The sequence below is a fragment of the Micromys minutus genome (genome assembly GCF_963924665.1).
Source record: "Micromys minutus genome assembly, chromosome: 22".
Lineage (NCBI taxonomy): Eukaryota > Metazoa > Chordata > Mammalia > Rodentia > Muridae > Micromys > Micromys minutus.
In genome coordinates, this window is record NC_137957.1 from 1135106 (window position 1) to 1204648 (window position 69543).

General features: G+C 52.8%; 4 protein-coding genes across 4 annotated transcripts in view; 2 read left to right on the forward strand and 2 right to left on the reverse strand.

The window, feature by feature from the left end:
* Window positions 1-7896: 7896 nt before the first annotated feature.
* GNG7 (G protein subunit gamma 7) lies at window positions 7897-8951 on the forward strand (the record flags this gene model as incomplete). The annotated part of the gene is made up of 2 exons (XM_080935556.1): window positions 7897-7977; window positions 8826-8951. The coding sequence occupies 2 exons, from the start codon at window positions 7897-7899 to the stop codon at window positions 8949-8951; spliced, it is 207 nt and encodes a 68-aa protein (XP_080791682.1).
* Window positions 8952-27313: 18362 nt separating this feature from the next.
* On the reverse strand, window positions 27314-29384 carry GADD45B (growth arrest and DNA damage inducible beta). Its single transcript, XM_080935015.1, has 4 exons — window positions 29110-29384; window positions 28920-29021; window positions 28199-28421; window positions 27314-27940 (listed from the first exon to the last, which is right to left on the reverse strand). Exons 1-4 carry the CDS (start codon window positions 29151-29153, stop codon window positions 27827-27829), a joined length of 483 nt encoding a protein of 160 aa, XP_080791141.1. The 5' UTR covers window positions 29154-29384; the 3' UTR covers window positions 27314-27826.
* Window positions 29385-58093: 28709 nt separating this feature from the next.
* On the forward strand, window positions 58094-58977 carry TIMM13 (translocase of inner mitochondrial membrane 13). The gene is made up of 3 exons (XM_080936044.1): window positions 58094-58284; window positions 58358-58426; window positions 58665-58977. The coding sequence occupies exons 1-3, from the start codon at window positions 58165-58167 to the stop codon at window positions 58761-58763; spliced, it is 288 nt and encodes a 95-aa protein (XP_080792170.1). The 5' UTR covers window positions 58094-58164; the 3' UTR covers window positions 58764-58977.
* Window positions 58978-59380: 403 nt separating this feature from the next.
* The window catches only part of TMPRSS9 (transmembrane serine protease 9), a gene marked incomplete at both ends in the record, with an annotated part of 19603 nt that continues 9440 nt past the window's right edge, over window positions 59381-69543 (reverse strand). The window contains 10 exons of the mRNA XM_080936039.1: window positions 59381-59542; window positions 60321-60457; window positions 60537-60799; window positions 61269-61440; window positions 62763-63162; window positions 63551-63687; window positions 64748-65019; window positions 65422-65593; window positions 67606-67924; window positions 68505-68641. Coding sequence (XP_080792165.1) covers window positions 59381-59542; window positions 60321-60457; window positions 60537-60799; window positions 61269-61440; window positions 62763-63162; window positions 63551-63687; window positions 64748-65019; window positions 65422-65593; window positions 67606-67924; window positions 68505-68641 — 2171 coding nt within the window. The remainder of the gene's footprint in view (window positions 59543-60320; window positions 60458-60536; window positions 60800-61268; window positions 61441-62762; window positions 63163-63550; window positions 63688-64747; window positions 65020-65421; window positions 65594-67605; window positions 67925-68504; window positions 68642-69543) is intronic.

The following is a 69543-nucleotide window of genomic DNA, read 5'->3' on the forward strand; positions in this document are numbered from 1 at the left end:
GTCTGCCTCCTGCCCATCCCACCTCGCAGTTTTGTTGTGTTTTGTGTTTGTTTTCCACTTATTTCTTAACTTTTGTTGGCAGGCGAGACGAGAAACCAGGGAGGGGAAAGTGAACCAGATTCCTGAATGTTGACAGGAAGACAGGAGTGAGACAAGTAGAGTGAGGAGAAAGAAACGGAGTTCAAGGCCAGAATAGACAGCTTTAGGGATGCCTTGTCTCAAAATAAACAGTAAAATGGGGCGTGGTCAGGGAGGAGTCCCAGTCTAGAATCCCCCAGTGAGGGGGCTGGGGGCGTGGTTAGGGGAGGAGTCCCTGCCTAGAATTCCCCATTGAGGGGCTTCTGCATAGAATCCACCAGGTCCAGCCTCTTAACTTCCTCCTCCAACCTTCACCGGACCCAGTCTGGACATTAATTTTGTGTAGCCCAGGATAGCCTCACACTCACTCTTGGTGACCCTGGATTCCATCCTCCTGCCTCTGTCTGCAGAAGCTGACCACCAAGCTCGGTTTCTGTGGTGCAAAGGATGGAGCCCCCACCCCACCCCCCGCCCTCTGGGCCCCAGCCACTTCATGGACACGCGGGGGTGGGGTGGGGGAACACCAGGGAGACCCTTGGACCACATCAGCCTGAGGCTCTGATTTATTTGGGGGGAGGGTGATTTAAAGAATCATTTTGTAGGCGGTTTCTGGGCTCTGCACTGGAAAGCGACAGGCAGACACACAGCCCAGTTCCCTCCTAATCCCGAGGAGGCCCAGCGGGGAGGGAGGCTGGTGTCTTCCGAGCAGAGAGCTCACCAGGGTTGGCTTCCTTCTCCCACCTGGCGGGACCCTTGCTTGCCCCAGCATTCCTCACATTCCGGTCCCCTGACGCAAGATTCCGAGCTGGCCTGGGACTTTCTCAGCTGCAGAGAAGACTGCGGGAGGGGAGGGGCGGCTGTGCTTTCCCAGCCTGTGGGAGTGGCAGCGTCCCAGCTATGAGAGCTATGCCCGGCATCCACAGGTTCCCGCGCATTTTGGGGTCTGAATGTCATTGTTTCCTAAAGTGGCTGGGGTGGGGGCGGTAATGGCCGCTCAAGCTCTACTTTAGGGCAATTGTAGCCTGGGGAGATAGTCCAGTGGTTACTGCACTGGTTGCTCCAGCAGAGGACTTAGGTTCGGTTCCTAGTACTCACGTGGGGTTCACAAGCCTCTGTGACCCCAGCTCCAGGGGACCGACTCCCGCTTCTGGCCGCTCTTGGAAGTACACAGGATCTTCGACTGCAGAAACAAAGTTTAGCCAGGTGTGAAAGATGCCTTTAATCTCCTCAGAGGCAAAAGGATCTCTATGAGTTCAAGGCCAGCCTAATACCTACTCAAACCTTGTCTCGGTCAATCATGGATTAATGCCGTTAGGTGGAGCACTTGGAAGACAGCCTTGTGCGTGAAGGACCTGCTCAAGAGTGAGGTCAACATTCCCAGCCTGAGCTCCTTGATTTAATTCCAGTTTTGTTTTTCTTTAGAGACTTGGTCTCACTGATGACCGCAGGATGGCCTCAAAGTTTTGACACTCACCCTGCCTCAGCCTCTGGATTTGGGTAGACAGTTACTCATGGCTGGGCTCGGTACAGAGCACTTGCGTGGCATGCCGAAGCCCTGGGTCTATCCCAGCAGGTCAGGCCAGCCTGGGCTACATGAGAACCTGCCTGGCAAGGAGAGGAAAGAGGGCTGGTGAGATGTCTCAGAGGTGAAGATGACAAACCTGATGACCAGAGCTCCTCGGAACCCACTTATTGGAAGGAAAGAATAGACCCTGTCACGCAAAGAACTCCAAGCTATGTGGGAGGCTGAGGCAGGAGGATTACTTCAATGCAGAAGTTTGAGACCAAGCAGGTCACAGAAATTTTCACCGCCCTAGAATGTCCCTTCATTATTGTTGCTGTTGTTGTTGTTGCTTTAGCCGGGATATTATTATTATTATTATTATTATTATTATTATTATTATTGCTTGAGCCAGACTTAACTGAGGCTGTTAAGTTTGAGGCTGGCCTCAGACTTCCTGTGTAGACAAGGATAACACTATCCTCCTCTGCCTTTGCCTCCCAAGTACTTGGATGACAACTCTGCAAACCCATGCCCCATGTCCCACGCTGGAAATGGGGCCCAGGGTATCAGCATGCTGGGAAAGTACCCTGCCCACTGAGCTCCGAGCACCCTGCCCACTGAATTGTCCTTCCCATGTCTCTGGCTATGACATTTTCACCATTGCCCCCACAACCCCAGCACATTCCAGAACATGTTTTCATTCTCCGTCCACAAACGGGACGGGAGCTCGTCATCTGACCAGGTTGTGCAAGGTAATGACCTACAGTCCTGTCCTCAAAGCCCACATGCCTCAGAAAGAGGTTCTGGATGTGGGGTTCCGTCTTAGGTGCAGATGTGGACTGTTTTCTGGTTAGAGATGGCATGGAAAAGAGGGGATTCCAGAGTATCAACCAAACGAATGTCTGCATGGACCTGTGACAAAACCAGGTCCCTGGTGGTGACTTCGTCAAGCTCAGAGACCTGGCCATCCTGAGGACTCTGCCATGGAATATTATGCAACAGGAGTTGGGGGGGGACATTTCCATCGATTTATAAACTGTCTGCAGTGACTCAGTGCCACCGACTCAGAGAAAGAACTTGTAGCCCAGGGTGCCCTTAACTCCTAATGCTCCTGCCTCCGCCTCCCCTCAGGTGTGCTCCTGGGATGGGATGGCGGGTGTGTGACGTCTGGGCAGGCACAGAGCCAAGCACTACAGCAGCTGAGCTCCAAGCAGTCTGCTACAGAGATGCAAGTACCCTGCTCTTTTCTCAGGTCCCCCTGGGCCCAGCTGGGTGGCAGTGACTTCTCCCCACAGCCTCTGCACAGGTCAGGGGAGAGGCCTTACCCTGCAGTTTCTCAATAGAAAAGCATCAGACTGGCCCAGCCACATTTGCAGGAAGCCCCGGCCACCCAGCTGCTGGTGAGAAGCCACCTCTGCTCCAGGCTGTGTCCCATCTGACTCCTGACCTGGATCTAGACAGCACATCTCCCTCTACAGTGGCTCGGGTCCCCTTTCCCCCAGATCAGGACAAGAGTCCAGAGATGGAGACTGTCCCTGCCTGTGGGCTCCATCCTCCATCTTCCTCCCACCATGTCCTCCCTCGTATCCACACAGGGATTTTGTATATATTTTATTTTATTTTTTTGTGGTGACTAGGTCTTATGTAGCACAGGCTAGCCTCAAGCTGTCTATGTAGCTGAGGGTGGTCTCGTACTCCCAACCCACTCCTGGGTATGCGCTGGGTAAGCTGCAAGCACCTTACTGACTAGGCTACAAGTACTGTATTGACTGAGCTACAAGCACCTTGCTGACTAAATTACAAGCACCTTACCAACTGGACTATGAGCAAACTGTATTAGCTGAGCTGCAGGACTGTGAGCGTAGCGCCTCTGATGGTGACAGGGACTTGGTTGGAGGTGGCTCTGACGCATGAAGCTCTTGGTGCTGTGGAGTCACCAGAGTTCCCCTGTCTCCTCTTCACCTACGGAGCATTTGGGGTCACAGGGTTTCTCTGGTCCGGGAATCCTCTAAACCCAGACTTTGCCCTAGACAACATGTCACCTTTGTCACAACAGCAGGCGGGACTCGGGAGTCAGGCCAGCAAGCTGTGCACTGGAGGGACCCCTGCACCCTACTGCCCTGTTGGTCCCACCTGTGAGCCTGTTACCATGTTCTGCTCGCTCGAAGGCCCAGAGAGAGGTGGAGGGCAGTGGCCGGGAGTCACAGTGACATCCGTCGCGGCTGTCTGTTGTTCAGAGGGAATTTGTAACTGCCACAGTAAGACCTTCCAATGAACACAGGCCGGCAAACCTGGTACTGCAGAGCAGAGGCAGGGGGATCTGGTCTTCCTCAGCTCCATGCAAGCAATGGGGACAGCCCAGATGACATGAGACTGTCACAAAAAAACAAAGCAGGAGCTAAAGAACTGGTGTGTGTATATGTGTATGTTTATGTATGTGTATTTATGTATATGGGTGAATGTGTGTATCTGTGTGTGTCTGTGCGTGTTTATATGTGTTTGTGTATATGTATATATATGTGTGTGTATATATGTGTGTGTGTGTATATGCATGTGTGTATGCTGCAGTTTGTGTACATAGCTCAGATAACTTCAGGAAATTGATCATCACTGTGAACTGTGGTCCCATGGCGTGAACTCTCTGGTTCCTAGGCTTGGCAGCAATACCATGGCCCTCCGAGCCTCTGGCCTGTGCCCTCTGCCTCTGGCCTGTGCCCTCTGCCTCTGGCCTGTGCCCTCTGTCTTTGACAGACCTTTACTCACTCAGGAGAAAGATCAAAGCACATGAGTATGTGAATCGAGGCGATGTCCTGCCAGGAGAAAGGCCAGGCACTTGTGAGATTCCAGGACTTTCAACCTACAAGGAAAGGAAGACTGGATCCAAGGTCACTGAGGTCAGCTGCCAAGACACAGTGCAGTGCAGAAGCCAAGGTGACAGAAATGGCCTGTGTCCTGGTGGCTGGCTACATGGCCATTTGTCCTAAAACTCTGAACTGTGACCCTGAAAGGGGTTCACCATTAATAAATCTTGTCATTAAACAGTTCAGGAAGGGTGGCTCTCACTTGGCCATGGCCAGGCACAATTTAATCCCAGCACTCAGGAGGCAGAGGCAGGTGGATCTCTGTGAGTTTAGGCCAGCGTGGTCTACAGAGTGAGTTCCAGGATGGTGCAGAGAGACCCTGTCTCAAAAACAAAACAAACCCAACAACAAACCAACACAAAAGCCACCATTGTGCGCCCCCTTTCTCTGGTGTCTATTGGCTTCTGCGAGTGTTCGTGGTGTCAAGGCTGACATTGTTGAACTCACAATGTAGTAAAGGATAACCTTAAGAGAAAGAAAAAAAGAAAAAAAGAAAGGGGGAGGGGCTAGAAAGATGGCTCAGTGGTTAAGAACACTGACTGTTCTTCCAGAGGTCCTGAGTTCAATTTCCAGCACCCACATGGTGGCTCACAACCATCTGTAATGGGACCTGATGCCCTCTTCTGGTGTGTCTGATGGCAGATACAGTGTACTCATACACATAAAGTAAATAAAATCTAAAAGAAAAAAGATAACCTTGAATTCCTGGTCCTCCCACCTTGTGAGTGCTACGGTAAAGCCATGCACCTCCATGTTTGCCTTAAGAGCTTCCTGTGTGGACGGCTCTTGCCAATCTCTCCTGCTTTCCTTGGGTTGTCTCCCTGTGGCCAGTGAGCACCTTACTTATTTAGGGGTTTTGAGGCAGCGTCTCTCTGTGTAGCCATGGTTATCCTAGAACTCGCCATGTAGACCAGGCTGGCCTCTGCCTCCCCAGTATTGTTGGTATAAGGCTGTGAACACTGCTCAGCTGCATAGAGAACCATCCAGAACCATCCACAGAGCCTGGGTACACCTGCCTGATGTCTCTGCCCCACTAGACCCCCAAAGACATCCACCTAGGGGACCCCAGCTTCTGGGGCACCTTTTATCCCTTCCCTCTCAGCATGTGGGGTTCCATGGCCTCAGCCGGGCCAGATTGTAGGGTCTCTTGGGATCTGTGGAACCAAAATGAGAAAGCCAGGGCCCCTTAGGCCCTCAGAGACTTGTGTGGCTGTCGGAGCTCCTGCCTGGAGTGCTGGAGGCAGGCCCCACGCAGAGCATCCTGGGTAACTAGGTGAATTCCTTCCCATTCTGTTTCTATAGCTCTAATTGCTTCTACCCTCGTGCGTCCTGGTGTGGCCATCTTCATCCTCCCCCACACAGGAGGTGTAATTATATCTCTCCCCAGGTGGGGAGCTAAACCCTGGCTTCCAATTCCAGCAGGAGGCTCAGAGCCTCTCCAAGAGCCAGAGCTGCACTGAGAGGCCATTATCCCAAGTCACCACAGAATGCCCTGAGTTCTCCAGTGCTGTGCAGGAGACCAGGCTGCGGTCACTGTGGAGGTCACTCTGCAGGCCTCACTCCACCCACAGGTCGATCCATGGCTGCCACGTGCAGAGCCTCGTGGCCTGGTGCCTTTCAGGAATGAGTCTAGCTGAGTCACAGCTCAAGGCTACCTGTGTGGGGGTGGGATGGGGGACATGGCTGGAAGGTGAGTCAGGGACTGGCTCATGACACAACTCTCACCCTGGACCGCAGGGAAAAGCCTGCAGAATCACAGCTCAGGCTCAGCAGACACCAAGAAAATCATCGAAGACAGAAACATGTCCAGACACATATGTGGGCAAATGCAGCCATGTCTATACTGATGAAATGCAGAGGTGTGTTTGTGTGTGTGTGTGTACACATGATTTAAGTACTGGCTTAGAATTCCCCAGTGAGGAGCTGGAGGCATAGCTCCTGAATAGAGCCCGGACTTAGCACGCACATACCAATACACACATGCACACAGGATGCCCATGCCCTGTGCCTGTCTGTACAGACCTCGACACACACAGCACACACCTGAAGATAGAATCTGACCCATTCCCACGTATATCTGTGCACACTAATCTCTATTTACGTGCCTGCGTTCAGATGCATCCTTATGAGGAAACACACACGCACACACATACCCAAAAACACATACACATACGCACAGGCACACACATGCACACACACACACAAACACACACGTACCGAGCAGGCCCAAGCCCTGCCCTCCACTCCCGGCTTCCCAGGAAAGACACAGAGGCCTGGTCCTTGTTATCTCTACTCAACTATATTTAGCTCGAGAGAAATCTCGGGCTGGCGTCCATGCGGGTTTCCTGTCCTTCCTGGAAGCCCTGATGAGCGGTTTCTCTGCTTCTCCGACCCCGGGAGGGATGCTGGATGTCTGCCCACACCCCAGGGAGCCAGGCAGGGCCAAAGGATTCTTTGTTATGGTTATTAATGAAATACTGATTAAGAACATTGTCAAACTTGACATGGTGGCTTATGCCTGTCATCCCAGACTTGAGAAGCTGGGGCAGAAGAAGGTTCAAGAGTTCCAGGCTAGCCTGGGCTACATACACAGGGAGAATCTGTCTCAAAGCAAAACAAAACAAAATTTGCTACCAGTTCATGGCAAGCTACAACAAAAAATAAGGCACTGTCACTGAGCATTACTTAATGTGACATTTGATAAACTACATGCAAGGGCTGGCAATAAGGGCTCAGCTGGAAAAGGTGATTGCAGCAAAGACAAAGACGACCTGTGTTGTGGCAAGAAGATAGCAAACTCCTACAACTTGACCTCTGCATGGGTGCTGTAATACACACAAATGTGCGTGGGCACACACACTCACACACATGCACCCACATATGCAAACAGACATGCATACACAGATATTTTTAAACAATAAAATGTTAGGACTGCTGAGAGAGCTCAGCAGGTGAAGCACTTGCTGCCTGTCAGGTTCAGTCCCTGGAGAGAACCCATTACTGCAGGCCGTCCTCTTGCTTCCACATGTGCTCCGACCCCCCCCCCCCACACAACGTAAATAAATGAATGCAAAGAGGGGCTGGGTGCGGCTCAGCAGGAGTCACTTCGGAGCCCCTCCCCCACGCGGGCTGTGGCTTCCCCAGGAGTTCATAGCCCGCCTGCTCAGCCTTCGGTAGCCCAGCACCCAGGCCGCTGGTTCCGCTGCTATCTGGGGACATCGGGGCCTCTGCGTGGATCCCCTAGCTCAGGACAGATGGACAATCTTTAGCTGGATTATCATCAGCCCCCGGGCTTGCGCCTTGGCGGTCACGATTCTCTAGACCCGTTTGATGAGCGAATGCGCGATTGTGCGGGGTCAGGGGTCAGGGTTCACAGGGTCAAAGCAGCAGGTTCACGCCACGCGTCTGTGCCCTCCAGCTCTCTAGACGCCAGGTCCACGCTCATGGCTGATGATGTCAGGTACTAACAACGTCGCCCAGGCCCGGAAGCTGGTGGAGCAGCTGCGCATCGAAGCTGGGATCGAACGCATCAAGGTGAGCGGGGGCGGGGGGCCAGGGGGACCCCGGGAGTGGGCGCCTGTCGTCAGCCCTAGACTCTGGCCGTGTACCCAGAGGACACGCACCCCTGAGAGCGAGCCACAGCCGCTGTGTTCTGTCAGGGTGAACTTTCCGATCAGGCCGGCCCTGCGGGCGACTCAGTCACCCTCTTGTCACAGGTCCGCTTCTTCCTCTGGTTTCCACGGATGGGAGCAGGGGTTCCACACAGAGGAACGGCGCAGACACAGTCTGGCATGGTTCTCATTTCTTGTAATTACAAGAAAATGAAACAGAACATTTCATTTCAAAAAGATGAAATCAGAAGAAAACTGATCTGTGGAGTGAATAAAGAAAAAGGGCTGGAGGCGTGGTCAAGGGCGGAGCCGCGGGGGAATCCTCAGGGAATCCTCTGAGCCACGCCCAGCCTGTCATTGAGTGGATTCTGGGCGGGGCTCCACGCTGACCACGCCCCCAGCCCTTTCCACTGATAGTTTGTGTGTCCACAGTGCTTGTTAAGACATCCTCATGGCCTACTTTCAGGACCATAAGCCCACGCAAAGATGTATTAACAGAGTCATCTCATCCCATTTTCTAGCAGCCATTTACTCTACTTCCTATCTCTGGATTCATTCATTCTAGAAATATCGTAGCATGGAGTGAGTGTGTACTATGTGCACTATGTAACTTCTGTGTCTGACTCTCTCTGAAGACAAGTTCCTCATTCCTTATCATGGCTGTGTAATATTCCACAGCCGGTGTACCACAGAGTGTGTGTGGCCTCCCTGCCCTGGGCTGCTGTGGATATCCGTTTCATCTGACCTTTCCTTTCTCCTTGTGCTGCACAGGTCTCCAAGGCCTCATCAGAACTCATGAGCTACTGTGAGCAGCATGCCCGGAATGACCCCCTGCTGGTTGGTGTGCCAGCCTCGGAGAATCCATTCAAAGACAAAAAACCTTGCATAATTCTCTAGTTCTCTCTTTCTCTCGCCCTCCCCCTTTACTTTCTCCCCACCCCGAAGGTATTGTTCAATTTTTCCTGTAAGAAAAATATTTGAATCCCTCCTACTTTGAATTCTAAAGGAACAGAAACCGTTGTGAACGCCCGGATCCTCCTGACCTAGCTGGAGCCTGTGACCCCTACACCCCCGCGGGGCTCTGCCTAACTTTAGCCTCACCGCCCCCACCCCTCCCGTCAAGAATCACTAATGTGACAGGTTTTCGAAGCTCCCCTTAGTTGTCCCGGGGAAAGGGCTATGTTGGTGAACGGCGTGCCTTGCAGGCAGGAGGATCCTAGCTGCAATCCTCGGGGTCCACATAGAACACGCCGGGGCAGCGCCACACGGTATCTTAGCACTCCGGAGGCTGAGACTGAAGGATCCCCAGGGCTTGAGGGGCTGCATCCTAGCTGTCAGTAAACTCTAAACACAAGACACAGGACACCCAGCCTTGACCTCTGGCTCCACACGCGGCACACACAATGCACCTTTTGCTGCCCAGTGTCATTCCTGAGTGGCCCTGTCATGTGCAGTGACGCCGTTTCTCCAGAGACATGGTCCATTCCAGAAATGGGCATCTGGCTCTCCACACAAAGGAAGCACTTGCTTGTACGGCTGAGTGTATAATTTTGTCTCCTAAGCCTAAATTTCATATGGTCATTGGTGGCTCCCCATTTTCTCCCAGTTACCCAGATGGTTGTGAGGGCAGAAATGCAGATTAATTATCTTGAGGTGATTGAGAAGGAGTGATGGAGTTCTTCATCCGTGGCTCCAGATACCCCCTCCTCCTTACTGGATCAAACTAATTTCTAACTAGCTAGAACCCAAGCTCCTCAGTGTGGGAACTGTGGCCCTGTTCTGCACTCCCATTGGGGGATTCTAGGTGGGGCTCCACCCCGACCACGCCCCAGACCGTTTTTTTCTGGTAGATTCTAGACAGCACTCTACCCTTGAGCCAGGCCTCTTCTCTTTCTATTTTGTGAGCAGAGCCCTAGAGTCCAGGCTGGCCTGGAACTGGAGATCTTCCTGCCTCTGTCTCCAGAGTACCTACATGACCGGCTCGAGTTCGCAGGCCTGGCACAGGGTTGGACTGATGACAACAGGCCGTCTGTCTATGAGGGAGGACGCGGCTTGCGTGTGCCAGTGTGGTCTGCAGCCGTACAGAGGCATCCTAAGCATTTGAGAGGCTCCTGCTGCCCCTTTCTGCCAGATCAGTGTGGGAGCAAACAGCAGAAAGGAAGCAGTCCAGTTAATCCCGCAGCCCTGGTGGAAATCCGTGCCAGCCTGACCCCCGGACGGGTGCTGAGTTGCCCATGGGGAAAGTGAGTGGGGCTAGAACATTGACTCATCTCTTGGCCAGCTAGGCACAACCAACCGCCTAGGTGAGGTGGCAGGTTCCCCCAAATCCATTAGGTGGAAACAGGGAAAGAAGTCTGCGGTGTGACTAAGGAGAGTCCCATTTTCCCCTCCATAGGCTGGGTCACAGAGAGCACAGAGCAAGGGCCATGGTCATTGTGAGCATCGACTCCCCGTTACTGATCAGAGAAGACCAGGGACGTTGGCGAGCCTGACTCTCAGAACCTGTGGTTGAATCAGAAAAGCCAGTGTTCCCCCCAAAACTACAGCCACCTTGTATTAGGCTAGGAGCCAGGTCCCAGGGTGTGTGTCCCCAGCTGCACTGCAAGGGGAGAGGGAAGGATGTGCTGGGGTGCTGGGGACCAGGGCAGCAGGACACCTACCCAGCTTGCTAGAAACCTGGGTTCCACCCCAAGCTCGAAGAAACCAGGCGTGGGCATTGGGGATGTGGAGGCAGAAAGATCAGAACTTCTGGGTCTTCCTCGGCTACATAATGGGCTCAAGGCTAGCCTGAGCTATGTGAGACCATATCTCAAAGACAGAAAATTCAGTGAACTTTCTCACACTCTCAACACACCTGCTTCCCTCTGGAGGTTGCCTGGCCAGCCTGGGTTTTGTTGCAGCTTTTTCTCAGCTCTGGGACAAAAACTCAAATCTGCATTTCTGCCCACCACCTCCCCCAGGTCACTCACAAGCCAAGAACAAAGTGACCTCCTATTCCCAGGGAAGGTAGGACGAGCTTGGCTGATGTGTCCAGGATGGACTTTGGGCCCCAATAGTCCCTGTGTACCCTTCTAACTTTTAGAGCTCTGCCTTTGCTTACGGTCACTTAGGGAAACCAGACACAATGGAGCAATCAGCAGCCAAGAATGGTGGCCACGCCTTCAACCCCAGCACTTGGGAGGCAGAGGCAGGGGGATCTCTGTGAGCTCCCTTGGTCTACAGAGTGAGTTCTAGGACAGCCAGGTTATAGAGACGCTAAAGAAACAAAACAAAAGCCAAATCTGTCAGACCTGCTGCACCTTGAGCTACCCAGGAGGGACTTCCAACCTAGAAGAATGTCGGTATGGGGTGCATCCTACACAGAAGCCAGACACACCAGCCAGATGTCACAACAACACTTTCCGACCCCACTCTAGGGCTGGCTCCTCCCCCTTCCCACTGCTTCGTGACTCTGGTTGGTTTTTATTTCTGATCTTTAAAAAAAAAAAAAAAAAAATTCCGTGTGCCACGCCCACTCTCCCAGTGTTACCATTGTGTAAAATGAGGTCACAGGCGGGTGAATCTTCCACAATAAAAACCTTGCTTTTCCTTTTGCCTGGACTCCAAAGTCTTTTTCTCTCCCTGGCGAGAATGGCTTGGATAATGTGAGGGACAATGGCCAGCCTTCCACACCCACTTCCGTCAGGGGCTCCATGTGACACCTGGGGGAGGGACGCGCAAGGCTCTGTCCAGGTGGACTGAGGTCTGCTCATTGAACTGTTGTGTTTTGAGGCAAGTATCTCACATAGTCCAGGCTGGCATCGAACTTGTACAGTGAAGGCTAGCCTGACCTTCCTGCTTCTAACTCTTGTGTACTGGGTGACAGGGGTGGCCAAGCATGGCCTGTTCCCCGAAGTGCTGGGGGTGGAAGCCAGGGGTCTGTTCATTTTGGGTTAGTGCTCCACCCGGGCCTTTTTGTTGTTTTGACACAGGCACACTGTATACCTGTCTAGAGTCACCCAATAAGGGGCTCAGAACTGACATCACGTGAGCAAAGGCCCTTGGTTCAATCCCAGCACCATAAAAGATAGACCTTTTATTCCTCAACAGTTGTGCAATCAGGTTCAACGCAGGCATCCCCTGGCTGCAGTCCAGGATGGCAGGGAAGTTCCAGGAAGTGCCTACAGCTAGTCCCTCACGGTTGCTGAGGCCCTGCATCTCTTGGCTTGCAGCCCCATCCTCCTGCTTGGGTGCTGCCAGTGCAGAGCCTCCCAGTCTGTCTGCCTTTCACGGACCTGCCTGCTTCTGAGGACCAGACTGATGTCAGCAAGTCCTGGATAATACAGGACTGTCCCCAGCTCAGGACTCTCAGCTCTGGGAAATGACATGTCCCAAATCTGAGGGTACAGATAAGATGTTCTTTGGGGCTTGTAGCAGCCACCTACAGCCTAGCTCCCATGGACTCAGAGCTTTGGGCAGACATTTATGTGACCTGAGGTCCAGGGTGAACTCGGTACAGTGAGGAGGGAGGGAGAGCCGGCTAGAAAGGGTGTGCTGCTGACTCAGCTACCACTTACTGCAGCCTGTGGTTGTCTCTGAGGGACCATGGCCTTACAAACCCACCTGGGCAGCGATCCGGGATTCCAGGAGAGGAGGAGGGGAGGCTAGATTTCTAGCCTCCGCTTTGCACAGGGTTCCTGCGTCTGCTCTGTAATGGGAGGCTCACCTGTACATGAGGTCACACTCAGTGACAACCCCCTCCTCCAAATAGAGTGGGAAGTTTAAAAGGGGGTGGTGGGCAGGGCCTCGAGCCAGGAAGGCTCAAGAGAAAAAGAAAAAAGAAAAAAAAAAACCAAACAAAACAAACAAAAAAAACAGGTTAGGTTTCCAGAAGTTTCCAGTGTGTATGAGACAATGCAGCCACATCCCTGAACCAAGCTAATGCTCGTGAATCACAGGCCACACACCCATAGGCTCTGCAGTCCCACAAACCCTCCAGAACAGCCTCTCAGAGACCGTAAAAGTCCTACAGGGCTCTGTGTAAGCTGTCCCGTGACAGAGGCAGATCACAGCCACAAGACAGAGACCTGGGGGCAGCATTTGGGGGGCCGACGCAGGCAGATATGGAGTGCAAAACTAGCCTGAGCTACAGAATGGGACCCTGGTGCCGGTGAGGTGGCTCGGCAGTCAAGAGCACTGGCCGCTTTTGCAGAGGTCCCAGCTTCAATTCCCAGCAACCACATTGCAGCTCACAACTTCCTGTGACGCCAGCTCCAGGGGACTCTGACGCCTCCTCTGGCCGCTGATGGTACTGCACTCAAACATAGTACAAATAACTGAAAGCAAGATGAATGTTTCTTTAAAAGGAATGTTCTGAGTGGCTCTGGTTCAAGAGACAAAAGCTGGAAGCATCTCAGGCATTCGGTCACAGGTGAACAGGGAAAGGAGACGTGTTTATACCAACGGACACGACTCAGCCATGAAAAGGAACACGGCGTTAGCCTGGGGTGAGCCTTGAACACTATTCTGGGTGAACCAGGCTTCGAGGGAGAACAATGGGAACCACGGACAACAGGTGACCTCGGGTGAGGGCTGTGGTCACCAGGAGGACATCCCCAAACACACCACGGCTTTTGCTGGGGAAATGTAGGCAAATGTCTACTAAGCAGGTGTGGGGGCTCAAGCATGCAATCTCAGTGCTCAGGGGTGGAGGCAGGAGGATTGCTGTGAGTTTAAGGCCTCAAAAAACAGAAACAAATGGGGCAGAGGCAGCTAGAACGCTGGCTCAGAGGTTGAGTACTGGCTGTTCTTGAAGGGGACCCAGATTCAGTTTCCAGAGCCCACAGCACCCCAGCAACAGGGGATGTAATGTGTAATCCAAAGCCACCTCAGACATGTTCACAGACACACGTACAAGTGTGTAACTGAGCCGAAAACTGTTAAACAAGCAAACAGGGCCAAGGGGACCGCGAAGAGGGTGTGGACACTTGCTGCCAAGCCTGAAGACCTGAGTTTGATCCCCGGGACCCACGTGGTAGAAAACGACTGACTCCTGCAAGTTGTCCTCTGACCTCCATAATTCATACCCCGGCATGTGCACCTGGTTCCCACAGATAGATAAATGTAATAATGTTTTAAAAAATAACAAAACACAGTAAGCAAGGGCTAGGAAGCTGTCTCGGGGTAGGGGAACTTGCTGCACTAAGAAGCAAAATTCTGAGCTGATGATCCTCACCAGACCTCAATGGCTTAAGTACTTGTATGCAAGCTTAAAGGCCTGAGTTCAAATCCTCAGCACCCAAGTTGAAAACCACATATGACTATACACTGTACCCCAGTACTGGGGGGTGGGTAGGAGCAAATCCTGGGGCTCATTGGCTAGCCAGTCTAGCCCAATTGTCAAGCTCTGGAATGTGTAAGGCTCTGCGTCAATAAACAATGAGGAGAGAGATTGCAGAAGATATTCTGGCCTCACACACGAACACACCAAGGCAAGGCTGAGCTGTGAGCCATGCTGGGTGACACTCAGAATGCCAGCCCCGCCTCTGCAGATCCAGCATGGTCCCTACTACACGTGTGAATCCACACAGGGAGGGTGTGAGAGCCCCCACAATGGGATTGAAGTAAGGTGCCCCAGAATAATTATAGGCTGCCCCCCAAATCTAACAAGATCTATTTGTTGTCAAGTTGCCTCTTGGAAGGTTGGGAAGGAACTGAAGTGACAGGCCTGGGCCAGCTTTCCCTGTCCTGTTAGCTGTACATGTGCCATGTATGTTCCTCTCTGCAGGGGGACATTACGGAAATCACACATGTCAGGCTCATGTGGCTTGCGAGACATTTACAGAGCGCAGGCTCGGGGTGTCTGTGAAACTGAGGTAGAGGGAGGAGGGGAAGGCACCCCACCCCAGCCACGCAGCTCTGGTGAGTCCTCAGCCATGTCCTGGCAGCTTTCAGGTGACCGCATCACCACGCTCTCATGTAAGCAGCCCCAATTCGGTTCACACACAAATAAATCAATGAAAAATGAATAATTAAAAAAAAAAAAAAAAAACCTTTTTGCAGCACGATCTCCCTGTTTTGCTGGCTGGTGGCAAACTCATTTTATAGAATGCAGGGACCTGACCTCACAGAGGTCTCAAGCCACTAATAAACACTATTATTATTATTTTTTACAAATAAATAAATGTAGTAAAAGTACTTTTAAGGAAATGTTTCCTAGAACAGTCGGTACAGGTCCAGATGGCTCTGACTAAGGCCTGATCAGGTGTCGTCAGCTCTGCACAATGGGATTGTCTGGATGCGGCTGCTCTGGGGAGTGTCGCTGATGGATTCTCTTGATGACATTAACTGATGTGGGGGAGAACCCAGCCCACCACGGGCAGCATCATTCTCTATGTGGCTTGGCCCTGAAGTATATAACAAAGGAGGAGCTGAAGGGAGGACTGACTGGCATGCCCTTCTCTGACTTGATGGTTATGTCAACTTCCCGTTGCCTTGACAATTTCTGTGACAGACCAGAACCCAGAACCAAATAAACTCTCCTTGTTGCTTTTTCTCAGGGTCATTTATCAGTGCAGTAGAAATGGAATTAACACACTACCTAAGGATACAGGCTGATAAAGATCCAAAGAGATGATGAAAAATCATGAAGTAACCCAGTGTGTGTGTGTGTGTGTGTGTGTGTGTGTGTGTGTGTGTGTGTGTGTGTGCAAGCTCAGCTCTCTCCAGGACCAGCGGGGCCTGGACTTTGGAAGCAGTAGGGTTGAGTGAGGAAGGAGTGTGATGACTCCACTCCAGCTACCCTGGCTGTTGGCCTAAGAATCCACCCACTCAGTTTCACCAGAATTTATCCTTCTGGGAAGAACTCCAAGCTCAAGGTGGGAAAGAAACTTGCTCTTGTTCATGTGAGACTACACCAGGCCAGCCAGTGGGATGTGGGGGCCGAGCCAGGCAACAGGTGCCAGGACCAGAATCCATCTGTCCTCCCCTCACAGGCTGCAGTCACCAGGACCTTTTCTTCACACCCACAGTGGTTTTCTGTACTTCAAGGGATAAAATCCCAGGGCCCCTGCCCACTCTCCCAGCTCCTCACTGGGGGATTCTAGGCAGGCTACACTCCTGAGCAGGTGCCCTCTGAGGCCAGAGATGGTGGATTTCCTGGAGCTAGTCTGGGTGCTTGGGGTTCGCTGCTGAGCCGTCTTTATTGTGGCTCAGCACAAGCCCGTGAGCTTTGCTTCTTTACTGTGGTCAGTGCCCCTCCTTGTTTGACCTGTTCTTACCCCCGGTTCTGACGCCTGCCCTCTTCTGAACCGCCCCATAGACACCATTTTCACATTTAGAATCCATGTACAAGATCAAACATGAGGTAATTGTTTCCTGGCTCCGGCACTGAGCCCCACCGTCCACCCCACTCCCTTCTAACACCCCAAACCTAGCCAGGTCTTCCTAGGCTTCACTGAGGGACTGACTCTGACTTCCCCATCTGGCCGGCAGCTTCCTCTGCACTTCCGGCCGATTTCTCTGAAGATCCTCCTGTCTCCTGCCCTAAGGGGCTGTTTAAGGTGCCCACTTCCTTTCCCCGAAGCCAGGGCCCTGGGGGGAGGGGGGGTCCAGCTCTTTTCTCTGAAGGTGCCTGCCTGGGTGACTGCATCTCAACCTCCTGATCCTGCCTGATCCTACTTCCAGGAGGAAGCCAGGCACAGAGCAGCTAAGGGTGAAGTTCAGGGGTCAGGGGACATCACGACCTGGCCTAGGGACCATCTCAGGACCTTGCTCTATACCAACTCAGCCTGCGCCCAAATTATTATTATTATTATTATTAATTTAGTTCATCCAGACAGGGTTTCTCTCTGTAGCCCTGGCTGCCCTGGACTCACTCTGTAGACCAGGCTGGCCTTGAACTCTGAGATCCACCTGCGTCTGCCTCCTGAGTGCTGAGATTAAAAGGCATGCACCACCATGCCTGGCTGAAATTCCGAGTTTTTAGAAAGATTTATTTATTTATTTTATGTATATGAGCACACTGTAGCTGTCTTCAGGTACACAAGAAGAGGGCTTCAGATCCCTTTGCAGATAGTTGTGAGCTACCATGTGGTTGCTAAGAATTGAAGTCAGTGAGACCATGGTAGCACACCTGTCATTCAAGCACTCTAGAGGCAGAGGCAGGAGGATGGCCACAAGTTGCAGGCCAGCGGAGTATACACAATACTCTTCACATCAGCCAGGGCTACATAGCAAGACTGTTACTCGGAGCGTGGGCACTGAGGAGGGGAGGGTCTGACAGCACCGGCGGCACAGTGAGCAGCCGCAGGCCTCTGTAAACCCAAACGCAGAGCTACAGGAGGATGAAGGCAGCCTGGCATAAGCTGCAGGTCACCACCAGTGCCAAGTCAGGAGCATGTGCTGGCCTGTGTGTCACCAATCATGAGACCCTGCAAGCCCAGTCCTGTGCTATAATCTGGTTCTCCCCATTAAGGTCCTTGAACAGAAGGCCTGGGCCTCACCCTATGTAAGGCCAGAGACACCAGAGGAGCCCCTTAGCTGGGCTTGGGCACTTGGGCACTGACACTTTATAGAGTACTAAGTGCTGGTTGCTAAGTACTAGTACTCCAACACTGGGTGCATAGGTGCCTGAACTTGGCTCCGTCCTCTGGGTGGATTCTCTGTTAAGTTCTCTAACACATTCATTGACAAATCTTGTACGCCATTGTGATTCCCAGGTCAGGTCCTGAAAGGAGACCCAGAAAGGTAAAGAAACTGTTCCTAGGCGGCCCAGCACTTAGACATAGTATGGACAGAAATAAAATCATGTTTCCTCAACCCCAAGCATCTTCTATGCCTCAATTTACCTCACCCTACAGACCGCCTGTGGAGACACGGTATCCCCCCCCCCCCAGTCAAAGGAGGTGTTGGCCATTCTTGACAACCCTGAAATGAGGTGAAAGGTTACAACCAGGAGAGCCCCGCCCTGTCCTGGAGGAGATTGTAGGTGTGGGGTGTCACAGATTCCTAGAGGCTGGAAGACCTTGCTCACTGAGATCCTGGACATGTCATTCTCCCATCAGAGACTGGGGGATGCCCCTACACTGAGGCTGGTGGCAGGTCAGTGGGGCAATGCCCACTCTGTGTAGTGGGAGAGACAAGCCCTGGGTTAACCAGCTCAGAAGATGAGGAGGAGGAGGAGGGGGAGGAGGGAGAGGAGAGGGGAGGAGGAGGGGAAGGAGAGAGAGGAAGGGGAGGAAGAAGAGGAGGAGGGGGAGAAGGAAGAGGAGGAGGGGAGGAGGGGGAAGGGGAGGAGGAGGGGGAGGAGGAGAGGAGGAAGAGGAGGAGGAGGAGGAGGGGAGCCGACTAGCGGAGCTGAGTGGAGGGAAGCATAGGAAGTCCAGCGTGTCTCCAGATAGAAAGCAGCCAGCTTGGTCCAGGACAAGGCCAGGGAGGCTGGAGAGAGCAGAGGGTCTGAGGAAGGTGCCCCTGGACTCTTCCACCAGGATCTCCCTCCCTGGCTCCTCCCTCCTGTCCTACACAGCAGCCTCCCCAGGGCCACCTGTCATCTAGGCTGCACAGTGTAGGGACCTCAGAAAATGAAGCAAACCTCTCTTTCCCCCCATGTCCTGGCTGGCCTCAAGATTGCTGACCTGGGAACTGGGAGGGCCCAAGCCGCCCAGGCTAAAAATAGTTCTCCCCTCCTCCTGAGCTATATTTAGAGTGCTGTTTGCCTCGGAGTCAGCCGGAGCCAGTGGGCACACCCCAACTGACTTGGCCGGCTGAGTGTGCTGGCTCCCACGTGGGCACGGCCTTAGGCCACAGGAGAGGACAGGGAAGCCAAGCACTGAACACTTGGCTACAGGTTTGGCGCCTGCTGGGCTGTGTGTAACTATGTCACCCGAAGACCCTCTCTGAGCCAACTTGTGCCCTAGGGACTGGGGGTGACCAGAGGGAAGGGGCTGCCCTGCACAGAGCTTTGCCGTGGTCGTTTGGAAACTGAACTCTAACACATTATATGCAGCTAAGGATGACCTTGAACTCCTGACCCTCCTGCCTCTCCCAAGTGCTGATGGCAGGTCTATGCCACTATGCCCAGGGAATGTGGTGCTAGGAAGGGAGCCAGGGCTTGTTTTTTTGTATTTTGGAGACAAGGGTTTGTATGTAGCCCTCGTGGCTTCAAGCTCCCAGCAAACCTGTGTCATTTCACTGCTGAGCAGGTGGGGTGAGAGACTTGTATCACTATTCCATCAGGTTTATACTGTGCTGAGAATAGAGCTCAGAGCTTCTTCATCCCAGGAAGGCCCACAGCGTCCGTCTAGGGATGAAGATACTTCCATCGCTAAGTAAGCCCCTTCCCCCGGCCTCGACTGGGACCCTGTGAACAGACATGAGCTGGTAAGGCAGGCAGGACCCAGCTTCAGTTTCTCCGTGCGTTAAATGAGGGTCACATAGTTTAAGGCCTTTCTCAGCCCCATCTAAGCATTCTCTACAAATGCACACTCAAAAACACAAAAGAAAACCCACGGACACATTTTATTTCTTTGTCCATGTGCTCGGCCTCCGCAGAATCAAACGTAGGGCTGATGTCATCCGAGCCCGGCTCCAGTATGGCCCACGCAGAACGGCGCCAGCGTCACGGGTGATCTCGGCCAGGGAATCCCGGCGCCGGTGGGAATCCGGACGCGGGTGGAAACCCGTGACGCCAGCGCAGGTCTTCCGGCTCCAGGACCGGCAGGCGTGGCCACCATCCTGGGCGTGGCCGCCATCCTGGGCGTGGCTTCGTCCTCTACACTCTGCAAATCCGATGTGCTCCTGCTTGTATGCTCAGAAAGCCTGCAAGCACCTGTGACTTCGTGGCATCCCGGAATGATCCACTTTGGTATGCATGTGTGAGATTAGAGTCTGTGCACCCACAGGCTGTACAAGGACTGAAGGACTCGAGCTACGGTTCAATGGTTACTTATCCCTGAATGCCATCGGTGGTGTCACTACATATACTGAGCCTGGTGTGTGCCTGTCATCCCAGCACATGGATAATGGAGGCGGGAGGGTTAGGAGTTCAAGGTCATCCTAGGCTATACAGTAAGTTGGAGGCCAGCCTGGGCTACATGAGATCCTTCCAAGCCCTAGTCTCATTTTTCATTTTTCAAGATCTGAGGGGCAAGAATCATGACAGGGTTCTCCAAAGTATTCTCTTTCTCACACACACACACACACACACACACACAACCACGGACACACACACACACACACACACACCCTTTGCAGGTGTCTCAGGCCTGTGGGCATGGGGCCACCGTGGTGACTGGTGGGCGGACTGTGGCGGACTGTGGGCGGGGCTGCCGTGATGACTGGCGGGCTGGGCTGTCCTGTCTCCCCACCAGTCTGGGATCTAATTACCATCGGGGTGAGACAGGCTGGCTGGAAAGATGAACACATCCCAGTGTGTCTGCAGCCTCTCTGGGTCTCCCCAGCCCTTCAGGGTCAGTTCCCGGTGGGATCTGGGATCACCTAGGCGTGGTCACTTGGGTTTCTGTGTGGGCCCTGGACGGTGGGAGACGGCTGAGTGATCTGCGCTCCTGTCCATGCTTGCGTGTCCCTGGCAGACAAGGATGGGGCAGGCTGTTGGTTGGGGGAGAGGAGCCTCCTGCATGCTGGTCCTCTGCTGCCCACAGCGTGCTGCGTCCCTTGTGCACTTTTCCCACAAGAAACGAAATTAAAAATCATTTTAAGGTAAAGGGAGAAAGAAATGGTATTCTTTTATCTGCAAGGACAGAGTGCACAGCGCCAGCCGTCCTTACATCCCATTCTCTGGATCTCAGCCCCTCCCCCCACAAGCCCTCACTGCCTGCTTCCCAGTAGGGTCCCCAGAAGTTGGGACAGAGAGGACCTCCCTTCTCCATTGTGAAGGGAGAGGAGACTCCTGAGGGTGCCTGGGTGTCAGTTCCCCAAGAAATTGTCCCCTCTCTAGCTCTCAACCCCCCACTCATGTCCATTGTTTGTTTTCTGGAATGTTCTGCAAGCAAAGTAAATCTCAAATCATGAAAATACTTGCAGGGAGTGTGGGGCTTACCACACCATAAATGTTCTTTCAAACCAGGCCTGGGTGCCTTGGGAGAAGAGACCAGGGAGGGGAGCCCAGGATGATAAGCAGGACTGAGCAGGGGAGGTCTGGGTGCCTGCACCTTCTCTAGTTTCTGTCAGGGAGAGCTAGTGTAGACAGGTGTGCACCTTCTCTAGTGAGAGCTAGTGTAGACAGGTGTGCACCTTCTCTAGTTTCTGTCAGGGAGAGCTAGTGTAGACAGGTGCTTCTGTGCTCAAACTGTTCCTTCCAAGGGTTTTCTTTCTTTCTTGTTTGTGATGTACAAGTTCATAATTACAGCACACTTACAAACTGAAATGTCTGTGTATTCTTGCCTCGGTTCATTAAACAAATGTTTACTGAATGTTAATAAGCCATCCAGAACTGAGGATCTGCAAGTTTCTCCCAAGCACTCAAACGTCTGGGTAGTGTGCAGTAGCCTGGGACCCACAACTGCGTTGCTGCACAGCTTTGGAGACATGCCTGGGAGAGCATCGGTTGTATGGTGCAGGGTGAAGCAACCCCACCCTAGCAGACCCCTCAAGTGTACAAGCTCAGCTCCAGACTCAGTATCTCTTGTGAAGACCTGCTCAGGCTGAGCCTGGTGCCTCCTGGATGCCCGCCTGCCAGCCCCGCCCATCCCCGAGAGTGCCCCAGGCCAGGTGGGGCTGGGCAGGCCCCGGAAACCTCTCCCAGCTGCTGTGCCCAGTTTCAGGGAAGCCAAGGACTGGCACACTGCCCACGGAGACTGCCTGCCCTTGCACCTGCCTTTGGCACTTCCTGGAAGATCCCTGGAGGCCCAACCCCCACCCACAGCCAAGCATGCCGAAAGCCGCCTCCTAGGACTCCCTAGTCACATCTCCAACAGTAAGAAATATCCCTCAAAGTTAGAACCAGTCCCATGCCAAGCAGAGGCCCTAACAACAGGGCCCAGACATGTAAAGACCGTGCTTGCTGAGGCTTTTTCTTCCCTAAGCCCAAGGACAGCTGGCCCCGAGCCAAGCACACGTGTGCGATACAGCCCGAGTGGACAGTTACTCTTAGACACCTCTCTAGTCCTGTCTCAGTCATTGCATATGGTGCACACAGTGAGGCTTTTATAGATGAGTACTGGTCCAGACAGGCCGATGTGTGAGGCTCTGCTGGTGACTGTTTAGTTTCGCTGTTCCCAGCAACCAGCAGAGCTCCTAAATGTGTGTGCCTACTATCTGTTGCTGTTTGTTTATATAGATAGATGCTGGCACACAGTGGGAACTACGTGTAGCATGTTAGTGTGTGTCATAGGAGCTGAGCATGGCAGGTGGGTTGCTGCACATAGACTTTGCTTGCACGCAATGAAGACGCTATGCACGGTGGGCTCTGCATGCACATAGTAGACTCGGAATGTGCTCCAGGGCTGCACACAGTAGGTCCTGCAGTGCTCAGTGAGCTCTATACACAGGCTTTCTCAGGAATCCGGGGAACACAGTATGCTCTCTAAGAACTCTACCTACTATGATTTGTCACTTCACAAATTTTCAGGAGCTGAACACTGCAGGTTGTGCAAGCATTTAGGGACTGCACTCAGGGACTGCACTCAGTAGGCCTTGCGTTTGCTCAGGATTTGCAGAGTAAATTGTGCACTCTGCATGAATACTGTAGGTTGTGCGTGAACACTGGGATTGCACAAACAGGTTTTGCACCTTGGATGGCTTAGGAACCGCACACAGTAGGTTGTGCACAAGTTCAGGGGCTGCACAAGGGTCCTGCACAAGCTGAGAGGCTGCACCTAGTAGGTTCTGTCGGAGCTCAGGAACTGAACAGAGAAGGCTCCGCGGACGGCCCCAGGGCAGTCTAAGCTGTTGGGACTGGAGCGCTCAGCCAGAGGCTGTTCCTGAGCTGGCTCTCTGCCCAGCGGTGAGCGCCAAGCAGCCCAGGGAAGGCGCCGCTTACAAAGGGAGGGTCTGTGCGAACGCCCCGCCTCTCGCCGCCGGGGCGGACCCCCCCAACCCCGCGGGCCGCAGACACCCGGCCTGGCCGGCACCAGAGAGAGGCTGGCACCAGCGCGCTCCGGAAGGGGTCGGCGGCGTGCGTTCAGGGCACACCCGAGAAGGGCCCTAGAGTGGGTCGGTGTGACCCCAGGTTGGGGAGCCAGAGGGGCCCAAGCGCCTGCAGAGTCGCCCACTGGCACTGTCTGTGATTCCAGCAACCGCCTCTGTCTCCAATTATCCAATTTAAGGACCAAGGAACCTGGGACTCCTGCCTGCTGGGGAGGATGGGAGGGGCGCCTGGGGTCTGGGTCAGCGCCCCACTCCACCCCCAGAGTGTCTGGTGAGAGGGTGGGGTGGCTAGAAGCCATAATGAGGGTTCTGGAAGCAACTGGCTTTTTTGCTGAGCGCTCTGCAAGCCACGGAGTTCACCTAACCAGGTGGGAGGGCCCTTGCACTTTCCCTTTTATGGGTGGGGAAACTGAGTCACAGCAGGCAGTGCTCCCCTGGCTCTAGGAACCTGTCAGCATATGAAAGGAGTTAACTTCAATCCTTGGCCTTTGTCTTTTCATGTAGGGAGGCTGAGCTCTGCCCTTCCACGCAACCTTAGAGCCAGCAGAGAAACACTTAGGGCATGCTTGTCTACACGAAGGCGTAAAAGTCACTCAGACGTCCTCGTGCGCCCTCATGATCCCAAATTTGCCCCCCCCCACCTCGGTGTGCGTGTGTGAGTGCGTAAGTCCAGCCTGGAGCGCACACTCCACAGGAGCACACTAGGGTCTTCGGTTTCTGCTGGGGAAGATTCTCACTCCACCCACTCCCAGAGTCCTGGGAACAGCAGAGTCCGAGAGGGGGGTGGGGTGGGAATCGCTCGGGAAAAGAATAGGGCCAGCAGAGAGAGGAAACCCCCCTGTGGATTCTGCAATGTGGATCTGTTTGTGGGGGGGGGGGTTGAGTTCAAGCCTCCTCAGCCCTCGGTGGAGGGTGGCTTTCAGGCTGTGTGCCATGGGCTATGAGGGGAGGTTGATTGGGTTTTTGGAGGTGATCCTGGGTTGCTAGAGTCTCTGGGGAGTCTGTGTGATATGACTTTGGGCTTAGGAGGAGGATTTGCCTAGACTGGGGGACCCCGATTCGTCCAAATCTATCTATCCGAGCTCATCTGCTTCCTCGGGACGGGGTGGGCAATGAAACCCCTCCGGTGTCGAGGGCTAGGAGAGAAACGATCCTCTTTGTGGACCGGTGGGGCCAGAAGGATGTCTCCAGAGCTGAGAACAGCCAGTGCTGTCTGGGGCTTGGTGACACACAGGCCTGGGATCCCAGGGTCTGAGGGAGTTCCAGGCCTAAATTAAAAGACAGGATGGGAGAGACCCAAATGATAGAGATAACCAACTCCTCCAAGTTGTCCTCTGACCTCCACATGCATTAAATAAAATAAAAATTTAAAGGAAAAATAAAAAGCTAATGGTGACTGTACAAATGTTCCAAGCACTAGGGATCTCTGTGAGTTCGAGGCCAGCCTGGTCTCCACAGAGAGTTCCAGTCCAGCCAGAGCTACACAGTGAGACCGTGTCTCAAATACAAAACAGGGTCTGGAGGTTAAAAGCACTGACTGCTGCACATGGTGGCTCACAACCAGGACAGTGGCGACATGCATGGCGCACGTGCAGACCAGATTCTAGACAGGTTTTACTGGCACAGATACTTGCACCCCGGAAGCCCTTGGCCAGGGCCCGCCTCCTTTCTAGCTTCGTCCCTCCCCCACTCAGTTCCTGGACACTGAAGACAGCATAGCCAATCCTGTTGCTTCTGAGCCCTCGGTGTTAGTTGTGTGTTTCCAGAGGAGCAGGACTGACCCACAGTCAGAGCTCCATCAATGCAGGTGACAATCAAGTCACATCAAAGGAGAGTTTGATGCATAGGTGACTTTATGTGTCCCAGCCTCAGGACAGACTGTTTTGTTCCTCAGAGACTCACGTTAGCCTGCAGCATGTTATGTCCTAGCCAAGTCTTGTGACACCACTCAGTTTAGGGAACCCTGTCCTGTAGAGGTGACCAGTCACCAGTCATGGGACCTTGGGCAGGTGGCTCCACCTCTTTGGATTGTTTCTCCATGAAGTAGGGACACTAATCATGGTGTCCATCTTCTGGGGATGTCCTGAACAGTCAGTGAATGAAAGTAGAATAATTGAAATGGGCTGAGGGCGTGATCAGGGTGAAGCCCTCTCCAGAATACCCCCAGCGAGGTACTGGGGGCGTGGTCAGGATGGAGCCCCGCCTAGAATCCCCCAGCGAGATGCTGGAGGCGTGGTCAGGATCATTTTCAGGCCTTGAATTCTCTCTCCGCGACTCCTAGTACCACGGCCACTCACCCCGCAGACCACATGAGTTGAATTCCAGCTATATCTTATGATTTTCCCCCAACATCTCTGCGTACTTAATCTGCCCTGCGTTTGTCCCAGCCTGGTCCCATCTGTGCCTGGAAAGTTTAGTTCAGGCAGCAAGCTAGAACCCCGTGTGCTACTGAGGCAGAGTGTCATAGATCTGTAAGAAAGTTGTGTTCCAGGGAATACCGGTCTGCGTGAACACCTGTTTGTACAAGCCCGTGCTCATATGAGCTGTGTGTGTCACAGAGAGCCAGCTCAGAGAGGTTAAGCAACTCCGCCAAGAGGAACAGGAGTAAATCCCGGAAGTAGCTCTGCACAGGGGCTGGTGTTCCTACAACTAAGTGCTGGGGGACTGAGTGTGCATGCGTGCGCGTGCGTGCGCGCCACACCCATCTGCCTAAAGTCTGCATTGCCAAGTTTTTCCTGCTTAACGTCCAATAACACACCCACGTTTCCTGCCACACGATGATGTCCCTACGGGGAGCAGCAGCCCAGGACAGGACCAAAGCTCAGTGACCTGGTACAGCTTCTCCCTGCTGACTGGATGGAGTCTCCACTCAGCTGTCCAGAGTTTCCCCCTCCCCCACCCATAATTCCAGACTGCAAGCCAAGCTCTAAGCTCCAGCATCTTTTTCTAGGGGAAAATGAGGCTGGAGCAGTTTTGAGTGTGGAAGGAAGACGTTGGGCTGGTATGAGTGAGTCAGCGAACCAGGTGTTCAAAGCGATTTTTGCCAGAAGACTTCAGAACTTTGGAATGGAGGACATTTATCAGAGGGAGAAACTGAGACAAGACAAAAAAGGTGTTAGGCCTCTTGTTTGTTCAAGGAGGCCATCAGGTCAGAAAGGGGGCCGCAGGTTACAAGCCCTAAGAGCATGGACCTGCCTGGGACACTGGGAGCCCGAGGGGAGTCGCCTCTCAGCTCACGCCTTGACCACCAGTAGCCCCATCTCCCTCCTATTCCCTCATCCCGAACCCCCGACTCCAGCCTGTTCATTTCCTCCTCCTAATGCCTCTGGGCGGCCCCTCAAAGTGACCCTCGCCCCCTGGGTCTCAAACACAGTCCGAGACTAACTCTTAATCTCCATCCCCCCACTTGCTCCTCCCCACCCCCATGGCTAGTGCTCTAGAAAGCCCAACAGCCCAGCCCCTCCCCAACACCCCAGATATCCTTCCCCTCCTCCAAGCCCTACACCCCCGCCCCTGGGGACTCCCCTCCTCGCCCCCCCACTCGTGACTCCTAGGGCGCCCCCGGGGATTTTCTCCACCCGCGAAGGTTTGGTGTAAAGGTCGCTGGTAAACTAAGGTTGGCGAGGCAGGGGAGCTTTGGGAGAGTCCACGCGGTTTTGCTTTGGAGTGAGAATGCTGCGGGTGCCAAGGCTTCCAGGGTGTTTCCCACTGTTGGTTTTAAGCTTGGGGAAAGCTTGAAAAAACATTCTTTTCCCTTTGTGCACCCACGGGGCCTATCCCAGGAACTAAAGACTTAGGGGGCGTCCCCAGGGAAGGTCAGGGATCTTCCCGCAGAGGCCCCTGCTGAGCGGCCTCAGGTGTTCTCAGCACGTCTCTGATCTTTCGATTGAAAGGTGGCGGGTCAGTCCTCTTCCTACATTCCCTGTGACCTCGGCTTCAGCACAGTGGGTAACAGTGGGGGATGGGCCGCCAGGTTTCGTAATAAACTCGCGTCTTAATTGCTATGAAGCTGGAGTTGGGTGGTGGCGCCTACAGCAGACGGCAGCAGCGTCTAGAGCTGCGGCGCTCAGACCTAACAGGGCTTGGTGGCCCGCGGTGCGACACAGGGAAGGCAGAAGGGGCCGGTGGGCGACGGGGTAAAATACAACGAGAACACGAAGGTTTAACGAGTTTATTGGAATGTCTCTGTAGTAGAAATGTTTAAAAATATGCAAGCGAGCTGTCTTGCTCAGCACAATAATAAAACAGACGTTCCATAGCTGCGAAGTCCCGGGCTCGAGTCCGGACTCCCGCGGCGACGGTCGCCGCCCTCCGCTGACTTATGCACAGTTCACTGTCCGGCCGGGTGGGGGACGCCTCACCCCACCCCTGCAGCGGTGTCCAGACCGTCTGCGGCTGCGTGCAGAGGCTCTAAAGTCTCCGTCTCCTCCTGCCCGAGGTCCCCTCCTTCCTGGCTCGGCGACCACCTGTGGTGCTGCTCCTGGCTCCACAGCCCCGGGGGCGGGCGGGCGCACATCCCCTCTCCTCAGCTCAGTCTCGGTGACTCCGCCCCTCCCGGAAGGTATCACGGGTAGGGTAGCTTTTGAGGGATTGTTCTGGGGGATGAGGGGGGCTGTCAAATGTGTATTTTATTTAATTTTTTTAGGGGACAGCAACTCAACAGTTGCTTTAGAAGTTTGGAATGGGTCTCAGCGTTCCTCCAGAGAGATATAGGGGACCCATTGGTTATTGCCTCTGCTCTCTTCACAGTAACTGGCCACCTCCACTAAGCCTTGGCTTTTCCAGGAATCTGTATGACAGTTCTGTTGGAGGGAGAAAAAGAAAGGGTTTAGTGGAAACGGTAGGAGTTCGATAGGGAGCCTCTGTTCAGCGCTAGGGGCCCTATTGGGGAAAACAGGCTGGCTCAAAATAGCTGCCAGGGTGACGAGGCAGCCCACGGGACATGCCAAGCATGGTTGGGCCGTGAGCTGGTGCTGGACCAGCCAGCCCAGCTATGTTGACAAACATGGGACCCAGGTGACCAGGGCGGGTAGGTGGGGCGGGTGGGGGGGCAGACTCACCGTGACCAGGAGGCAGTGCAGGTCTCGGGCCTCAGTTGTGCCCAGAGTTTCGGCCGGCTCCCCCAGGAGCTGCGCCAGCCTTTGCATGCCAGATACCCGGACGATGTCAATGTCATTGTCGCAGCAGAACGACTGGATCAGGGTGAAGTGAATCTGCAGAGCGATATCATCCTCCTCTTCTTCGTCTATGGCCAGGAGGCACAAGACCACGCTGTCGGGGTCCCTGCAGGAGAGAAGGGGTGTCAGGGGGACGCCAGACCGGGAGCAGGTGTCATCGTGCACGGGGAGGATATGAGCTCCGGGAACCTCGGGCGGGAGGGGCGTACAAGACCCACGGTGCACCAGGAGTGTGTGCAATAACAGCCCCCCGAACCCAGTACTGCACGGGCGCTGGGGTGGCCAGACTATGCAAATACCGATGGCGGTGGAGGAGGAAGCAGGCAGTCCAAAGTTATTGGGATTGCCTTGTCAAAACAAAAAACAAGAATAAAAAAAAAAAAAAAAAAAAAAACACAAAACCTCAAACTTGCAAAGTCAGGGTTCTGCAGCGAGTCTCTTTCCCCCTCCCCAAAAAATTACCTGAGAAATGTCGCCCACCACTCCCCAACACCGAGAGAGCGCTGGGAAAGTCCCCCAAAGCCCGGAGCCCTACAGAGATGTTGGAGTGAGTGCATCAGAGGGGCGCCCCCACCCACGCCCGAGAAAGGGGGTGTTGACTCACACATTCATCAGTTTGGCCGCCTCGTACACCCCCACGGTGAGGCGATCCTGACGCTGTGCGGCCACCAGCAGCTGCTCCACCGCGGCAGTCACCGCCTGCATCCTAAAAGGCCAAATGGGGACGTTAGCTGATGACAGCCCTGCAGACCTCAGGCAGCGGGCGAGAAGACCTCGGTCTCTGTTGTACTCACTTCTGAACGGCGTTGTCGCTCGCCACCAGCTCTTCCAGGGTCATGATGCAGTCACACTCCACAGCGGACCCCCGCAGAAGATCCCCAAGGGCAAAGTACAAGTCCAGATCCGAACCCAAGAGGCAAAAATCTTCCCGCGCGACCAGAGGTATCCGAGGCCTTTAGGAGGTTGTGGGACTTCCCTTCCCAAGAAAAAAAAAAAGCAGGAGAAAAAAGAAGATTGCAAAAATCCCACTCGAAATTAATCCAAGAAGACGTAGATGGACGCTGGTCCGAGGTTGTTGCGAAGTGAGCGCGCGGGCGCCGCGAGCCGTTTATAAGACGTCCCGGATGGAGGCGTGGCCGTGGGAGGCATGCGCAGCCCGCCCATTGGTGGATGCACAAAGGGCCGGGTAGCCCGCGCTGAGATTGGCTGGAAGTGAAAAGGGGCGGAGCTCAGAGCTCTGGCGGCCCCACGTGGGGATCAGGGCTGGGAGGAGCGTGAACCCCGGCAGCCACCACAGCCAGAAAAGGGAGAGAGGAAAAAAGAAACCACACACACAGACAAAAAAAAAAAAAAAAAAGAAGTTTCTCTCCTGATTTCCCGGCAGACGCGCTCCGCAGGCCGCGCGCGGGGTTTCCAGCGCGAGAGGCTGACCTGAACTTTCGGGGAGGTCTGTCTGGAATCCCCTCCCTGTCCCCGGAGAGTCCCTAGCCTTTCCCAAACTCTAAAAGAAGGGATGTGCATGGGCTAAGTCTGCAGCCCGGCCCTATAGAATTGGCGAGTTTAAATAACGTCTAGGCTACACAGACTTGGTAAAGGTGAGGACGGTGGGATCTCCTCCCCAAAGCGAGAACTACCAAGACACCCCACCAGCGCCAGCACGAAGGTGCTGTGAGGACCCTCAGCTCTCTCAGGCGGGGGTCGCGGGAGCACAGGAAGCTTGCTAGAAGTCGTGGTAGGTGGCTTGGCGGTGCCCCAGGGGTCCTGATGCACAGCACTAAGGGAAAGCAGGAGAAATCCGGAAGCCCTTCTCCCTCCTCCCCGCACCCCGAGTGCTTCAGGTGTGCACGGGAGGCGCCGGTGAAGAGCCCTCTAGACGCTCTGCAGAGTGTCCCCGTCCTCAGACCGCGTCGCCACACCTGACCTTTGAGGGGGAAGCAGAAGCAAAACTCGAAGGGTGCTGCCCCCTGGGAGAAGTGGTTGAAAGGCAGCCGCTTTTATGTCCCTGGCATTTTTGTAGTGTGTAGCGTGAACCACAGGCCCCTTCTTCCAGGCGCGTCATTTATTTTTCCAAGAATTGGCAGGCAAAGGAATTGATGTCTGCATTATGCAAAATAGAAACTAAGGCGTTCAGAGCCGACAGCGAGGACACGAGGGAGGCAGATAGACCCAGCGTGGGATGCTCCCACGGTGCACGGGGGCTCCCGGTGAATCACCCTGAGTCCCCTCCTCCGCCAGCCTGGGTCCTGGCCGCGGCCGCGCAGCTCGGCTCGCCGGATCCCCCATCCCGGTTCTGATGACGCATCCTGCTTCCTCTGCTTCGCCCACCCCAACATGCGAAATGTCCCTGGCGTGAGAGGCGCGGCGGCGACACCTGGCGGCCTCACGAGGTCTGTACTCACGCAGCTTCCGGAAAGGGAGGGGGAAGAGAATATTTGCAATGTTTTTTTGGTTTTTGTTTTTTTTTAATTAATTATTTTGCGATGTTGGTGATAAATCCAGGACTTCGTGACGCCAAGCAAACTCAGCACCAGTTTCTACATACCGCTATAGCCCAACCTGACATATCTATACATATGTATGTATCATAACGGTATTTTAAATGTCAAACATGAAGGGCAAGACAGCTCCGCAAGTTAGCCAGCAAGCAATCCCCGGAACCCACAGTGTGGAAGGTACGAGCTGACTCCTGCCAAGTTGTCTTCTAATCTCCGTACATACTCCAATAATTTAAACTGGCTGTGGCAATGGCTCAGTGGGCAGAGCGCTCACCTAGCATGTGTCCCCTGCACCACATAGACCGTATGTGGTGTACACTTGTCACTCGCAGCACCGGGAAGGCAGACATGGGAAGATCAGTGAGTAGTCAGGATCATCCAGGGCTATCTAGTGAGTTTGAGGCTAGCCTGGGCTAAAGGAGAGCCTGTTTCAAACCTGGGGGTGGGGCTCAGCCATCAAGAACAAGGGTTCAATTCCCAAGACTTCCATCAGGCAGCACACGATAGGGATCTATGGCCTCTCTTTTGTAGATGTTATTTATTTATTTATTTATTTATTTATTTGTTTGTTTATTTTTATGTATATAAGTACACTGTAGCTGTCTTCAGATACACCAGAAGAGGGCATCAGATCCCATTACAGATGGTTGTGAGCCACCATGTGGTTGCTGGGATTGAACTCAGGACCGCTGTACTTTTAGCTGCTGAGCCATCTCTCTGCTCCTCACATAATTTTTTTTTTAATTTAAAAACAAAACAAAACAAAAAGAAAAGGCATGGTGTTTTGGTGGCACAAACTGTTAATCCTACCCACTGGAGGCAGAGGCAGGCGTTCCAGGCCAGTCTGATCTACAGAGCACGTTTCAGGTCAGCCAGGGCTACAAAGTGAGACCCTGTCTCAAAAACCAAAACAGCAGAGGCAGAGAAATAGCCCAGAGATTAAAAGCACTGGCTGCTCTTCCAGAGGACCAGGGTTCAATTCCTAGCACCCACATGGCAGTGCACAACCATCTGTAACTCCGGTTTCAGGGCATCTGACACCCACAGACACACATGCAGACAAAACACTAATAACATATGAAGTTAAGAGGGAGGAAAAAACCCCAAACCCAGACGCTGTCCTTCAAGAGAGATAGCCTGAGTCAGAGCTAGGCTAGACAGAGAAGGGTCAGGAGGTGAGGGTCTGTTAGGTTGGGATGTGGGAACTGCCAGGACCAAGGAGCTGTGTTGGCCATGGTCAGCAGGCTACCAGGAAGGGCCTGGACTGCCGGAAGCACTCCTTCCCAGTCTCCGCCTTTCCCGCCCTATTTCTTTTTCCTTTTTTTTTTTTTTTTTTTTTTTTTTTTTTTGAGACTGAATCTCATGTAGCCCAGGCTGGCCTCACCTTACTGTGGAGCCAAGGATGGCCATGAGCTCCTGACAATTTTGTTGTCATGAGTACATGGGCCAGCACACTAGGTCTATGTCATGCTCTGGGCCCTTGGATACCTTGGATACTAGGCCCTACCAACCGCACCCCAGCCGAAGGGTCCCTCCTTCTTTTTCTCTTTTGAGTGACAGCCAATGTTATAGGTCACCTTGGCAGAGTCGCCTGGGACACAGATCGCTTGGCTCGCTTGTGGGAGATTCTTTTATGTTAGTTGACATGGGGGAGCACGATCCCCTGGAAAGAACGAAGCGTGACGTGCCAGGGCTCAGCGGCTGCCGCCTCTGCTCTCCTGTCTGTCACAAGGGGCTGTCCTCTGGGTGCGTGAGCCAAAACAAACCCCATCTCTCTTAACCAGGCGGCACAGGCAGAGGCAGGCAGAGCTCTGAGTTTGAGGCCAGCCTGGTCTACGGAGTGAGTTCCAGGGTGCGCAGGGCTGCACAGTGAGGGCCTGTCATTAAAAAGGGTCTCAGCAGACACACAGGAGAGGCCACTGAGACAGAGGGTAGGTGGGTGTTTAACCATGAGCTTCCACATTTTGCTTGCGACAGTGTCTCTTACTGCTCTAGAATTGCACAACTTAGTAACAGCCAGATAAGGGCAATCACTGTGGGCTGCTCTGAGGAGATGGCATCCACGCTGAGCCTGGAACACAAAAAGGCCAAGAAGGAGGGTCACCTATGCGAAGCGCCTGGGACAGGACAGAGTCTGGCATGGTGGGAAGGGCTGGGCTCTGACGTCATGTTTTCACAATCAAACTGTCCCCTAGAATCAGTTTCCAAGGCACTGACTCATATTCTCATCCTATGAGCCCCCAGACATTTCTAAGACAGGAACCGGCTAGGCGGGGGCACAGGTGTGGGAGTTGGGGGTAAGGGGACCACTGTGTCTCCCTGCCACGCTGTCTCGGGGATGGTCTGACTGCTTGAGGTCAGCAGCCCCTGGCGTTTTCCTAACTTTAGTTAGACAGACTCATGCTGTGCATCCTTGAGTTGATGGCTTAACCTCTCTGAAAGTCTGTCTGCATGGAAAAATCATTCCCCAAAAACCCATGCTGAGCTTGCAACCACAGGGGTTCATCACACTTTCCTCAGGGCGGGTACCACTTGTGTCCAAGCGTATAATTCTACTGAACCTCAGCAGCTCAGGTTCTAGGGTTAGCCTGGACTACAGAGTGGGGTTAGCCTGGACTACAGAGTGGGGTCAAGGACATTTCTGAGTAATAAACTGACACACTGTTTCAAAAAGGGAGGTTGGTTTGTGTAGATCAGTGGTAGAAAGTCTTCCAGAACCCATGGTCACAGAGATGGAGCACCACCCGGAATCCCCAGTGAGGGGCTGGGGGCATGGTCAGAAGAGCCCTACCCTAGTGAATTTGTGAGTTCTTGGTGTGGTGGTTCGTATATGCTTGGCCCAGGGATTGGCACTATTAGGAGGTGTGGCCCTGTTGGAGTGGTTGTGTCACTGTGGGCATGGACTAAAGACCCTCACCCTAACTGCCTAGAAGTCAGTCTTCCACTAGCAGTCTTCAGATGAAGATGTAGAACTCTCAGCTCCTCTGCACCATGCCTGCCTGGAAGCTGCCGTGTTGCCACCTTGATGATAATGGACTGAACCTCAGAACCTGTAAGCCAACCCCAGTTAAATATTATAAGAGTTGCCTTGGTCGGGGTGTCTGTTCATAGCAGCGAAACCCTAACTAAGACATTCCCCAAACCCCATCAGTAAGTCAGGGTACATGTTCCTGTTTCACTAAATAAACTTTCTCAGATTGAAAGCAGAATGGGTTCCTATACCCCCAACTCACCTGCCTTTATTAAAGAGTTTCAGAACATTACTCTTATAGCTTGACTTTCCACAATGTGATCTTTACTAATAATTTACTTCCTGAGAAACACCGGCAAGTTTGGGAGCAGGCAAGAATACATCGAGATTCATCAAACAGATGGAGCACATCCAATCGGATCTGAGGCAGTACCTGACCAAGATCCCCGATGGAATTATAATTCCGCAGGTGGTATTTTAGCCAGAGACAGACTCATAACCTGCCTCCTGGCCGGTCTCCGCAGAGCAGCCTTAAAACCAGTAAATTTTGAAGAATTCCAAGAGGTCATCCAGGACAAACAGGAAAATTCATCTCAGTTTTTAGAATGCCAAAGGTTTTATTACAATGCACTAATCCGGGCCCTGAAAACCCAGAAGGTAAGCAACTTCTGATGACCTACTTCTTTTCCCAGAGATACCCCAACATAAAAGACACACTTAAAAAGCTAAAGAGGGGGCCCCTAACTCCACAGGCAGAATTTTTGATGCTGTTCTTTAAAGTGTACCATGGGAGAGATGAGAAGGCTCACAGACAAAAATACCATATTCTGGAAAAGGCTGTCTGACCAGCCCCAGCCACTGCCCCCGGACTCCTGGTTTTCTAAGGCTCAGAGACCACCAGGCCCATGCTACAAATGCGGTCAACAAGGTCATTGGGTGAGAGCTTGCCCTAGCCTTCACAAGCCAAGAGGGCCATGTCCTAGGTGCCATCAAAAGGGACAACCAGCTGTCAATTGCCCTTACGTTGCACAGGACAGAGGGGCATCCTGCCCAAATAACCCTCCAGCTGATCTCCTAGACTTGGCTATGGACGACTGAAGAGGCCCAGGCTCCCTTGACCTCACCACTGCCATCACGAACAGGGAGCCACAGGTAGCTCTCATGGTATGTGAGCAGCCCATCTCCTTCCTCTTGGACACTGGGGCCACTTACTCGGTCCTGACGGAGTTTTGGGGACACACTTCTCCCTTCCGTTTTCCTATTGTTGGGTAGGAGGACAACCTCACCTTCCTCTCCAGACCCCACCACTTAGTTACATTTTTAGGGGTGTACCTCTCAGTCATTCCTTCTTGATAGTGCCAACATGTCCTGTCCCCTTATTAAAAAGGGATCTTCTACCTAAGTTAGGAGCCTATATTTCCTTTGCTCCCCCCATTTGCCCGAACCCAAGCTCGCCAGCAATCCCTCTGCTTCTTCTCCTGGCCAGTCAGCCAACTAACACAAACATGTTTCCTTTACCAGCTCTCAGGTAGACCCCCGAGTCTGGGATGTCCAGAACCCCTCTGTTGCTAAACATCATTCCCCTGTGGTCATCCAATCACTAGACGCTACCAGGTACATAACCCAAGTTCAATACCCTCTCTTCCTCCAGAGTCTCGGGGGACTTAAGCCTCTGAAGGAAAAACCTCCTTCACCCTAACTCTTCCCCTTTAACACCCCTATACTAGCAGTTAGGAAGCCTAACGGGACCAGTTGCCTGGTTCAAGACCTCAGCATCAATTCTGCAGTGGTTCCCCTCCGTCCTGTTGTGGCTAACCCTTACACACTTCTTTCCACTATCCCCTCAGGGACTTCCATTTTCCCAGGCCTAGATCTCAGGGATCCATTCTTCTCCATCCCTCTAGACATACGGTCACAGGATATATTTGCCTTTACCTGGACAGACCCTGGCACCCACTTCTCCACCCAGCTCACCTGGACTGTCCTACGCCAGGGGCTCCGAGACAGCCCACACCTGTTTGGCCAGGCCCTGGCTTCTGACTTATGGTCTTTCCCTCTCCTTAAATCTGAGATGGTACTTTATGTAGATCATCTTGTCCTTTGAAGTCCTTTGTTAAAAATTAGCCAAGCCGACACCTCTGTTCTAAATTTCCTTTCCAGTCAAGGCTACAGGGTCTCACCATCTAAAGTCCAACTGTCTAATCCTCAGGTCACCTATTTGGGACAAGTGATCACCGCAAGCCACAAGGCTACCTTAGATAGAATCTAATTCAGTCTCTAACTGTTCCTTCTACAAAGGAAGAGATTTTATTATTCCTAGGAATAGCCAGTTCTTTACATTCCTTCTCCTTTCTCACCCCTTATATTAAGCAGTGTTAGGCCCCATCCACGAACCTCTTTTTTTTTTTTTTTTTAAAGATTTATTTATTTTATTTATATGAGTACACTATAGCTGTCTTCAGACACACCAGAAGAGGGCATCAGATCTCATTACAGATGGTTGGGAGCCACCATGTGGTTGCTGGGAATTGAACTCAGGACCTATGGAAGAGCAGTCAGTGCTCTTAACCACTGAGCCATCTCTCCAGCCCACCAACCTCTTCTTAAACCTGTTACCAAGCCCTTTCAAAGACTCCAACGGACTCTCCTTAAGGCCCCAGCCTTACATCTCCCTGACCTGACTCGTCCTTTTTCCCTCTGCAGAAGTTTAAAAAAAGGAGGGGGGTGCTATACCTGTAGCATACCTGTCAAAAAGAACTAGATCTAACCATATTACAGAGTCAAAATAACTAAACTTTAGGTCGCCTATAACTGTCTTCTCATAACCTGTCCCAGCTGCTGACTTACAGAGGCTCACAGACTCTTTCTTTTCCAGGATTCTTTCTCTCAGGTAGCACTAACAGAAGACTCCACACTCACCTTCCAATCATGCCCACCTCTTAACATTTCCAGCCTTCTTCCTCCACCAAATACTAACCACTCCCTGTCTCACTCCAGCACTGAAACTTTAGAGGAATCTTCACACATATCTAACCCCTCACACATACAGGGGGGGACACTGCCTCAGGCTACCTATCCCTGGTATACAGATGGCAGCTCCTTTCTACATGAAGGGGTCAGAAGAGCTGGCTATGCCATAGTGTCAGACACAGAGGTGGTAGAGGCACAGGCCCTTCCTGCTCGTATGACCAATCAACAGTCTGAACTAATAGCCCTTACTCATCATGCCTTTCAATCGGCACAGGGACAATCCCTCAACATCTACACAGATTCCAAATACGCTTTCCATGTCCTCCTGTCCCACGCTGCCATCTGGAAGGAGCGTGGGGTACTTACGACTAAAGGAAGGTCAGTAACTAATGCAAATCAAATTATGGCCATGCTAAAGGCCTGCCATCGCTCCTGTTGGGATTCCCCACTGCAGATCCCACCAGACTGATGATTCCATTGTTTCCAAGAGAAATAACCAAGCTGAGGAGGCAGCTGGGTCTGCAGCCCTTAGGGGCCTAGGCTCGACTCACCCTCAACAGGACACTACAGCCCGCAATCCCACCTTCACTCCCAGACACTCGCCAAACTCTGTCCTATCTTCACCAACTCTTCCATCCTAACAGCCAGGCCTTGTCCTCTTTTGTTAAGACCCACCTACAGCCTACTCCTGAAAACCTAAGTTTCCTAAAATCTATCGCTGCTTCTTGCAAAATCTGCCAGACATCAGACTCCAACTCAAAATATCGTAGCGCCTCCTTTCCTACCCATCAGGCCCGAGGTTTGCTTCCCAGAACTGACTGGCAACTTGACTTTACCCCACATGCCCACTGTCAAACGTGCCAAGTACCTCCTGGTCTTGGTGGACACCCTCTCAGGGTGGGTAGGGCTCAGTCTCTGATCTCCTCCTCTGAGAGATCATCCCCTGATTCGGTGTCCCAGCTTCCCTGCAGTCAGACATGGTCCTGAGTTTACATCCCAAATCTCTCAAGACCTGTCTAAGGCTTTAGACATTCCCTGGCATTTGCATATCCCTTACAACCCTCAATCTTCAGGTGAGGTAGAAAGAACCAACTGCTCTTTCAAAACCACCCTTGTCCAGCGACACAGGAGCTTCACCTTGATTGGGTGAAACTCCTACCTCTGGCTCTTTTCAGACTACAAGCTCTTCCCAAGACTACGAGCTCTCCCCAAGTGACCTCTCCAGGTCTCACCGTTTGAACTCATGTATGGGCGTCCGGTCCTAACTCCTGGCCTCTCACCTAAATGCTTTCCCCTCCCAGACCAACTACTCACCCCATTACTTTGTCACCTCCGCTCTCTCCTACGGAACTTTGCTGACCACTATCTACCCCAACCACACACTGAACCCTGCCCACTGCCTGTCAACACTGGAGACCAAGTTCTTTTATCCCCTCCAGACAACCGGCCTTCACCCCTCTCTCCTAATGGCAGGGCCCTTTTAAGGTGGTTCTTACAACACGTACATCTGCTAAACTGGAGGGACTCCCTCACTGTGTCTACCTGTCCCACCTCAAACCTTTTAGCCCTTTACCTAAACATTCTTCATACACGTCAGCCCTAACAGGACCGCGCTCTGTCAAGCTCCAGAAGATGTGGAGACCATCCATCTTGTCCCCAATTCCAGAAAATGAGACTCCACCTCGTCAGCTGCAGTCAACACCACTGGATTAGACATGGGCTTCTCATCCTCTTCTTGCTGTTTGTTTCCATCCAGGGAGCCCGTATATCTGGAGATTTGAGGTTCAGGAAACTCCCACTGATAACAGTCTTTCCAAATAGGGTCAGGAAACTGCTCCATGGCTGGATGCCAGGAACCAATCCAAATTGCTGTCATCTCTGTATTGATTATCCCATCCAAGTGCTATGATCTCTTTGCTTGCTTTCTCTTTGACCAGACAAAAGACCTATTGGAAGAAATGGCCACACAAATATGGGGGCTGCCCATATTGGTCTTGTCAGATACATATGCTAGGATCACGAACCAATCGCTTCTTCTATCAGCCATGCAAGACACTGTTTTTCCACATACAAGACCCATGGGGGGGAGGGGGAGACAGGAGTTGTTGGTAAGCGCTACCATAAAAATCAACCCGGGTCCCTGGTAAGTACTATCTGCATTCCTGTCTCAATTGCCCAAACTCTAGATATCAGAAGGGTCGGAGAAGCAATCAATCACTCCTCCAAGGCCCTTACCTCTTTAACATCCCCTATTATGGTACCAGCTTGTCCTTCCACCTTCTGCTTCAGACCTTGACCTCAGCATACCAACTTCTTAATGTCGCCCGACCTGGTTGCTTTAAAGACTGCTGGCTATGTGCACACCCGGGAACTAACTCACAGCTGCCACTTACGGCCTCTCCAGTGATGCTGCCCAATAACCTTACCTCACGCTTTGTCAGCTGTTCTGACTCTGATGTCGCCATGACACCATACCTTTCCTCTATCCCTCTTTTTGGCATGGAAAACTGTTTTAAGACATCTGGGACTTGTCCTGTAGGAACGCTAGGCTTTCTAAACTGCAATAGAACCATAACTCTCAATGTCCCATGTCTGCCACACTGTCTGGCATGTCTAAAACACATCACCCTCTGTGGCACCCAGGGTATATCGTTTGCCAGCTGGTCAGGAGTTTGCACGTTGGTGCTCCTTTTCCCTGAACTAGGGGAAATCCAGGGACACGAGCCTCTGCCAATCCAGCTGTCGGTATGACAGCTGCCCAACAAAGAGGACAGTTCAGGTCGTGCCACGCCCGGTCCCGGCAGGAATAGCCGTAGGTGCTGGGCTGGAATCACGGGAATAATTGTTTTCATGACCGGATATAATGAGATCACTTCCAAACTCAACAAAAGGTTTCAAAAAAAATGTCTGAAACGATGTTCACTATCCAGAAACAGATCGATTCCTTAGCAGCTGTGGTGCTTCAGAACTGACAGGGCTGGACATCCTGACAGCTAAAGAAGGTGGCCTTTGCCTGTTCCTCCAAGAAGAACACTGTTTCTACGTCAACCATTCCGGGATAGTGAGAGATAAGATCCAGGAGCTACAATCAGACATACAGAATTCCAGGGATCGTGAGGCCTCCAGTTCCCGGACTTTTGAAAGCCCAGTATGGAAGAGGACACTCCCTTTCACATTGCTCTTTCTAGTCATCTTTCTGGAGTTACTATTCGCCCCCAGCCTTATCAAGCTTGTTTTTACATTCCTTCAACGACAGATACAAAAAATTCCTAGCCAAACGGTTACAGGATTACTAGCCGCTGTCCACGGAGGAGCCTGACGCAAACGTTTACCAAGTGGGCAACGATGGTGAAAGTCAGCTACATCCCAAAATTGATGATGCCCCAAGGCAATAGGAAGTAGTCTAAGAGACATGGCCGCCCTATTCCCCTTTCTCCACTGGCTTCCCTCTCCCCTCTTCCTTCTTTTTTTATAAGGAAAAGGGAGGAATGCTAATAATTAGGAACTGCTCTCTAGTGGCGACACCCACATGTGACCGGCTCATCCTTGGCACGGAAAAGGCCAAACATTCCCAGCTTACACACCGGTTCAGATGCCCACCTACACTTGGGAACAGGTGATGTCACAGCCCACATAAAAGGCCGGGCCCTCTCTCCTTCTCCCTCTTTTTCTTCTCTCTCTCTCTCTCTCTCTCGTCCCTCCCCCTTGTCCTCTCCTCATTAAACCTCTCCTCATGGACGAGAGCCACGATTTCTCTCCCAACCATCCATGTGTTGATTGTCTTTCTCTGTGTCATTGGACTTGAACTGATGTCATTTTGGACATGGGACAGTCTGAATCTATCCTGTTAAACATCCTAGTTAACCACTAGAGGGGAGTTGGAGGAAGAGGAGAAAACTCTCAGCAGTAGTAGAGAGGGCAGGTTAGTTTCTCTCTGCTTCTCTGGATGGCCAACCTTTGGAGTAGGATGGCCACTCGTGGGGACCTTCAATTTGCAGTGATCAGAGCAGTAGAGGAAAGAGACTTTAGGCCAGGATCCCTCGGGCACCCAGACCAAGTGCCCTATGCAGTTACCTGGAAGGATCTAGTGGAGGAGCCCTCTACGCCCCCTTGGAGAAAAGACTTTTTGTCTCCGGACTCTCCCCTAATTCCTGGATAAAAGACATTTTGTCTCCGAGACTCTCACAGGTCCTGGCCATGAAGGAGAAGAACCCCACAGAGACCAACCCAACTGTGAAGAACATCCTCCAGGACCCTCCACAGCGCATCTGATACTGATGGACCCTCCACCCCCTACCCCGCTACCATGGCCCCGGTTCCCATGGCCCCTCCTCAAGGATCTCCCTTGAGCCCTCATCCAGTGTCCCTTTATCCCCACTTCCTCTGGCCACAGTAAGGGGGGAGGGTGGGTAGGGACCTTTGGAAGCAGCCATGGGAACCCAGAGCAAAAGGGCCACTTCACCTGATACAACAGTGGTCCTTCCCCTCCGAGCCTACAAGGCCCATAGATGAAAATGGTGATCAAGCCATGGAATGTTGGCCTTTCTCTTCAGCCTGGAAGGCCCAACACCCCCTTTCAGATAACCCCAAGGGGCTGATTAATCTCTTTTTCAGAAGATTTATTTATTTATTTATTTAGACTGACTGAGCGAGCTCCCGTGGAATAACAATGTACACATATGTTGCGGTAAATATCATAAATATTTAACCTTTTATCGGGCGCTAGTGCTGGCCTCTGAGGGGCTATGTGGCACTGGGGTCTCTAATTTGGCACTCAGGCCACCTCTAAGATCTCAGGCACGGTGGTTCACTCCACCGCCCCCGCTGCTTCTGTCCCGGGTGGATACGACCGCCCAGGTGTGTTGTTTTCACTCACTTCCCCTTGGCGTGTTGTTGCCAAGCCTCAGACACGCACATCCCAACTCCGTGGTGGGCTTTCTGTGCACTACACACTTTGAACTCAATTAAGTTGTCACATCAAAGATCACACTAAAATACTCTGGCCCAATAGGGATAATATAATTTGACCACCTAGATAAGTCAAATGATCATGTACAATTCCATCCCTCATAAAACAATCATAACAACCTTATTTGTGAAGAGATGCCCTGAGAGAGACACACATCTGCCTCCATCTTCGGCCCTCCTGGAGTCTCCTCGCTAGTGTGGGATAAAAGAACCTGTGTTACCCAGAGCAATGGTGGGCGGGCTGACATGAGAGGCCTCTGTGAGGGGCTGGTGCTCAGCCCTGGGATCATCGCTAGAAGCCAGGGCTCGCTGAAGGCCGCTTGGATCTGGTTTGTGACAGTCCCAGGTGTGAAGCGGCCAGCAATTGTGGTGGCTCCTGTGGCAGCAGCAAACTTCAGCACAGCTTGCTGGCCGGTGTCTCTGGAGGAGATGACGCTGACGTCGGCAGGGTTCTCAATGGCTACAGTAGCGCGAGCTGCAAGCAACCACTTCTCCCAGGTCCTTCTCAGACTTATGATGTAGATACCGTCACTTTTCCTTCTGTAGATGTACTGCTCCATCTGAGAGTCAAGGCTGGTGCCACCTAGGTGGGTTCCTGCAGCAAGGAATTTGAGGACATCCTTCTCCTTCATCTGCAGGACGCCAAGGGCCCAGGACATCGTGTAAGTTTCCCTTTTATGTTACCATGGGAACAAAGAACAACGCTGTATGGACCGGTCCCTGGGCAGTGTGGAAAAGCCCGACTAATCTCTTTGAGTCTGTTTTATTTACTCACCAGCCCACTTGGGATGATATCCAACAACTCATGAGAGTGATTTTCACGACTGAAGAGTGAGAGAGAATAAGGCAGGAAGCCAGAAAGAATGTCCCCTCAGACACAGGGCACCATTGATTGACCAGGCTGTCATTAACCGGGTTTCCCGACTAGACCTGGCTGGGACTTTAATACAGCAGTAGGTAAGGAGCACCTGAAAGTCTGGGACCGTTGGAAGGTCTCAAGGGGGCCCCCACCAATTTGACCAACGTACATGAGGTTAGGCAGGGACTAGAGGAGGCGCCCTCAGCCTTTCTAGAGCAGCTCATGGAGACATTCCGCCAATGTATACCCCATGACCCCAGCAGGGAGGAGCACTAAGTTACTGTGACCATGGGTTTTATAGACCAGGCTAAGACACATCAGGAAAAAGCTTCAGAGACTAGAGGGACGACAAGATAAGTCATTGAGGGATGTAGTGCAGGTCACTGAGAAAGTTTATTATAACAGGGAGACAGAGGAGGAGTCAAGAAAGAGAAAGGAAGAGGATGAAAGGGAGATGAAAAAAGTGACAGGAAAGGAATTTACAGAGAGTCCTGGATGCAGCAGCTAGAGCAAGCAGACAAGAGAGACCCCAACCAAGAGAGAGAGAACCCCTTGAAAAGGACCAGTGCACATATTACAAGGAGAGGAACCAGGGCCAGATAGTTCTCCAGCAAATGGAAGCGGAAAATCCCATTTTCAAAAAATGAAGTCAGGAAATCCCAGTCCTTGGGAAAAGTGGCCCCCAATGGTGGAGTTAGCCCTAGGGGAAGACAGTGACTAGAGAGGAGGGGTTCAGACTTGGTCCCCCAAATCAGGGTAACTGTGAAAGTGGAGGGGAAACCTACCCAACTCTTGGTGGAGGCTGGGGCCCAACACTCAATCCTACTCCAAGCTAATGGGCCAGTCTCAAGCAAAAAAAAAAAAAAAAAAAATTGTGGGTCCAGGAGCCACTGGGGTCAGGCAATATTCCTGGACTACTTGAAGAATTGTGGGCCAGGTATCCCACTCTTTCATGGTCATCCCTGAACTAACTGCTCAGGAGAGATTTGCTCTCTGTACTGCCTGGTTTTGTGTCAACTTGACACAAGTTGGAGTGATCACAGAGAAAGAAGCCTCAGTTGAGGAAATGCCTCCATGAGATCCAGCTGTAAGGCATTGTCTCAACTAGTGATCAAGGGGGAAGGGCCCAGCCCATTGTGGGTGGAGCCATTCCTGGCCCAGCCCATTGTGGGTGGAGCCATCCCTGGGGTGGTAGACCTGGGTTCTATAAAAAAGCAGGCTGAACAAGCCAGGGGAAGCAAACCAGTAAGTGACATCCCTCCATGGCCTCCGCATCAGCTTCTGCTTCCTGACCTGCTTGAGTTCCAGTCCTGACTTCCTTTGGTGATGAACAACGATATGGAATTGTAAGCGGAATAAACCCTTTCCAGCCCAAATTGTTTCTTGGTCATGATGTTTGTGCAAGAATAGAAACCCTAAGACACTCTCCGAGATAGGGGCTCAGATCCACTTCCTTCGTGAGGGCCCTCAATTGAGGAGGCCATTGGAGATCCTGTCCAGGTCCTTACTATGAGGCTGGAGGACAAATACAAACTTTTGAGACCAACACCCATAAGACAGAGGATATTGCTTGGTGACCTGGAAAGGTTCCTCTTGCTTGGGCTGAAACGGCAGGGCTCGGCCATGCGTGTCTGCAGGCCCCTGTGTACATGGAGCTTAAGACCCAGGCATTTCCTGTCTTGATGCGCCAGTACCCACTGTCGGGGAGACACGAGAAGGAACTGAGCCACACATCTCCAGCCTGGGGTGTTGCTCAGAGCCGTCCAGCCTGGAACTCACTGCTCCTGCCAGTTAGGAAGCTGAGGCCGGGCACTAATGACTACGGCCCAGTCCAGGACTTATGAGAGGGGATGTAGCTGACACCCTGCACTCTGTGCTAACCCTACACTCGGCTCTTTGCCACCGTCCAGGATTTGGTACATGGTCTAAGACTTGAAAGATGCTTTCTTCTGCCTGCCCTTGGGACCCCAAAGTCAAGAATACTTCATGGAAAGATCCAGAAAATGAGACCACCGGTCAGCTGACATGGACTAGATTCTCCGTTTGGGCTCAATCTGGCCACCTTGCTGCCCAATTCTGACCTAGAGCCACCACCCCACAAGTGTCAATTCTGGCAGAAGCCCATGGGTGGAGGAAAGACTTCCCCGACCGACCCCTGCTGGGAACCGAGGCTACCTGGTTACAGACAGCAGAAGTTTTCTTCATAGACATCAGAGATGAGTGGGAGCTGCCGTTGGCACAAATGTCATCTGAGCTGAACCCCTATCCCCTACCCCCGGCATATCAGCGCAGAAAATAGAGCTAACTACCCTCATCCCAGCCTTGGAACTTGGGGCCAGCAAGAAAATTAACATCTACATGGATAGCAGGTGTGCCTTTGCCACAGCCCACGTCCACAGGCTACAAACCAAGAGAGAACTGCTCACATCAGAGGGAAAAGAAATAAAAAACCAAGCAGGAAATCTTGGGTCTCTTGGATGCCCTGAAGCCAGCAACTGTGAGTGCCGTTCATTGCCCAGGACATCAGAAGGGAAGAGACTTAGTGGCCCAGGCCAATAACCAGGCAGATCAAGTGGCTGGAGAAGTGGCTAAGCAGGAGCCTAGCCTGGTTATGGGCCTGCAAGAGACACCCAGTGGGGAATGGGATTGTACTAAGGGATGGCCTCACTTGGAATATACAACAGAAGAAAAGGCCCAAACTGCTAGCTACCCCACCAACTAGTACTCAGAGGAGGAAGGACCATGGTGCACTCAAGAGGGGAAACTATACTCCCCAGAGAACAAGCAACAGACTCACTTGGCCAAATGCACAAATGGACTCATTTAGAAATGAGAAGCTCATCCAAGCAGTCAGGGGTCTAAGGTACATGTGATGGACCTTAGGTTTCTAACCAGAGAGACGGTAGAACCGTGTAAGTATGTCAGCAAGCAAACGCTTATGCAGCCAAGAGCAATGGCAAGAGCTATGGGAGAACGACCTGGGGTATATTGGGGGGTCGATTTCACAGAAGTTAGGTCAGGAAAATATGGTTACAAACACCTCGGAGTGTAGATACTTTCTCTGGATGGTGGAGACTTTCCCCAAGCAGGAAACAGCTACTGTGGTAGCCAAGAAGACATTAGAAGAAATCTTCCCGAGGTTTGGAAGTAATTGTATCAGACAATGGTCCTCTTCTGTTTCTGAGGTAAGTCAGGGATTGGCAGAGATTTCGGGGACTAGTTGGAAGCTCCATTGTGAGTACTTTCCCCAGAGCTTCTTCACTGAATTGACCTTGGAGACTGGTGCTGACTGGGTGCTGCTCCTTCCCTTGGCCCTGTCCCAAGCCCAGAACACCCCCTACCATTTTCACCTGAGCCCTTTTGAGATCCTGTTTGGTACCCCAACTTTCTTGGTGTCCACTGGACCCTCCCTGGACGTGTCCCAACTCACTGATAGGAACCTCTCCTTGAGGCTTCAAGCCTTTCAGTCAACACAACACAAGATTTGGCCCAAACTCTGCCTTGTATGTCCTGGGAATGTCAGAAACCCTTTGCCGTTTCCAGGCTGGTGACTGGGGTCTACAGCTGGAGGCATCAGGCACAGTTGCTGGAACCCTGTTGGAAGGGACCCTTCCCAGTGCTTTTAACTACTCCTCAAGGTGGACAATATTGTGGTCCGGGTGCATTGATTCCTTTCCCCATCTATACAGCCCTCACGTGCCCATCTGTTAAACCTGGACGGTGGTTTCCACTGAACCACAGTCCCTGTCACCTCCCTGACATCCTCCAAACTCCTCAACACCTGGTGGCCCAACCTCACTTGTAACCACCCATGACGGGAGCTTGTCAGAAGCAAAGTGCCCATACGGGAGAAAGAGGGCTCTGGGTTGGGGTGAAGGAGGTGATAGGATGTGTATTTTCTGCATGGAGGTATCACCTGCGGGGCACCCCATTTACGTTTGCCCTCGAGATGGAAGAAGTGGGGCAGAAGTTCGCCAATGTGGGGGTGCAGACCAGTTTTATTGTGCAGCCTGGGGATGTGAGACTACAGGAGAAACCTACTGGAACCCCTCCTCCTCTTGGGACTTCATCACAGTAAAAAGAAATTACACTTTTGACCTGTAACCCAATAATAATCAGATTCATGGGATGGCTAAAGGGAAAGACTTGGGGACTCAGGTTACAAACTGGGCTGCCACCGGGACAGAGAACAGAGTTGGGATGGTTCCAGTCTTGGTTTAACTCCTCCCCTTGGCTAACCCCCCTCATACCGGCCTTGTTAGGACCCCTAATTGTTCTGCTGTTGTTGACCTTTGGACCCTGCGTATTGAGCAAGCTTATAGCCTTCATAAAAGAGACTAGGTGCAGTGCAGCCGGTGGTCCTGCACTAACAATATGAGACCCTGAGGACAGGACCTGAACAATAGGAGTTTGTCCCCAGAGACCCCTGAGGGTAGCTCTGAGATTGGAGCTTGTACAAGAAAAATGGGAGAATAAAGGACCCTGGGGTTTACGCCAGCCTTATACACACCGCCTCAGGCCAAGGCTAGTCCAGATTCTAGCTTCCCGACTTGGGCCAAGGCTAGGCCAAGTTCCATTCTTCACCCACAGGAGCATTCTTGAGTAGAAAATTCTCAGAATGTACTGACTGATGCTTGCTAGTCAATAGATCTAAAGGTCAATATGCTTAGCCAATAAGTTGGAACTGTAACCTTGCTGATGTAACCCATGCCACTAAAAGGTATAAAAACTGGTTTAAAAAACTGGTATAAAACAGACATCTCAGTGTAAAGGGCTGAGTAAACCCCTGGCACACCCATGATCCGTTATTTTTCCTTAAAAAACAAACACTTCCCCAGGTGCCGTTGCTTCCCAGAGAAAACCCAGTGTTGCTGTAGGGACCCGAGTCCTGTGGGCCCTGCGGTTCTTCTCGTCCCACGCCCCTGCAGTCACATGGCGCAGAGCTCATAACCCTTTACACACACACAAGGGCAGCCAGTCTCTTTCTGTGTGGGTCGTCCTTCCGAACCAGCACTGCTGGTGTGGAGGAGCCGAGAGTGTGCAGAGCAGGCGGGACCGTTTGTAGGCATCATACTCCACCTGGTACTTGCAGCAAGGGTCAAACTGCCAGGAGATCCTGTAGAGGGGACAGCAGGCCAGGCTCAGCACACCAGCAGGCAGGGAAGATGCAGTGGGAGTGACCCAGGGGCAGTGCTACGGGGTGAAGAGACGGCAGTGCCTGTTAACACGCAGTCTTGTGCGGGCACTTGGCTACAGGGATCCAGCGCTTCCGGTGGGCTCTACCACAGTATTGTCCTGGGCTTCCAGCACCTGCTCCAGCTCACACCCTGGCCCTGGGCATTTCCCCCACGGTAGATGTCATGCGCTTTGTGGCAGTTTGTAGCTGACTGACCCTCTCTCAGGAGCCACCGTACCCGGACCCAGACACCTCCTTCCCAATGCAGCCATCTTGGAGACCAAAAAGGGAACAATTTCAAGCAATTGTAAACCACAAGCTATATTGGCTATCAGTATACAAGTTGAAAGCTTGATTTTTCAACATTTCAAAAACAGTGGCTACAGCACGTAATTTAATAATCTGTGCTGAAGCAGGGGAAACTCAAGAGAATAAACGTGATCCAATTACATATACTGCCTTCCCACTAGATGAGCCATCTGTAAATACAGTGAGCACACTTCCTATGGGATGCATGCATAAATTTACAGGAAATGCAAAAGCATGCAGAGAAAAAATTTAACAATTTGTCTTTTGGATAATAATTATCAATTTTGCCTGAAAAGTTTGTACATGCAATAAGCCAAATATTACTATTTAGCAATAACCAGCTAAATTGCTGTTTGGAATAAGGAATAAATATTTCATCAGGTTCTTAAAACATTCTTTCCAAAATACTTTCATGATTCTCTCCTACAATTCTGTATTAACACAGCAACAGTAACAGGGTGTTAAAACTTCACTTGGAGAGGAAGAAACATGAATCCTCAGTGGTCCCTTTGCAGAAGGACTGCGGTGAGTGCCAACAGCCCACAGCTGGTCATCGTCTATACACTGTATCTGTTGTTGACCAATGGCTTCCTCTACTTCCTGCAAAGCTGAGTCCTTCATCAGTTAACTACAACTTCCGAAGGCAAAACTCAACCTTCAAACACTCCAGTCTCCAAAATCAACACCAAGTTCATCATCCCCATGCTACGAACACACATGAACACACAACGGTGCAGCCTCCAACACCTCAGCAAAGAGACACTGCCCTGAATCCTATCTTAGTACATGAAATATTACCCAATTTAGAGAAATCTTAGAGACCTGTTTCCCTGCGTCGGCTCATGCCACATGCTGTTGTCTAGAGTGACTCCAACCCCGAGTCACTAGTTTTAAGCCAATTTTCTGTTACCAATGTTACAATATTTTTAAAAATTTATTTATTTTATTTATATGAGTACATTGTCACTGTCTTCAGACACAACAGAAGAGGGCATCGGATCCCATTACAGATGGTTGTGAGCCACCATGTGGTTGCTGGGATTTGAACTCAGAACCCCTGGGAGAGTGAGACACCAAGACAGAGAGACAAAGAGACACTGAGACAGAGAGACAGTGAGACACTGAGACAGAGAGAGAGACAGAGAGACACCGAGACAGAGACACACCGAGACAGAGAGACACCAAGACAGAGAGACACCGAGACAGAGACACACCGAGACAGAGAGACACCGAGACAGAGACACACTGAGACAGAGAGACACCGAGACAGAGAGAGAGTGAGACAGAGAGACACCGAGACAGAGACACGCCGAGACAGAGACACACTGAGACAGAGACACAGTGAGACAGAGAGACAGAGAGACACCGAGACAGAGAGACAGTGAGACACTGAGAGACTGCTTTTTTTTTCTTGAAACGAGTTAAAACTAAATCAAAGGGTGAACGACCAGCAGATAAAGTTTTAGCCATTTTTTCTTTCGAACGTGAAACACAGAGCAACAAACAATCAAACAACAAACTGACACATGGCAATGGACAGATTGTCTCGCCGAGGACAGACGGTAGACAGGGAAGACAACTAGGTGTTCCAGAGGGACCCAGATATCCTACCTGAGGGACCCAGAACCTGAACTAAGCATTCCTCCGTAGAAGCCAGAGAGGAAGCAGGCTGTCTCCTGACCTCCTCCTGTCCTCCGGAGAAACAGCTTCTGTTCGTTCTCCTTCTCTTTCTCTGAAGCATCCCTGGCAGGGAGGACGGCCTTTCTCACACCCATTCTCTCTCAAGTCTAGGGTTAAAGTATCTCTAATGGGGTAGACGAAAGCATCTGTGAGATTTATCTTCGCTCCTCTAGATTGCTAGCACATCTCTAAACACACATTTTACCATTACCTTGTCCCCTTTGCAAGGTTTATTCTCTGCTGGCCTGAATCTTCCTTACTTTCCTGTGCACGTGCCTCCAGTCCCCACGGAGCCCTTCACTGTACCCCGCTTACTGGAGCTCCATCTGACCAAGCCAGCTCAGTCAGTCAACAGGTTCCCCAGGGCAGGAGTGAGGATTAAAAGGAAAAAAGACAATTAAACAACATTAAAACATGACCCCAGCCAGTACCGAGGCTGAGGCAGGTTTATTATTTTTCAATCTGCTTTTAAAGCACTTTAATTAATGAAGAATAATAAGATCAGTTCTGGGTCAAAGAACAAGCAATGCAGTAAACAAAATCTGTAAACACCTTTCTAGGGGCTAATCTGGGTGCCCAAGACAAAAGGACTGCCACAGGTGCCTCAGCTGAGCCTATTTCCTGACCCAGACCCAAAGTTGGATTCCTGTCTTAGTCCTGGTCTGTCAAATTCCCACCAAGTGTCTAGAAGCAAGCAGCCCCAAAAGGCTCTCCACAGATCACAGTTGACTGATTGGATGAATCTCAGAAGACTTTGAACTTTGGACTTTTAACACTGTTGAGACTGCTATAGACTATGGGGACTTTAGAAGTTGGACTGAAAGTATTTTGCATTATTCTATGTTTAGGGTATAAACATATATACCCTATTTATGTGTCAAGTGTCAGACTATGGACGGCTTTTCTCTAACTTTATTTAACAGGTACCTGGGAGGGTCAGTTTTTATGGCTGGGAGAGGGCAGCACCCCAATGCTATACCCACTCCTTGTTGAATAGCCTTCTCCCCTCCCCTATTATAACACCAAACTTCTCCAGACAGACTTACTGTCCCCTAGACGGCACCATCAGGAACCTAACCTGTCACTCTGAGGTTCAGCCTGACAACCATTGAAGCCAAAGGTAAGAATGACTCACTGATGTTAACATCTGTGTCTCCCTAAAGCTACTTTGTGTCAAGGATCGGCTACTGTTTTCCATTTTCTTTTTAAAAATGTTTATTTATTTTTATGTATAAGAGTACATTGTCTCTGTCTTCAGACACACCAGAAGAGGGCATTAGATCTCATTACAGATGGTTGTGAACCACCATGTGGTTGTTGGGATTTGAACTCAGGACCTCTGGAAGAGCAGTCAGTGCTCTAACCACTGAGGGAGTGGGGAATGCTGAGGGGGAAATGTGGAAACTCTGAAATATCCAACAGACACTTGTGAGTAGGGCCTGGGGAAGTCTGGGGCCAGCATGGACGTTGACATGTTGATAGGCACCGCAGGTATTGGGGAGCTCTGTGTCCCTTCGCCATAGGCAAGGGAAACGACTCCTATTGGTAATGGGAACAGGCTTCAGGAGTTCCTGAGGGATGCTGGCTTTTTGCTGTTGTGCTCGGCCTACCCTCAATCTCAGGTCAGTGGGCCTGCCCTTTTAGGAGGTGACCTATGGACCCTTTGTGCAGGCCGGTGGGAAGCAGACAGGAAAAAAAAAATGCTTGCATTTCCGGAGGTGGAACCCAGGGCCTACTTCTCTTTAGGTATGAAAGTGCTCATCTTTTGAGGCATGCCCCAGACCCTCATTGGGGGATTCTAAGGGAAGTCCACTCCTGACTAGGCCCCATACCCCCACTAGGAGATTCTGAGCGCCCCTGACCATGCCTGTAGACCCTCACTGGGAAATTCTAGGTAGGGGCTCCTGAGCCATGCCCTCCGCTCATGTTTACATATTTTACACTAATAGCTTTAATTATAAGAAAATGGGGCACTGGAGAGATGGCTCAGTGGTTAGAGCACTGACTGCTCTTCCAGAGGTTCTGAGTTCAATTCCCAACAACCACATGGTGGTTCACAACCATCTGTAATGAGATCTAATGCCCTCTTCTGGTGTGTCTGAAGACAGAGACAATGTACTCTTATACATAAAAATAAATAAACATTTTTAAAAAGAAAATGGAAAACAGTAGCCGATCATTGACACAAAGTAGCTTTAGGGAGACACAGATGTTAACATCAGTGAGTCATTCTTACCTTTGGCTTCAGTGGTTGTCAGGCTGAACCTCAGAGTGACAGGTTAGGTTCCTGATGGTGCCGTCTAGGGGACAGTAAGTCTGTCTGGAGAAGTTTGGTGTTATAATAGGGGAGGGGAGAAGGCTATTCAACAAGGAGTGGGTGTAGCATTGGGGTGCTGCCCTCTCCCAGCCATAAAAACTGACCCTCCCAGGTACCTGTTAAATAAAGTTAGAGAAAAGCCGTCCATAGTCTGACACTTGACACATAAATAGAAGTCATCGTTGGAAACCAAGCTCTGTTTATTAGCCGTCCCTCCCTATTCTAGCCCCTCGTGTGTGCACACGTGTCACGGTATTCATGCGCTGGGCTGAGGATCTTTGGCTTCCTGTCCCCCCCTCCCTGCTGTGTACCCCAAGCTAGTTGTTCCCTGGAACTCCTGGGACTCTCCTATCTCTGCTCCCCACCTCCCCACAGGAGGGCTGACATTCCAGGCAGGTGCTCTGCCACACCCAGCTTCCTGTTGGTGTGTGGGATTTGGACTGGGTGGGTCTTCCTGCTTGTCCAGCAAGAGATTTGTCCTGAGGAGTCTCTTGTCCTTGTCTCTCACATAGCCCAGATTGCCTCACACCCTCCTTCTTAGGGCTTTACTGTTGTGAACAGACACCAAGACCAAGGCAAATCTTATAAGAACAACATTTAATTGAGGTTGGCTTATAGGTTCACTCCGTTATCATTGAGGTGGGAACATGGCAGCGTCCAGGCAGGCATGGTGCAGAGGAGCTGAGAGTTCTACATCTTCATCTGAAGGCTCCTGGCAGAACACTGGCTTCCAGGTAGTTAGGATGCGGATCTTAATCTCACACCCACAGTGACACAGCTACCGCAGCAGGACCACACCTTCTAATAGTGCCACTTCCAGGCGGAGCATAAACCATCACACCCTCTGTGTCACCGGGGCTACCCTTGAGCTCCAAGATTCTCCTACCTCCAAGTCCCTGGTGCTGGGGAACAGCAAGGTAAGCGCTCTAAGCATTGAGTCACATTCCTAGACTTGTGTTTTTCTTGTTTTCCTCAAACTCACCATCCTCCTGCCTCAGCTTTCCCAGTGCTGAGCTCAGTCCACCGGGTACCCCCTGGGGCAGATGCCCACAGCTAAGCCCTGCCCACCAGGGGACCCCAGGGACAATTGCAGAATGCTGAGTTCCGCCCCAAAGGGAGGGGAGACGCCTCCCTTACAGCTGCAAAATGCTAAGCCCTACCCACTGGGGGGGGGACCAGGAACTTGTGTTAAGCCCCGCCCATCGAGCACCCAGTCGCTCGTTAAAGTCGGGGGTGGGGGTGTGGGGGAGACTATTGCTGATGGGTCCCAATCCCTCCCAACTGAGGGACTTTAGGAACAGATGTAAACAATATTAGTCCCCGCCTCCTGAAACCCCACCCACCCGGGCGCTCTTGAGACTGATGCTGATGAAGTTCACCCGTGCTCACCTGAAAGAAGTGTAGACTGAGTTAAAACTTCCAATAAGGTTGAAGAGTTTTAGGGGTATGCTCCCCAGGTGGTCTCAAGGACCTGCGGGGAGGGGGGGACACTTCACTTTGCATGGATTGGCAGGAAAGCCCCGCCCACTCAGGGTCATAGGTTTAAAGGATTCTGCTTGATTTCTAAGACACCCCAGAGATGATGTACTGAGACTAGCACGTCTCCCCAAGTAGAAGCTCATGAAACCCTCCTGGGATTAGCGGTTTGTGTACTACCAAGGCTTAGCTGGGTGTGATCAGGATGGATAGTGTGTGTGTGTGTGTGTGTGTGTGTGTGTGTGTGTGTGTGTGTGTAAGCCAGAGGTCACTTTTGGGTATCTCCCTCAGTCACTTTTGTGGCTATTTTTGTTTTTAAAGACTTACTTATTTTGGTTTTTCAAGACAGGGTTTCACTGTGTAGCCGTGGCTGACCTGGAACAAACTCTGTAGAACAGGCTGGCCTTGAACTCAGAGATCCACCTGCCTCTGGCTCTTGGGTGCTGGGGTTAGAGGGGTGACACCACCACCCTGCTCTTTGCAGCCCTTTTGTCCCACAGACAGCTGGAACTTCTGGGTTCTGTGAACATGGGCAGTGTCAGCATTAGTGGATACCACCTGTCCATGCAGGTAGGGGTGACAAGTCCACCTTTGCTTCTGCTTTGCAAGGCCGGTCAGAACACAGGGCTGACTTTGGGTTGAAGTGTGAGCCAAGGCAGCAGGTGGCAGGCACATTGCCCTTCTGGGAGCCAGCCTGCCTAGTTCCTCCATCTAGTGTTGTAAGATGTCTGGGGGCAGCTGGTGGGGTAGCCGGGCGGTACAGGAAGTGGGGGTGACCACAAAGGACAGTACACAGACAGCACATGCTCCACCTGTCCGGGAAGGAGTAGGGACAGGTGGAGCAGAGTGCTGCCTGGCGGGGCGGGGCTGCCATAAGGGCTCACCGGGTCATCTGCTATCCTGTGGCAGCTGAGCCCTGGGGGATGGGCAGGGGCATATGAGGGAGGCTTTGAAGGTCCCACTGACCGGTAGGTTGCCAGCTGGTCACATGAGGTAACCTTGCCCTCCTACCCTGCTGAGACTTGCCTGTTGGCTCTCTTTAGAGTCCTTCAGAGCTGGGGCAGAGCATGGCTCTGATCACACAGACTGACATCACTTGCTGTCTGTTGTGGTGGGTTGACAGTGCTGGTGGGCAGCAGGAAAGCTGCCCGTGCACACTAAGGCCGGGATATAAGGTTCCCACAGGGAAACGTGACCGCAGCCCTTCCTTCCCCAGTGTCCTGTTGCTGGGCTGGTGTGTCTGGGGGACGGGGAGTCCTGGAGGAGCAAAAGTCTCCAGCCAAGCTTCTGTGCGAGGCTGGCAAAGGCCACCTCAGGCCATGTGCGTAGAGGCTCTGGCCAATGTGTGTTGAGTGCTGAGGCTGGCCCTGCAGTGGTGCTGCAGAAACCACTGCCAGAAGCGGCTGTCCTCGCTGAGGTATGTTGTCTTTAACTCACAGCTGCACACTGGAGGGGAGGGTCTGGGAGAAACCGAGTCTCCAGCCCAGCTGGGGTGTGGCCTGGCCAGGGGCGAGCAGCCTGTGGCATGTAGGTGGCAACTGTCCTCTCAGCAGGGTCAGTGGAGAGCCCAGAAGCAAGCATGTATTTGAGTGTCCCTGGAGACCCCTTGTACCGTGTGTGGGGACCCTGCAGCGGCCTGAGCTGTATGTGGAGCCAGGTGCAGCTCAGTGTCTGGATCAGACGGGGTCCTGGAGGCACAGCACTGCAGGTGTTTCTGTAGATAAGGGGAATTATGGGAGGACTTTCCGTTGCCGTCCAGCTGACAAGGGCAGCAGTGAAGGGGAGGCCGAGAATCTAGTAGTCGCTCAGTTCCTCGAGGCTGGCTGTTTGAACTTTCATCAGCTGGAATCCTGAAGTGTAGCCTCCAAGAGATGGGCTGGCAAGTCAGTGCAAGCAGGTGAAGGAGAGTTTTCCTTCTTCCAGTGTCCTCACGTAGGCCTCAAGCAGAAGATGTGGCCCAGATTAAAGGTGTGTGCCACCTTTCCTGGATCTGGGACTTGCTCTGTCCCAGGCTGGCCTCAAACTCAGATCTGCCTGCCTATTTCCTAGAGTTAAAGGCGTGTGCCACCTTGCCTGGGCCTAAGCTTTTCCTGGCCACTGTGCCTCAAGATCTGAGTCACAGGTGAGCCCTCCATTTCTGGATTGTAGTTCATTCCAGATGCAGTCAAGGTGACAACCAGGAATAGCCCTCACAATGTCTCATCTAAGTGGCCTAGGTGGTCTAGGAGTCCCAGCCCTTCCCCCCACGGGATAAGATGCAGATAAGGCTGGCCTGAGGGACACTGTCACTGTGGGGTTGGGCTCAGTGGGGAGAGTGCTGGCCTGGCACTGGGTGCTGAGCCTTTGGAGAAAACAAAACACATTAGACCAGGAATTCTAGACTCAGCAGTGGGATGCTGGGTGTCGGCTGCACAAGTGCAGTGGGTTGGCAAGGATGTCCATAGCTGGAAATCATAAGGCCCCGAGCCAATGGTGCCAAATGGGCTAGCCTTGGCTACACATTCCCACCTAAGCCTGAGGGTCCTATGGCCTGCTCTTGTCATCCTGGCATGCTGAGTTGTGGAAAAGGAAGAGGGGTCCTTCCAGAAAGACCGCCCAGACTCCTCTGCTATATCTAAGACGGTGTCATAGGGTTGACATAGGGTAGCCCCTATGATGTTCCCATCATCACCCCTACCCTGTCTCCCCAGGTGTGTGACATCAAGACTCTGTATGAGTCTGAGCTGGCTGATGCCCGGCAGTTACTGGATGAGACGGCCCATGGACGTGCCCAGCTGCAGATTCAAGCTGGGAAGTGCTTGTCCCACACTGAGAAGATGGGGACAGGGGTTCGGTGAGACACCTGCCTTCAAGAGAGTTATTGAGAACCCCCACACACCCCTGCCAGGCTGAAGAGAAGGCTCAGTGGTTAAGAGAACTGACAGCTCTTCCAGAGGTCCTGAGTTCAATTCCAAGTAACCACATGGTGGCTCACAACCATCTGTAATGGGATCTGATGCCCTCTTCTGGTGTGTCTGAAGACAGCTACAGTATACTCACATACATGAAATAAATAAATCTTAATTTTAAAAAAGAGAAAGAAAGGACACTGTGACCTGGCCATACCCTCCCCAGGCCAGTACTACAGAAGACCACAATCGCAAGCTGGAGGGGGCCTTGGCTAGGGAGCGCGACAAGGTCCGAAATATGCTGGACACCAAGGAGCGGGAGATGGCCGAGTTGCGAGACGCCATGCAGCAGCAGGTGGCGGAGTACCAGGAGCTGATGGACATCAAATTGGCTTTGGATTTGGAGATAAGCTCCTATTCCCCGCTGCTGGAGGGAGAAGAGGTAAGAGGGGAAGGAGAGGGGGCAGAGAGTGGGTGGGGGTGGAGGTGGGGGTGAACAGAGAGTGGGTGGGGGCAGATGGAGCCTGGAGAGTGGTCAGAGCCAGGGAAAAGGGCTGGGCAGAGCTTCAAAAGAGGTCGGGGCTGCAAGTGGGCGGCTTGACCACGCCTCCTGTCCACTTGCACCTCCCCGCAGGCTTCAGCTGTCCCGCACTCCTTCATCACGGCTCGTCTTCACTCTGACCACTTCAGCAGCCGGGGCTGGCAGTGGAGAAGAGGTTTTCCACCAGCAGGTAGACACAGGTAGAGAGGGCATGTGACTGCCCCTAGTGGGGCTTTGCTCCTAGTGGGGCTTCAGGTATAGGTTCCACAGTCCTGTCTCAGAGGACAACTATATTGGGCTCTGACACCGCAGACCTCAGAGGCCACACTCCTCACCCTTCAGCCAGGATACACTCTCCTTAGAGTCTGGGCTGGGGACAAACGGAAGGCTTTGGAATATCCGCTTGCTTGGGAGCAGACTGCCTCACTCCATCTTCCCTCATTCCTTGCAGGGGGACCCAAGGACTACCTCAAGCGGCTGCTGGGTGATGTGAAACCTGCCTTACAGTCCCCAGAACCCCTGAAAAAAATTTTGTTTGTGTTCTGCTGTCACTAGTCCTTGGCACATTTCTGTATGACTGTTAAGCATTGTGGGTGGGCTCTGCGGGGCTTCCAAGATGAAGTGTCCTCTGCCCACAGGCTTCACCTCAGCCTTCTAGAAGAGACTGTTTCTTTTGTAAGATGTGGGCTAAGATTTGTTATACATTTTGTTACTGGAAACTTTTGTACATTAAAATAAACACTGATTTAACTGCAGCCTCTGAATTGATCGCCTGTCCCTGAAAGGAGAGGCGAGAATTTTATATTGTACGCATGAGCAGCGGGGCCTGGCCCAGCCCTTGCTAGGGCGTCAAGAGTCGGTGTGCGCATGCGGGAACTTGCGCAGCCTTCTGGGAATTGTGGTTCGGGATTTGTTTCATAGGCCAAAGGACAGTGGTTCAATTTAGGAACGGCGCGCACAGCCTTGTAGGAGTAGTAATCTGAAGTTTCCCATAGAGCTATAGTGGTCTTAGGTCACGGCGCACGGATTTGTGGGAGATGTAGTTTGACGTGTTTCCATGGTGACTCAGGCCGCAGCTTTGTCAGACTGATGACGCGCGCCGCCTTGTGGGACTCGACACAGCCTCCGTTTCCCGTGGTGCCCCGGCTTCCGCCTACGGTCGGCGCGCGCGCGGCCGCGGCCCGGTCGTCTGAGCAGTCATGGACAGCGGCTTCGGTTCGGACTTCGGCGGCGCGGGTGGCGGAAAGCTGGACCCAGGGGCCATTATGGAGCAGGTGAAAGTGCAGATCGCGGTGGCCAACGCGCAAGAGCTGCTACAGGTGCGGGGCGCGCCGGGGTTGGTGGCGGGGTCCCCCAGGTGAGTCCCCGCTGAGGCCTCGCATGTGTCCACAGAGGATGACGGACAAGTGTTTCCGGAAGTGCATCGGGAAGCCCGGGGGCTCCTTGGATAACTCGGAGCAGGTGAGACACCCCAGAAACCCGGGGTTGGTGAGGGGCACAGGGTCAGCTTGGAGGGAGTTAAGGGATCTGCGCGTGCGCGGCCTTTAGCCTCAGTTTACTGAGGCGTTCTGCGCGTGCGCGGGGTGAGAACCCGTGCGCAGGGTAAGGAACCGGCTTCTGCGCCGGTGTAGGTGGCGTCTTAGTGGGTGATACTCCGGTCCCGTGACCCTAACTCCGGGATCCCCTTCACGCTTTGCAGAAATGCATTGCCATGTGCATGGACCGGTACATGGACGCCTGGAACACCGTGTCTCGCGCCTACAACTCTCGGCTACAGCGGGAACGAGCGAACATGTGACGGGACCTGTGCCCGGCACACCGTGCTCTCACGGTCGAACTGTTTTCCCTACCGAAGTCTGGCAGCATGGAAGGCTCCGGGGTCGAGGCCTCTCCCCTGAGCTGCTTGGTCCAGCTCAGTCTCAGAAGAGAGTGAGGACCCGATCGAGCGCAGGCTGGCCCCACTGATCAGCGACCTCATGAGAGCGGGCCAATAAATCGCTGCTAGGGCAAAAGGCTGGCGTGTCACTCACTGCTTCAGGTCCCTTCCCCAGAGTAGGCCCCACCTCCCAGGATATCTTTCTCCTTTGTGTCAGTGTGCTGCTGGCTCAGGGAATTCGGAGCGCGGTCTCAGGTGCCAACCAAGTGTGGTACACTTACTTGGGGGTGGGGCAAGTGGAGGCAGGAGGATTGGGACATGAGACTCTGTCCCACAAAAACAAAGGCACCAAAGGAGCTGCGTTGGGGACTCGTGGCTTGGACAGAGGGACGGAGTCAGTGGGAGAAGGGACTGTTTATTGGAGCAGTACACACAGTCGCAGCTAGTTCCGTCAGACTCCGTGCTCGCCTGCCACCAGCTCCCCACCGTGGGTGGCCGGCGGCTGTGTTTCTAAGCCTGGGTCTCTGGCCGCGGGGCAGTCATTCCTGGATGTTCTGGCCTATCCATCCCAGCACAGCGGCCACTCGAGTGTAGACACCTGGGAAGTGTGGCCTGCCGCAGCCGTAGCCCCAGCTGGTGACCCCAGTTAGCACCCATTGGCCGGATGGCTCCCTGCAGGCCAGCGGTCCGCCTGCGTCGCCCTGAAGGAGAGAGTGCTCTCAGACCAGCGGCCCTTGGGAGCAGGGTGACTCTTGCAGCTGCACCTCTCTGTTGGGCACTAACAAGGACCCTGAGTGGGGGAGAGGCTGCCAAAGAGCCTCACCGTTGCCGTGTGGGAAATGGGTTCAGGGCTAATGTGCTTTGTTAGCAGCGTGTGCTCGCGCTGTGCGCCTTCAGGCCAGAGCACGGTGCTGCACAGTTATCTTTATAGTTTTCCACTCGATTGCATTGACACGGGGGCTTTCTGTGAACCTGGGAGTGGGTGTTGGCCAGGTCCCGGCTGCCCCCCACCCGCACCGGAGGGAGTTACAAGTGCACCAGTGTAAGCACAGCCTTTTTATGACTCCTGGGGATCTGCGCTCAGTCCGCGAGTTCACATCCACAGAGCACGGTGGCCTCCCTGTACTGAGCCGCGTCTGTGTATGTGTTGTTGGGGCAACCTGGTCTCAAACTCAGTAGTCGCCCTGCCTGGACCCAACAATAGGATGTTGTCCCTGAACATGCAGTTGTGAAATGTGATGTCCCCAGAGTCAGGTGGGCTGGTGGAGACTTGGGCAGGCTGAGTCAGATGGCTTGTCGCACAAGCGTGAGAACCCAAGTTAAACTCCCAAACCCACGTGAAAAGCCAGGTGTGGCGAATGTGCCGCCAGCATTCAGGAGATGAGACCCCCTGGGACCCACTCCCTTAAAGGACCGTGGTGGTGCAGGACTTCGGGCCAGCCTGGGCTACGTGGACTAAAAGAACCCCTGCCCACTCACCGAGCAGCTGTCCACGCCACCCTGCGGGAAGCCTGCGCACAACATACGGCTGCTGATCTGCACCGGGTAGAAGCGGCGACATGTCTGTTCACTGAGAACTTTCACTGCAGCCTTCTGCAGCTGCCGCGCCATGGAGCCTGTGGGATCCGGGGAGTAGGTGTGGGTAGGGAGTGTCTCCAACGCCCCCTGCACGGCGCCCAATTCACGGCAGCCTACCTCCCTCACGCAGCGAGCCCCAGCCGGTGATGACACAGCGTGCGCCGTCGGGGGGCCGCGCGGGACCTGGTAGGCAGATGGGTCGCACCAAGCGGCTGCGGCGCACGGGCCCTGCCAGCTCCAGCAGCGCCACGTCGTAGTCCAGCGTGTAGATGTTGTAGAACGGATGGCGATAGATGTGTGCCACGCGCTCCAACTGGCCCTCCGCGCTGCTCAGGAATGGGGTGCCCAGGAAGGCCGCCCACTGCATGGGGTCCCCATAGCTGTAGGGCGCACATACGCGTGGGCATTGTCACCACCCCACACCTGCTCGAGGCACCGTCCCAGTGGAAATGGGCTGCTCTGTCCCCTGCCCAACTCAGGCTCACCCAGCCATGAGGGGAGTCCCTCTAAGGGGACATCACACTGCTCACACACCATCTGGAGAGCTGAGTCCCAAGGCTCTGGTCCCCCACTAGGTCAACTAATGTTAATGCAATGTTAATGGGGACAACACAGCCACACATCTGTCCCCAACCACAGGCTGAGGGAACAGCAGCAGTCCCTAGTCATTTCTACTAGGGCTCTGGGCACTCAGCCTTCCAGAGTGCAGTCTCCCTTCTGTCCCAGGACCTTCACAGCATGGGACAATCTGTCCCTTTCGCCTTGTGACCAACAGGTGCATGAGCACATGGTGGGGGGTCCCTTAAGGGACCCTCCATGTCCAGAACCCGAACCCAGGGCAGGACTCACATGTCAAAACAGTGTGCTGCAGACAGAAGCCACCTCTCGGCCACCAGTACAGCCCCGCAGCGGTGCTCCCTGCGCCGAAGCCAGAGGCTCACTTGCCAGGGCCACTCCCCAAGCGAGGCTGCACTGCCGCCTACTATTCGGGTCAGGGCCCCCGGGGGTGCCAGGCCACAGTCTGTGGAAGAGCAGGTACGGTGAGCCCGCTGCAGAGAGTCTTCCTCCTACCCACCCCAGGCTGGGACCACAACCCAGCACCCTGTACCCTGTGGGAGGGGCAGAGGGTGGATTCATGGAACCCAGCTGGTTTCTCTTTCCCGGCCAGTAGCTACCACCCCGACATTAAGTCGGGTCCCTTCCTGGCCCAGCCTCAACCAATACAAAAGGAGCCTAGAGAAAGAGTCACCTAAGGCCCCATCGAGGAATGGGAAATGCAGGAGAGTGACTTCAGAGGTCCTCAGCCTGCGCAGCCTCCTTCCTAAAGTGAGCAGCAGGCCACTGCAATTACCAGGTCAAGGTCAGACTGAGCTGAAGGTCAGGCTGGGTAAGCCAGAGCTCATCTGCTGGGACAAGGGTTTCCTGAGGCACAGGGCTCCGGGCAGAGGCCCTGCTGTGACCCCGGGCCCCGGGGCCACTCAGCACCACCCCCACATCACTTCAAGCGGAGGAACATCCTTGCTGGCCCAGTACTAAACGTTAGGAGCGGCTCCCCAACAGTAATGAGCAGAAGGGGTGAGAAAGGACTAGCCTAGGGCCTTCAGGAACTCATCCTGGGCAAGTGTCCCCACAGCAGGGACTCACAGCTGGGGAGCCTGGATATGGGGGGCACTTGTAGGACAGTGAGGGGTAGAGACACACCCCACCAGCTCTCCTGTCTACCCGAGGGACCCCAGCAAGGGAACACTGTCCCTCTCTGCTCATACCTCACCCATAGATGCTGGGGGTGGGGAGACCCTGACCACAGCCTCACCTCTACAGTCTACTTTCAGCTCTTGTAAAAAGTTGGGGTTTTGAGACATTATCTCAGTATACATGCAGCCAGAAAGGCCTTAGTCCAAGCAATCCTACTGCCTCAGCCTCCAAGACTTAAGGTGTGTGGTACCACACCTCAAACTGCAGAGGCTTAGCTGAGGCATTACCCCTCTCTCCTGCCATCTTGTTCCTCTCCCTTCCTCCTTTTTTTTTTTTTTTTTTACTTTATTTGAACCTGGACATGAATGGCAGAGCCTCCAGAACCAGCCTTCACATCCTCGCAGAGTGGAACACGGATGCCCTCCTCTGGCCTCTGCATGCACACATGTGCACACACAAATAAGTGGACAGATGTCAGCACACAGGCACACACACACAGCCGGACTTGGGGACAGTGCCCTGCAGGCTGGGTAAGCTGCCTCGGGACCCTGACATTGGACTCCCGCTCTGGAACTATAGGATGGTGTGTCTTCAGCACCGTTGTGCCGTGCCAGGGACCTGCCTGAGTCATGTCCTGTGTCACCGTACCTGGCATGTGAGAGTATGTGGTGGTGCCCGGAGCATTCGGTACTGGTGTCTGTCGTCTGGTGGTGGTCCTCCTGGCAGACAACGTCGTGTTGAGTGGTCTAGTGGTCACTTTGATGGTGGCTCTAGGGGTAGCAGGTCTGCCAGTGGTGGCTTCTGGGAGAATGAGGCCAGCCGCTGTGGTTTTGGGGGGCTGGCTAGGGCTGAGCCATGTGCTGGAGGAGTGGGGGTGAGTCATGGAGTCTGAGGACATGGCCTTCAGGATCCAGTCCTTGAGACGCGTGATTCGTGCATATACGCCAGGCTTCTTAGCTTGGGCACAGCCAATGCCCCAGCTCACAATGCCAGCCAGGTAAAAGACACCAGGTGTCTCCTCACATGCCAGGGGGCCACCAGAATCACCCTGCAGAGGATACCAATAGGCCTTTGTGGGACACCCATCCAAGGAACAGAAAAGCTCCACTCCCGCTAGGCATCGATCAGGTTTCATGTTCAGGCTTGGCTGTGTGACCTGAGGCCCTTTCCTTCTTTGATCCTTCATCAATTTTTTGTTTTTTGGGTTTTTCTTTTCCCCCTGAGACAGGGCTTCTCTGTGTAGCTCTGGCTGTCCTGGAACTCACTCTGTAGGCCGAGCTGGCCTAGAAGTCACAGAGATCCACCTGCCTCTAGCTCCCAAGTGCCTTTTTCAGCGTTGGGATGAAACCCAGGGCCTCAAACACGCTGGGGAAGTGCTGGCCACTGAGCGGTTCCTGGAGCCCAGGGAGGAGCTGAGGCATCCCTATGGCACCCACCTGGCAGGAGTCAACTCTGCCCTCCAGGAAGCCGGCGCAGAGCATGCGGTCAGTGAGGGAGAAGTTGTACAGGGCTCCACACATCTTCTGCTCTATGATGCCCACAGACGCCTTCTGCAAGATGTCGGGCTTGGTGGCTACCAGGAAAGAGGTCATCAAGCAGGGCCAGCAGGCGCTGTCTCTACCCTGGGCCCAGCCAGCAGAGCCCACAGGAAGTTTTGCTTTGTTTTGTCACTGGGTAGCTCTGGCTGCCTGGAACTCACTGAGATCCTCCTGCCTCTGCCTCTCTGATGCTGACTAAAGGTGTGCTCATCCACACCTGTGTTTCACAGAAATTCTCCTTTCTCCTTGAGGGGCTGGGGTGGAACCCAGGACACACTAGGCAAATGCTCAATACACCCCCAACTCTTGCACTCTTTAGGGTCTTACTATGTAGCCCAGGCTGGCCTTAAATCTGTGTTGCTCCTGCCTCTGTCCCCGAGTGCTGGGAAGACAGGTGTAGGCCGACATTCCAATTTTGAGGAATTTGTCCCTAAAGGACTAGAATAGTGGCTCTTGACCTGTGAGTCTTGACCTCTTCGGGGGTCACATATCAGAGATCCTGGACATCGGATATTTACATTATGATTCATATTAGTAGCAAAGTTATAGTTATGAAGTAGAAACAAAACAACTCTGTGGTTGGGAGTCCCTACAACATGAACTTTATTAAAGGGTTGTCACAGCTTTAGGAAGGTTGAGAACCACGGTGCTAGCGCATAAACATTTTCAGCTTTATAGTCTAATCTATTCCTTCAGCCATTGGAAGAAGAGCCCAGTGATAAGATATCCTGTTAGTGAACAGATTTGTACACGACCATGTGGCAATAAAGCCTGGTTTATACCCAGTCAATGGGCTCCGCATGGTCTGTGGCATAGCAAGAAGCTTGTGACTCAGGTCTGTGGGACTAAAGGCCACTGGGTCAGCACGGGCGTTTTTGCAGCCATGGACGTCTGTCTGGTCAATGAATATATAAACTTTATTTATAAACACAAATGAAGGCCCGTATGTAGACCGAAGGAGACTTGGCCGGTTCCTAGGGTGTGGGGTCGGCACAGAGGAAGTGGTTTAGGACCCAGGTGAGGGAAGCCAAGCCGCACCCGTCCCTCCCAGGCCAGGCCCCTGGACCAGTCTTTCCCTCTCTGGGACTTGCTCACCATTTCCCTCCTGCATGTTGCCCCATCCTGAGATCATACACTTCCGGCCCACGGGGAACTTGTGGATGGCCAGGGGGAGACAGACCGGCTGGATGTACTTGTTGAAGACCAAAGGCTGGGCCAACTCCAGCAAGGCCACATCGAAGTCCAGGATTCCTGGGTTGTAGCGGGGGTGCAGGGCCACCCTTCGCAGCCCCAGCTTCACGGGGCTCCCGCCAACACCCAGCAGAGACACGGTGCCCAGGTGCGCCTGCACCTGCTCCATTTTGGTGCTGCAGAGACAAGACTTCCGGCACTCCCACCCCGCACCCCAGGGAGGGCCCAGCTCTGTCTCCCCAGGAAAAGGCCCTGGTGGAGAGTGTACCCTTGGGACTTTGCTTTTGCCACTCTGACACTTCATGCAAGTTCATGAATATTGTAGGTTACCGCAGGTCAGAATGTCCCTGCTGTCAGCCAGAACCAGATGCTTGTGGTTCTGGGCGACCCCCCCCCACCCCCACCCCACCCCCCCCCACCCCCCCGTGTAAACCTTCAGCGGACAATAAGCGCTTCCTGCTTATTGTCTTGCTTGGTTTGTCAATTTTGAGCCGGGCTGACGGGAAAACACCACACTAACTAGTTGGCGCTTGCTGCATGCAGTGAGGGTCTGCTATGGGGCTCTTGGGAGGCCTTACTGGTTGAAACAGTGGGCGGCGGACAGCAGCCATCGGTCACCCACCACGGTGGCTCCGCAGAAATGTCTGGATCCTTCCTTTAGGCTGGCCTGCCAGGGCACCTCCCCAGACACGGCGCTGATTCCGCCCACGATCCGAGTGGGCTTGTCCATGGCGGGCCTGGCCCCACACTCTGCCAGGAGAGAGGAGGGAGGAGGCGGGGTCGTCATCTACTCTGGGTTCACCCATTCTGGGCCCAGAGTAACCTACATACAGAGCAATTGGGACGTCACCCAGGGCAACAAGGCTAGAGGTGTTTAAAAAAAAAAAACAAAAAATAAAACAAAACAAAAAACAAAAATCTCTACGTGGAATGACTGAGATTCACGGGATCCACAATGTCACATCTGCATGTGACAAAAGATGCTGTCCCAGAAGGGTGGGAAGGAGAGAAGGAAGAGGGACAGAAGCGGGAAACAGGGCCTGCTGGGATAACCCGAGTCAGAAGGGGGTAAGAGACAGAAGCAAACCACTAGGGAGGTGAAACTCACAACCTGGGTGGGGTGTGGCAGGGCCATTGTCTCGGGTTCGCAGCATCACAAAATACACAAAAACCCAAGAGCGTCAAAGCTGATAACACAGAGGTGCACAGCACAGGGATGGTGCCTGGCAGGACCACGCTGGTCACCACACACTCAGCCACCAGCTCCCACAGGCACCGCATGGAACTTCTGCGGGCCTGTGGGTCACTCTACGCTGTCTGGTGGGGCCTCATTTCCCATTCACCTACATTATACTCTCCATGAAGCCAGCAGTGGTGGCCTTTAATCCTAGGAGGCTAAGGCAGGAGGATCTCCATGAGTTCAAAGCTCACTTGGTCTACATAATGAGTTTCACTCCAGCCAGAACTCATAGTGGAAAAAAAAAAAAAGAAAAAGCTGTTCCAAAAAATTAAAACTGAGGGTGAAGATATGGCTCAACAATTAAGAACACTGCCTCCTCTCCAGAGGACCCAGATTCAATTCCTGGCACCCTTATGACAGCTCACAACTGCCTGTAACTCCAAGATCAAACACCCTCATTCAAACATACACGAAGGCAAACACTAATGAACATAAAATTTAAAAAAATATTAAAAAACTTAAAGTAGGGCTGGAGAGATGGCTCAGTGGTTAAGAGTTCTGTCTGCTCTTCCAGAGGTCCTGAGTTCAAATCCCAGCAACCACATGGTGGCTCACAGCCATCTGTAATGGGATCTGATGCCTTCTTCTAGTGTCTGATGGCAGCTACACTGTACTTATATAGAATAAATAAATCTTAAAACTTAAAATAAAAAAAATGTACTCCCAAAGACCTGAAGAATGACCAACCTATATAACAGATGTGTGTGTTTATGGCAGACATCAGTAATAAATTGCTTCATGGCAGATATCAATAAGCAGTTACCAATTTCCAACCAAACGTCAAGACAGATGCCAATAATAAATTGCCTATTTCCCATCAAGCTCTTTCATGGCAGACACAAATAATCAATCATCAATTTCTCACTGAGGACTCAAGGCAGACAGACATTGGCAATCAATCACCAATCCTCCATTTACAGACATCCCGGTAGAGGCGCTAGCCATTAAACCTAAACGGAGTTTAATTCCCTGAAAGCCAGTGGTGGAAGGAGAAAACTGATTCCTGCAAGCTGTCCTCAGGCATTTGCTCTCCCCCTCCCCCTCCTATAAACAAAAGCAGTGATGGGGTGTTAATCTCCACAGTTTAAGGCTGATATCAATAGTTACTCACGATAGTCTGCAAGTTTGAAGCCAGCCTGGTCTACACAAAGAGTTAAAGGACCGCTAGGGCTACAGAGAGACCCTGTCTAGACATCACCCTCCTCCAAACACACAGTGAATCGCCAGTTCCTTCTGGTCTTTCCTGGCAGACACCGACAATTGGTTACCAGGCCCACACTGCGCATGTCAAGATTTCAATTAGCCGCCCATCTTTAGCCCGTGTTGCACGGCAGACATCAACGGTCAACTGAGCACTTGCTGAATCCCTCAGGAGCCAATGGGACAGATGTGGACCTATTAGCAATCTCCTTCACTGAGTGCTTCCTGACAGTCCTCAGTAGTCTCTGCCACTCAGTGCTGAGGGAGGTGGCTCTGATGTGACCCTGCCTGGGAGGGACGGAGGGACGGCTCTCTGGAATACCTTGTGACTTGGCCGCAGTGGTGGGGTGCAGCAGTGCAGGGCTGAGGGCAGCGGTGGGTTTAGCTGAGGTGTTGGGCACCTGGCTCTCAGGGCTGGTAGGCCAGGCAGTGCTGGGGGCGCTGGGCGCTGGAGCCGCCGTGGGGGCCACAGGCGTGTCAGCTGCGCTGGTCACCTCCAAGATCCAATCCCGCAGCCTGGTGACTCGAGTGTAGACCCCTGGGCGCCGAGCTTCTGCACAGCCGATTCCCCAGCTCACGATACCAGCCAGAAAGAACCTTCCGGAAGGCTCCTGGCAGACCAGGGGTCCCCCGGAGTCACCCTGGAAAACAAAACAACATCCTCAGCTTGGGGGCGGGGACTCTCCAATTTCGTCGCCAGAGGCAGAGACAACCCAGGGCCCGGGCTGAAGCCTCTGTCTGTTCCCTATGGGCTCATGGACAGGGCTGTGGACAGAGACAGACAGACGTCCCTAGGTCTGTGGCCCCGCAGAGGGAACGCCCAGGTAGGAGGGCAGCGGCAGAGCGAGGACAGCAAATGTGATGCCATTATCATGCGTGCCGGGAGCCGCATACCTTTGTGTAATTATTTATTTTGACATTTATGTGGCGATTAGTCTGTGCACTACTTCTGAGTCGGGTGCCCTCAGAGGCCAGAAGGCATCAGATCCTTCAAAACTCTTAACCACTGAGCCAGCTCTCCGGCCCCAGCACTCTGGAGGCAGAGGCCGGCAGATCTCCGTGAGTTCAAGGCCAGGCCGGTGTACAGAGAGATATAGCCAGCTTGAACTCTGGATTCTCCTGCTTCCACCTCCTTAATGCTGGCTCGTTCCACTTAGGGACCAGTTACTTGTTCTCCGGAGGGAGGGGACAGAGGGTAACAGTTTCTCCCTGGCAGCCCACCTGGCAGGAGTCCACCTTCCCCTCCAGGTAGCCAGCACACACCATCCTGTCCGTGAGCGAGTTGCCATACAGGCTGGAACACAGGCTCTGGTCCAGCAATTCCACCGTGGCTTTCTGAAGGACCTCTGGCTTTACCACTGCCCACAGGGCAACAGAGAAAAGCAGGTGAGAGCTCTGGACCCCCAGCAATCACTTTGCACCAGGGGGCACAGAATACCATTTCCTCTCCTGATTCTCAAATTGCTGGGTCTACCTGCCCCTCACCCCAACGTCCATGTCTACTCCAACACTAAGAGACGCCAAGCTTTCATTCCCCATCTCTCTACACATGCTAGACCGTATCTGCTTTTCTTGCCTGGTGCTCAGGCCCCAGCCCCGACTTTCTACTTGCTGGAGGAGGAACTCGCCCTCTGGCCCAACAGCTCCGCCCCAAAAGAGCCAGATTCACCACCTTTGGCAGTGTATAAGCTTTTATTGTTTTCTGTGACATCATCTCTTATGGCCCAGGCTGGCCTTGACCTCACTTTATAGCCAAAGACAACCTTGGACTTCTGATCCTCCTGATCCTCTGATCTTAAATTTGGGGTGACAGTTCAATACCACCACCTTTAGCTTTACAGAATTTCTTCTTTTTCTTTACCGGAGGTATGGAATCTATAGGCTCCCCACTTGTGAGTTAAAAACTTCACCCTGGCCACGCCCCCAGCCTCTTTCTGGGGGGACTCTAGGCCGGGGCCCCACTGTGGCCACGGCCATAGCCCTGTTTTTAGTCTTTGAGAACAGGTCTTACCAAGGTCCCTGGACTGAACCCCCTGCCTCAGACGCCCAGATTATGGGCTCTGAGGCAGGAAGCACTGTTGTGAAAAGATGATGTCCGGGGTTTCAGCACCAATGTTAGGAAAAGAATGAAGAGAGTGGGAGGGATATGGCCCATGGACGTGGTGGGGCGAGGCCTGGGGGTAAGGGAGATAGATGCCTCTGGGGGGCTCATTTTGGGAATCCCTTCCCCCTGAGGGACCAGCCACAGGACGGTATAGTA

Excerpts from the sequence above, each read along its gene's own strand:
- GADD45B (XM_080935015.1), bottom strand. The coding sequence starts at position 29,153 with ATGACCCTGGAAGAGCTGGTGGCGAGCGACAACGCCGTTCAGAA. Across the intron at positions 29,022-29,109 it reads AGCGACAACGCCGTTCAGAA|GATGCAGGCGGTGACTGCCG; the intron begins GTGAGTACAACA and ends TTGGCCTTTTAG. Across the intron at positions 28,422-28,919 it reads GCGGCCAAACTGATGAATGT|GGACCCCGACAGCGTGGTCT; the intron begins GTGAGTCAACAC and ends TCTCTCCTGCAG.
- TIMM13 (XM_080936044.1), top strand. The coding sequence starts at position 58,165 with ATGGACAGCGGCTTCGGTTCGGACTTCGGCGGCGCGGGTGGCGGAAAG. Across the intron at positions 58,285-58,357 it reads ACGCGCAAGAGCTGCTACAG|AGGATGACGGACAAGTGTTT; the intron begins GTGCGGGGCGCG and ends ATGTGTCCACAG. Across the intron at positions 58,427-58,664 it reads CCTTGGATAACTCGGAGCAG|AAATGCATTGCCATGTGCAT; the intron begins GTGAGACACCCC and ends CACGCTTTGCAG.